Raw genomic sequence first — 72,089 nt, forward strand, 5'->3', positions numbered from 1 at the left:
AATAGGTAGTTTTAAATGTTTGTTAAATTTAGTGCTATACGAAATAATAAATTTCTAAATCTATTGTGATTTTATTCCTTACTATTATTATTTTTTTAAACTTATTGAAATGCCCTTGGTAGTTTTTTTTATTATGGTTTTATAATTTCAATCAAAGGATTGAATTAATGTAATCTTGGCCAATAACAAGGAGATGAAAAATTGGTTATTAATCATTATCAATATTTCAAATCTTACTTTAGAAGATAATGAAAAGAATTAGATTGAAATTTTTTTATACATCAATTCAAATTGATGTAGACCAACAAGATCAATGATCTATCCATGGAGACCCCACAAATATTTAGATTGATATGAATCTTAGGCACCATAGAAGATGGACACTTGTAGCTTGTGATAATCAATAATGTGACCATGATTCAATTAGTGAGCTCCTCTAAAGTCAAGATTCAACTAATGGAGCTTCATTTGTTTACTCAATTTGGTCAATAGGTGAATTTTGTGCTATAGATGTACGTTGAATCCACTTGATCATCCTAGCTGGCCACATTGAGTTTAGACACTTATCAAGAGGCTCTTTGTTTACCAAAGGACAACTTTGCCGATTGTTTTAGGGTTCACTTAGTTAAAAAAATTTAGTCCTTCGGATGTTCTAAGTTATCTTTTGTCGATCATCTTAGAGTATAGTTTGTTATAAGTTATACACTACAAAAAATATTACAAATAATGATGGAATGACTGAATAAAATTCAGTCCGTAATTACCGACGGATTTCAATTCCGTCGGTATTCTCTGACGGAATTTGTATCAGTCCGTAATTACCGACAGAATAACAATTTTCGTCGGGAATCCCCGATGGAAATTAAATATCAATCTATAATCTCCGACTGATACAAATTCCGTCGGCGAAACCGATGGAAATGGTAATTCAGTCGGCAAATCGACACTTTGGTAAACGGGCTTAAAAGTTCTGGGTTAACGCGTTTAGGAGATTACCGACGGAATCTTTATTCCGTCGGTAAATGCCTTTGGTTTACGGGTTCAGGGTAAACGGTTTTGGGTGAATAGATTACTAACGAAATTTTTATCGGTAGCTACCGACGGAATTGTATTTCCATCGGTATATACCGACAGAATTTTAATTTCATTGATAACCTCGATTAGAATTAGGGCATGCGACCTCCCTTTCCTCTCCGCACGAACTTTCTTTCTCTCGGCGATCCTCTCCTCTCCATGTCTAGTAGCTCCGCGTCCAGCAGCTTCGCGTCCAACAGTCTCGTGTCCTCTCCTATTCTCGGTGATCGACAACCAGCGACTCAAGTATGCTCCTCTCATCCCTAGTCTCTTCTGTTCCACGCGCACGGCGGCTGCCGCAGGGCCTGCTCGCGGCCGGTCGGCCGCCCTAGGCGGCTTCTCGCGGCAGGCCAGCCGTCGTAGGCGGCTGCTCGCGGCAGGTCAGCTGCCACAAGCGCCATAGGCCCCTGCTCACGGTAGGCCAAGCGCCGCAGGCTCCTGCTCGTTGCAGGCCAGGCGTCGCAGGTGCTTGCTCACTGCAGGCCAGGCGCCTCAGGCGCTTGCTCGCGGTAGGCCAAGCGCCGCAGGTGCCTGCTCATGGCAGACCAAGCGCCGTAGGCGCTTGCTCGCGACAGGCCAGGCTCCACAAGCGCCTGCTCGCAGTAAGCCAGCCGTCGCAGGTGTCTGCTCATGGCAGGCCAGCCGCCGCAGGTGCCTGCTCACAACAGGCCAACCGCCGCAAGCACCTGGTAGTGGCAGGCCGACCGCCGCAGGCACTGCAAGCCGCCCTCCGCAGGCACCTACTAGTGGCAGGCCGCCCGCCGCAGGCACTGCAGGCCACCCGCCGCAGGCACCTACTAGTGGCAGGCCGACCATTGCAGGCCGACCCCCGCAGGCGCCGCAGGCCGGCTACCACAAGCGCCTACTGCAACAAGCTGACCGCCGCAGGCGCCTGCTTGTAGCAGGCCTGCCGTCGCAAGCTAGCCGCCATAGGCCGGTTGCCACAAGGCGCAAGCTGGCCGCCGCAAGCCGGCCGCCGCAGGCGCCTGCTCGAGTCTCCTCTGAATATATGCGTCTCTGGATTCCATCATGAATTAGACAGTTTCAACAAACATTGATCATACAGATTAGTTTTGATCATCATTCATGAAGGAACATTACAGCAAAAGAAACATGAATTGCAAGTATCAAAGATAAAATAATTCTTAACAAAAGATTCTATAAGGCCTGAGTTAGCTTTCTAGATTTTTGGTTAAAAAAATGATAAAAGAGAAAACTTACTCTGGTTGTTGTGCGGTTTAGGAACTTGTTTCATGTATGACTAATGAACTTAAATATGGAGAAGGAGAGTTCTTCCAAATCATAGATGAACTTCCATGTATCAACAGTCAGTTACTTAGTGGTTTAACCTTGTTGCCCTTACTCCTAATGGGAAATAGTTTCATATCGAATATTGTGTGATGATATCTCGTGGTCATGAATGGAGAAAGCCATATTGTTCAGTGATGAATTTTGATTTCTAGTTGAAATGGTAATGTTTTGTTACTTTGGCACGCTTAAAAACATATTTAGATCAACTCAAATGAGTGTTATTATGCATAGAATGAGAATTCTAGCAACACCTTAGTCAAACCATTTCTGTGTGAGGTTTACATGTCCATTGTTCTCTACATTAGATTTGTTTTACTTGCATTATCTTTTGTTTATTATAGTTAGTTTCATTATATGTATTGTTATTTCATTTAATGATGCTATAAGCAACAACATGCGTTTATTAGAAAGTCTAAGTTTATAATGATTCCCTAAGCAATACCATTATATTCTAAGTTTATAATTATATCATGATATTCTAAATTTATCATTCATTTGCTTCAGGTAATAATGTATATGAACAGAACTTGAATGCATAATCGATTAGAAAATAAATTTATCAGAGATGATTTTATTGCTGAAGTTGAACAGTTTGTGAACTTTGCTAAAAGTCATCCAAAATGTATGGATGGTGCTGAGTTACGGTGTCCATGCAATCATAAAAAATGTCAAAATAGGACTTTCCGTGATGAGGATACTGTAAAAATGTATATATGTAGAAATGATTTTGTGTCAAATTACTACAATTGGTACTATCACGGAGAGCCTTATTTATATGAACCAATTGGGTCTTCTAGTGGTTCTTCTTTTGGGAATACTGTTACCGTTCCTGAAGCATCAAATAATATTGATATTTCAATGCAATCAATGGTTCATGATGCAATAAATGCAGTTGATTATTCCAATATAGATGAAATACCAACACCTGAATATCAGCAACTATATGAAATGTTAAAGGCTAGTGAAAGAGAAGTGTGGGAAAACATTCCTTCTAGTCATTCTTAACTATCAACTACTGCAAGGTTATTTGAATATGAAAGCAGAACATCATTTTTCTAAAAGATGTTACGATGACATTTGTCAATTGATGTCAGAGTTGCTCTATGCTGATAACATAATGACTGATAGCTTCTATGAAACAAAAAAATATGATCAAAGGTTTAGGTTTGCCTGTAGAGAAGATTGCATTGTTGTATAAACAACTGTATGATATTTTAGAATGAAGACAGCGATCTGAATAAATGTAAAATCTATACTTACCCTTGTTTTAAGTATCGTATTCGTATACCAGGGAAGAAGAGGAAAAATATTGCTTGAAATGTTATATATTATTTTCCGTTAACTGCTAGATTTCAGCACTTGTATGCATCTGCAGCTACAGCTTGCCACATGATGTGGCATCATGAGCATGAGCATGAGCACGAAGGAGGTATAATGTGTCATCCTTGTAATTCTCCTGCATGGAAACATCTTGATACTGTGTTTCCCTCCTTTGCAATGGAACCACGAAATGTGAGATTGAGACTTTCTGTAGATAGATTTCAACCATTTGGTCAGTCGGGACAACAATATTTATCTTGGCCAGTTATATTAACACCGTACAACTTACCACCATGGATGTGCATGAAAGATGAATTTATGTTCCTTACCGTGTTTATTCCTTGTCCAACCAATCCCAAAGATAAGATAGATGTTTTCTTGCAACCTCTAATTGCTGAGCTGAATGAATTATGGAATGTAGGATCAGTGACTTATGATGTTGCAAGTAAAATTAATTTTACATTGCATGCTGCCTTATTATGGATGATCAGTGATTTTCTAGCATACTCAATATTGTCAGGATGGAGCACGACTAGTAAATTAGCATGCTCACATTGCATGATAGAGTCTTATGCATTTTCATTACCTTATAATGGGAAGGTATCTTGGTTTGATAATCACCATAAATTTTTATCAGTTGATCACCCTTTTGGGCGAAATAATAAAAATTTTCTAAAGAATGTTGTAGTCAGAAAACCTCCCCCAACAGTCCATGCTTCAGGTGAAGAAATCATTGAACAAATAGATAGTTATGGATTTCTCCTAGTATCTCAGCCTAATTCTAATGAGATAAATAAATATCTTGTTAGGATGTGCAACTATAGTTGGAAGAAAAGGAGCATTTTCTAGGAGTTGTCTTATTTGAAGTATCTACTCATTCGACATAATATAGATGTGATGCATGTTGAGAAAAATTTCTTTGATAATATCTTCAACACTGTGATGAATGTACTTGGAAGAACTAAGTACACTGTAAAATCACGTGAGGAATTAAAAGAACTAGTCAACAGACCAGAGTTGCATCAGAATGAAACAATCAATAAGTTTCCAAAAGCTTGTTATACATTAGACAAAGATGGTAAACAAGCTTTATGTAGTTGGTTAAAAGAAATCAAGTTCCCAGATGAACATGCTTCGAATATGGCTCGATGCGTTGATATGAACAAATTAAAGATGTTTGGAATGAAGAGTCATGACTGCCACATGTTCATGCAAAGACTTATTCCAATAACTTTTCATGATTTACTTCCTAATAATGTTTGGCAAGTACTTACAGAGTTGAGTCTTTTTTTTAGAGATTTGACAGTGAGGTGTATTATGACGGTCAATATGCTTTGGCTAGAAACTGACATTCCTCTCATACTTTGTAAGCTGGAGCGCATATTTCCACCTAATTTTTTTAATTCAATGGAACATCTACCAGTACATTTACCATATGAGGCATGAATAGTTGGTCCTGTGCAGTATAGATGGATGTATCCATTTGAACAGTTTTTGAGAAAATTAAATAATAATATTTGTAATAAAGTAAGAGTTGAAGGGTCAATATGTAATGCTTATCTGATTAAGGAAGCATCTTCCTTCTACTCTTATTATTTTGCTGATAATTTGAAAATCATACATCGCAAATGTCCTAGAAATTCCGATGATATTCAGAATATAGATCCATCGATGCTTTCTATTTTCAAATTTTCTGGTAAACTAATGGGTGCATCTGTTTCTAGATGGTTAACTCAACAAGAATACCATACTGCAAGAACATATATACTCTTAAATTGTGATGAAGTCAAACCATACATAAAGTAAGTTAACTTTTCTAATCAAACTTTTATTTTGTTGTATTTATTTGCTTAATATCCTAATTGTCTTAAAATTACCTTCTTTCATAGCTTGTATAAATAACAATTATATCTACAAAATCCATTAATGAGTGCAAGTGAGGTTGCTAAAAAGTTAGAGATCGAATTTACATTATGGTTTCAAATCTATGTAAGTTAGAGAAATGTTCATAATTCTTCATTAAATTAAGTTTGGTCCTAATTTATATCACTACTTTTTGATAGGTGAAAGACCGCAGAATATCAAATGTGCAAGATGATAAAATATTGAATCTTACATCAGGACCCCTTCACCAAATAATGGTCTATTCTGACTACTATGTTAATAGTCTCAAATTCCATGTGACACAATGAGATTCACAAAGATTAACTTATAATTCTGGTATTTACGTTAAAGGATCTATCGACACCAATAACAATGAGTTTGATTACTATGGTAGACTTGAGGAAATTACAGAGGTTGAATATTCTGCATTACCTATAAAAAGGTGTGTGTTGTTCAAATGTTCATGGTATGATCCGACTCCAAGAATAGGTATTAGAATACATCCAAATTACAATTTAGTTGAGGTTAATGCAAACAGAAGGTTTAATAAGTTTGAACCTTTCTTTTTGCAATACAAGCAGGTTAAGTTTTTTATCTTGAATATCCTATGAAGAGAAGAAGAGCTAGTGAATGGTTGTCTATTTGTCGAATGAAGCATCGTTCGACCATAGAAATGTCGAACACCATTACTGCTCAAAACCATCATGCATTTCAGAATGACGAAGTGGAGACACATTCGGTTGATTCACAACTCCAATCTACATCATAATTACTTGTAGATGTTAATGTCACTGACGAGGAGATAGATGATGGAGAGATATCTAACAGTGAGGATTTTGCTGAACTAACAGAGTCTAGTGATGACGACTTACAAACTATTAATGTTGAGTAGAAATGCTTCCAGAGTCTAGCATTGATTAAATTTTAGCATTATTATTCATCAAGTAAGTTATGCTTCAATCATGTTTTGTTGCTTATTTATCATGTTAGTAAACTTTATTATGATGTGTTGTAATGTTATTTTGTAGATATCATATATCGTGGCAGATCATCAGGCACCACTCCATGGATCTACAGTTCTTAGGGTTGTCGGAGAGTCGTAAGTATTTTTTTTATTATTAGTAATTCAAGTTCTTTATTTATAACATATATCTTAATATTGTTTATATGTAGATTTACTCCTGATGATCATCGAGTATCGACATATACAAAGAGTCTGCATTTCTGGTACTACATGGAGACACGTAGACAATGAGACTAAGGATTTTTATTATAAAGAATTTATGGTAAGTAAATTGAATATGTACAATATATTTATCCTTTAATATACTAAATTTTTAATTTTTAATTGTAGAAAAAATATACGTGGGAGAATGGGCACGAGGTAGAATTTGTAGAGACTTGGAATATCTATTGTGCCAAGTTATACAAAGACCTATTATATTATGTGAGAAAGGATGGCACAAGGCCAACTTATGTATCCAACGAGATCTGGAGTGCATGGACGGCCACTTGGTCTGTACAAAGATGGCAGACAAAGGCTTAAAAAGCTCGAGAAAATAGGAATACAGAGCCATGTGGCCTGAGTACCAGATCCGCTTGGCATACATCAGGATCCCGATTCATTGTTGATCACACTATGGATCTGGTGAGTGTAATTTAAAGTTATATAAATCAAATTTTTATTTATTAACAAAATTACATAATTTTGTCCAAACTTATTTTTGCATGCAGGAACGTTCTTTAGAAAGACAACCCACTTGCCTAGAGATTTTTCTCAAGACTCACCAGAGAAAGGATGACACATATATTGATGCTCGATCCAATAACATTGGGGTTTGAATTATTAACTTTATTATATTTAATTTTTAATAATGATTAATTAGCTTTAGTAATTGTGTATAATATATAAATTGTATAATTTTTCTACACAGGAGGAAATGACATGGAGGGTTTCTCAGGCATCTCAGCTACCAGTAGAGGGAGGAGACTCACAAGATCTATCCACCCAACAAATAAATGAAATTTATTATGATATTGTAGGTGGAAGGACAAAGAACTCCTCCCTCTACGGCCTTGGCTCCCAAGCTAAGGTGGTATTTGATTGCTTGAGGACTCCTAGGGGTTGTGCCAGTTCCTCTTCTACTTCTTCTGAGGTGGAGTCATTAAGAAAAGAAAATCAAGAATTGAAGACTCAAATGACTATGATGGATCAAAGGCGGGAGGAGAGGTGGGCTGCTCAGGAGTAGGCATTGGCCCAGATGCGAGCAGTCATTACTAAATGAGACCAATCACAACAACCCCAGTCAGAGGAGACTCGAGATCCATCAGACCCTACAGATGAGTAGATTTTTCTGAGGTATATTCAACTATAACTTGATTTTTTTTAATTTATCATACATTAATTAAGTCAAATATATTTATTCTATTTGGATATTATTAGATATTTATCTTAAAATGTATTACATTTTTCAGGAGTCTATATTGATACATTCACCATTATCACTATTATTGGATATCCAAAATATAATGCAGGTATTTTTTTTTTTACATGTAAAATTAGTTATATATTACAATTTTTGAGTTATATATTACATTTGCATCAATTCATTTTGATCATAATCTCTTGTATTTGACTTTTACAAGATTATATTTGGATATGTGTAGGTGATGTATCATGTTAAGTATTTTGGATATTTTGTATTTGCCTTTCACTTATCATGCACTTTTGGATATTTATGATTGTGAGTACTTGATATTTGGATAGTTCTGCTTATATTTTGTATTGAATTTTGGAGATTTTGGCAATTATGATTATGTTTTGTATTGTATTTTGGATGATTTTATGTTGTGAGCTTATTATATGTTGTGAGAATGTTGTATGAATTGTGATATATGTATGAATTACGTTTGTGCTGCCATCGTTTGTGATGTTTTATATTTATATGAAAATTGTATATAAGATATGTGGAAAACAAAAACATATTTTTTAATTTTTTTACTGTTTTTTACCGACAGAATACACTATTTCGTCGGTAAAATATCGACCAGCACAGTAACGGTTGTGATATATTACCGACGGAACCTGTCATTCCGTCGGTAATCACCGACGGAATCAAGATTTCTTCGGCAATCACCGACGGAACCGGGATTCTGTCGGTAAATCACCGACGGAACCTGTGATTCCGTTAGTAACCTCCGACGGAATTCCTGATTTCGGCGATAAATACCGACGGAATGACTGGTTCCGTCGGGAATCACCGACGAAATTCCCGGTTCCGTCGGTGATTTACTGACTGAATTTTATTCAGTCGGCAACTTTCGTTACCTGCCGTCCACTCTTTGCCGACGAGAAAAGTGTTCAGTCGTTAAATTTTACCGACGGAATATATTGTTCCGTCGATAATTACTGATTGAATTTCATTTCCGTCGGTAAATTGCATTGCTGATCAAATTACTCCCGATATCACAAATTCCATAGGTATTCCGTCGATAAACTCAAATACCGATGAAAAATTCAATCGTTATTCAGTATTACTTTTTGTAGTGATATAACCATCAAAAACAATAATTGTTCCATGTTCCTTATTATAAAGTCCACCTCACTAATAATTTTTAGCCTCTCAAATGCTCTAAGTCATCGTTTATCAATCACATTTGAGTCCCTTCTCTATCATCCAAGATGTCTCCACAAGTTGCTCAATAATTCTCTATACGAAACTTAGCCAATTAAAGGATTTCATGATTACTCTTCCACTTGATCGATACTCAGATATTTTGATTGGTCCCTTTCACATCTAAGTCGATCTCCCGCATTTAAATCAATCATTGATTATTATCATTTAGAGAACTCTGTGATATTCAAGCATGATATAAATTATAATTATTGAGCAGAAGTTTTTAACAATGTTATTCTATCTCATAACTAAAAAAAATAATCAACCACCCAGAATATTTCTATGATCATTTCTCCTCAAGCTTGATTAGATTTTAAATTATTTGTAAAGTACAAAGTACTTTTAGTAGCACAATCTATTAGTGTGATCTTGATCATGATGAGGCACCCAACCTAAATGGCATTGCTATATATATATATATATATATATATATATATATATATATATATATATATATATTGCATTTTGCTTATGACCATTCGTGCGGTGAGGCACAAACGGACACATGGTTTTACTTTACTTCCTCATCCAACAAAGGAATGTAAAATTTGGCCTATACATTCACAACTCGATAATGGAGCACTACCACCCTAGAGAGTGGATGTGGATTTATTTGCTTACTATCACAACATTATTGCTCTCCTCAATATTTCAAGCATTGATGTTTCGTAATGAAGCCCCAAGCCCTTCCACCAACTACACTTACACACAATATGCAATAGTTGACTCTATGATTTGCCCGAGGACCCCTCCAACACCCCACAAGTTTATTAGAAGGGAATAAATCATGAGAGTGATTTGGCGCGACCTTTTAGGAGAGGGGGCAGTTATAGATTTTTAGGAGTAGTGGCAATGGATTAATGTGGTCATTTTAGCACTCTTCTAGAAGGCTAAGATGAGATAAAGTGAGTGGGGTCATTTGAGTGATTAATCATCTTCAATTTGATTCTATTGTTGAGACTTAACTTTATTGGTGCCATTTGCCATATAACTTGCTACGATGATATTCCTACTCTTTTACTGTTTTTTTATGTTTCAATTTATTCTGTTTGATGTCGTCACTTTACTTGATATTATCTTAACAACCACATATCTATCACCTCCCCTCATTAGATGTTTGATAAGTTTTTTTTATTCTTTATCAGATTGTTTTTTTTTAATCTTTCTAATTAGACTTTTATGTGCATAGAATTTCATTTTACTTAGATATTATTTTGCTTGGATTTCTATCTTGCCAATATTTTATAATTGAGAATTTTGATACTATATGTCTTTTTTTTTTTTGCTTTGATTATGTATTGCTCATTTGCTATTCCTATTTTCTATATATTTCTTTGTGTGTATGTTTATTGTTATATCTTCTCTTTGTAAAGCATGCATATAGGGAATTGAATGTCGATAGACATACGAGAAACTCTACAAAATTTTCCATCAAAATGGCAAACTATCAATCCCTCTCAACTCAGACGTGATACATTCACAATAGGCCTTGATTGAAGGGGGAGCTTTCTTGTTTTGAGAGATTGGTGATTAATAGGATGCCCAAATAAAGAGAAAATGACCCTGAACTTGAAGGCATAGTATAGTCATTAAATGCTAAGATTGAGAGGGAGCTATCTAGTTGAAAGAGAGTCTATGATATTTTTTTAGATGAAAGTTATTAGTATAGTTTATTTAATTTTTTTTTTCTTTTTATATTTATATCCCTTTCTTATTAAATCACTAATTTAAATTAGTTACTAATATAAAAAAGGAAAGATTATTAGCCCCTCAAATGTTTTAATATGTGAATAAGTAAGGTTTAATTAAGTAATTATATTTAACAATTTATTTTAGTGTGTAGGTTATCTTAGGTTCAATGAACTCAAGTTAGGACAATGGTCATGGTTAATTCAATGTAAAATCATGGAGAGCTTTGGACCTTAAAGAGACTACATAAACTTAGAGGAAGATCCTTGAAAATTACAAGTTGTATTATCTTTGTTGTAATTTGGTTAAAATGTGTTTCGATATGTTATTATAATCTACCTAGAAAGTCTTTTTAAGTTACTCTTCACAGTGAAGATGTCAAATCACTAGTATTAATTAGGTACTAAGGGTTATCCTATTCTTGTGCTAGGAATTCCTAGATCAAAAGTTTTGGGATGACTAAAGTCAATTTTGAGTTGATTAGTAATTTTCAAAATGTTTTAGAACTCAAATTAATGTTGTCGTTTGACCGCTTTCTTGAAATTGGTTCAGCCTAATTAAGCTTTTGCCTTGGTTGAGCAAACATTTGAAATCCTTACAACTTTTGATCAAGTCAAATTTTCAATAGATATTTTTTGCCTTGGTCAACGAAGGACAGTCTTCTAGGTTAACTTAAGGACTCAAATTTTTAGATATCAATTAAAAATTTGATCAATGGTTAACTATTATCATTATCAATGATTGCCATGGTACGCTTTTGATTGATCTAAGCCTCAAGATAAGATTGTTGTCTCAATTTTATTCATTGACAACTCGCCATAAAAGCGTTGTGGAGAGTCACTACTCAAGACAACTCTTTGATTCGACAATCATTCTTCTCAAAGTGTTCCCTTGAATAATTTTGATTTGTAAGTGTTTTGTTCATGTTGTCTTTGAATATGATAACTCATTCCTCTTCTAATGCTCAATTCATGTTCGAAGTTTTTTGAAGTATTTTTTTTTTTTTTTGCACTTCACATTGCAAGACAACTCAATTCATGTTGTCTCAAATTATAACAATTCCAATTTCCTTGTTGTACTTAGATAAATTTTTGTGATTGTAATTTGAATTTTCGTTGCAATTCATTTTTAATTTCCTCTTCACTTTTTACTAGATGGTATCTCAATGCCCTCTAGTCAGTTTTAATTTATAAATACCTTTGTGCTACCGTAAAAGCCTAGTCGTACGGACAAAGTCGAAGTTGGATATTTTTATAGGATTCTCTCATAGGCAAAGAAATGGCTACATTCAAATTCTATTATTTCACTTAACTAACACACCCTTGTTTAAAGATTCGAGTTAGGAGTTAGTATAGTATTAATTACATGAATGCGACACCAATATTTGAATAGTGAATAATTAAAAAAAGATGATGCTAGATATTTTTAGCACGAAGGAATTATAAATATTATTTTCACCTTTTTAAAAAAACAAACATTAAAATAAGAGAATATAATAATACCATATCAAAGAAAATATCTCAAAAGTGTACTATATATATTTTATATAAACTATCCTCTCTCTTTCCCGATCGTTTTTTGGATGCATAATGCGGGTTTAGGGTTGATTCTATTAATGATTTACCACAGTGCACACAGTGAGTGAGCATGGACCACCGGGCAGGGCAACGTAGGCAGCTGAGGATGAGCAATTAATTATATGTGTGCGCGTCGGCCGCAAACGTAGCTGCAGGCACAGCCATTCCTTGCCAGCCAATCACATCACTCCTTCTTCATGCACGTGAGTCAACCTTCTTCTTCCCTCTTCTTCTCTCTTCTTCCACATTGGCAATGCATGCCGACATGCACGCCACACTTACTCCCCAACAGTACTTCCAGTGATACTGCTGCATTCTCAATACATGTCTCGAGCTAGCTAGCTAGATAGCTAGGCAGCCAACGCTTCTCCAACCTTCTTCCACTACAAATTAACTCGATCTATAAATTAAGCCCGCTTATATATACTGAACCAATTGACTGTGTACACTTCGGGATTCTAAAATATGATCTGCGTACTGTGTGGTTAATGCTCTTCGGTTGCTCCTCTGAGATGCCTAATTATATTATTTCACCACATTGCCAATGATGATGGTTGGCGCAAAGTGTGCTACAAAAATCTTTTGATAATCTGTTGGTGAACGTGTTCTTTTTGAGGACCAGACACGCGAGAGCTGAAGGGATTGGATATGTCCACTAGACGCTTCTGCCTCTGCACTATAATTTGAAGCTCCCTTCCTACACCATTGCATTAATGCATTGCATTCGCCACTACTACTGCCTCAATCTAGGAATCCCAAGTATGTTCATTCTTTTCTAACTTGGATATAGATATATACTGTCTCTTAATTATAGTTTGCGCCTATATATATATATCATTAACTCTCTGTAGCTAGTCTAGTTCCTTGAGCATGCAAATGCTCGTATGGATTATATATATATATATATATATAGAGGTGTAATTAAGGAGATAGATATATGAGTTTGAAGTCTTAGACTAACCAAAGTGTTGCAAAGGGAGGTAGCTAGAATATGTTTAGGTACGCAAACAAGTTCACACATAATGTATAACAAATAGTAAATTGAAGTGCATGCAACTACACATGTGAAAATAGCTAGTGAAGTGTTCAGTAGTGTATGAGGTCTTCTTCAACGTTAATCGCATCTATCTTTACAAATCTCGACAGTAAATATATACATAATTCTCCTGACATCTCGAATAAAACAAGTCGGTCGAAGAAAGAATAAGAAACTCGTAGAAAGAAGGCACCGGCCATGAGATGGACGATTCTGAGGCCTGCAGAAACAAATTAAATGAACCGGTGAAAGGGAGGAACCGAGTAGGTAGGAAGCAAGACCCAGCAAGCAAAGCATACACAACGACCCTCAAAGATTAATGATAGGAAACAATCATAATCGACATTAATCTGCGGATATATAATAATAAAGGTAATAATTCAGCATTTATTTTATTCAATTTTTTGCAGATCATCTAGACCCATCTTTGGCCAGTACTGGAAACAGCGCAGGGTTAATGGCATGCCATTGCCGCGGGCAGAGCGTGTAGTTGACGACGGCCACATCTCTGCTGCTCGTTACCGACCTGCTCAGTCCGCGTTGTGTGTGTATATATATATATATTCGCCAACGACGCTCATTGCGCTGCACAACCTCGAGGAGTGAAGGCTAAAGAAGTAGAGGAGAAGGCCGAGTGCTAGCTTGGCCACAATGGTGATGGAGACTCAGGTACGGAGGATCGATCATTCATTCAGTTTCAGTTTCAGTTCAGGCATATGTGTGGGTTATTTGCTATATATCATGTTTGCACTCCGTGCATTGTGTTCTGAGTAGAAGCTGCTGCTCTGTTTTTGAACGATGACTCTTTTCTTAATTGTTTAGAATGACAATGAGTTTGAAGTAATGGAGATTTAGAAACTCGACGTTGAAGTGGTGAAGTAAGATTTTTTTTTTTTTTTTGAATTATTTAAGGCGTATTTTGTTTATTTATAGCGTTGGGGCGCGCGGTCACTGGCTGGCAGGCCTTGTGGCGTTGCCTGTGAGAAGGCAACAAGAGGGAGTGGAGGCGTCGCTGCCGTGCCCGCCGCCTTCACTTCCCACGATGCGTCTCGTCGTCGTCATCGTCGCCGCTGTGGTTGCGTCAGAGGAAGAAGCCAAAGTAGTGAAACCGATCGGCGGAAACGAAGGGCGACAACCGCGTATGCTCCTAACGCACGGAGAAGAAGCTTATGCAGTTTTGTCGCCATCGATGACGCCGATCGATACTCACACCAACCAACACAACACAATCCGACGCTGATGTTTTCTTCCCCAAAATCCAATGCTTTCTTGTCTCTCACCAGCCTAATTCTCAGCATCCACCTCTCAAAATCAATGCTTTCTTAGTTCTCTGTTTATTCCTCTGGATCAAAATGATAAATAGTTTTGCCTATTTCTTTTTCTTTTCATGTTTATTTTCCCACACGAGAGCAAGAATCCATGCACAGAGATCGACTCTGGTAAATGCAGGTTCCTGTCATGGAGTTATGAGTTCTAGAATGTGAACTGTAGCTCTTAAAATCTCCAACAATCATTTCTATTTCGTAATCAACTGCTCATACAATTGGATTCATTATCCAATGCCAATTGGCAGCTCTATACATATTCTCAAGAAATCTTCTTAATTGCATGATTTTAGTCGCTCCTGTTCTGCATAATTCATTGATTCTGTTTCCCTATTTGATTAATTTCATTTTTTTTTCAGGCAGCTGTTGTTCACAGTGAAAGCACTCCAATTCCAATGGAGAATTCTTCCTATCCTCCATTCTTAACCACTCACAGGAATCTATTCGAAGGTTGCTGTGAGGCCGAGGTGGCGGCGGCAGAGGAACACCACTACTGCGACCTCCCCCTCATCGACCTCGGTCGGCTCCACGGCGACGAGCTAGAGGCCGAACGGTGCAAGCGCGACATCTCGGCCGCCGCCGCTGACTGGGGCTTCTTCCAGATCGTGAACCACGGGGTGCCGGCCAAGCTGACCGCTAGGCTCCGGGAGGAGCAGGCCAAGTTGTTCCGGCAGCCTTTCAAGAAAAAGTCCGGCGGGAATCTCCTCGACTTCGCTGACGACAGCTATCGATGGGGCACGCCGTCCGCCACGTGCCTCCGGCAACTATCATGGTCGGAGGCTTACCACATTCCCCTCTTTTCATCCTCTTCCGACAAATCCACTCCCCGAAGCAGCAACTGCAAGTATAATCAAGCCATTTTCGTCTCCGCTTTCCTTTAAAAAAACAAAGAAAAAAAAAAACTCTTTTTTCACCGGCTTCTCACCTTCTCACTACACAGACACGTAATAGAGAAGTACTCTTCAGCAATGTCGGAGCTAGCGAACCAGCTGCTCGACACGCTTGCAGAAGGAATAGGCCGCGACAGCACACACATCAAAGACAACTGCACGCGCAGCACTTGTTACCTTCGCCTGAACCGGTATCCGCCATGCCCGGTGCCCAGCCAAGTCTTCGGGCTCGTGCCGCACACGGACAGTGACTTCCTCACCATTCTGTGCCCGGACAGAGTCACCGGTCTCCAGCTGAAGAAGGACAGCAAGTGGTTCACCGTCAAGCCCAACCCCAACACGCTCATCATCAACATCGGCGATCTCTTCCAGGTACGTATAGTAATTAATAAGCAGCAACTCCTCACTCAATCGACTCCCCTTTTCCTCGATCGATGCCGGTAGTTAAACAAGAACTCAATGCAGGCATGGAGCAACGGCCTTTACAAGAGCGTGGAGCACAGAGTGGTGTCGAACAAGTACCAGGAGAGGTTCTCCGTGGCCTACTTCGTGTGCCCTTCGAAGGAGACGATGATCCAGAGCAATGTAGAGCCGGCGAAGTACAGAAAGTTCAGCTTCGGGGAGTACAGACAGCAAGTGCAGCAAGACGTCAGCCTCACTGGGTACAAGGTTGGCCTCGCGAGGTATCTCGCTTGAGGAAGATCATCAAAAAGGGACAAAGTTCCTCCTTTTTGGCCAAGAATTGTAGATTATGATGCAGATCGTTTGTATCCGATGCAGAGGGGGGATTTAATAATATCATGCATAAACAACAGCTGAAAATGTCAAAACGCTCGTGCCGGTCTTCGCGCACGGAAATTGATGCGGGAGATTGACTTAATCCGCGCCGTCAATTGCGCACACTCATCCGATAGGAGCCGCGCGAGAGGTAACCCGCACGGGCGTCTCCCTTTGCGGCTTAATCTTGATCCTCCATCGCTTTTTGTTTGGCATCCCTACCGTTAGATGCGCAGACCGGACGCGTGATTATGCGCGAGGATAAGAAAAAGGGCGCATAGATGAATATCCAGTAAATAAAATTCGAATTCGATAAACAAAACAATAAATAGGGACTTCTCTTTACTTCGCTGCCCTTCATTTCTTCTCCGCCCCGTTTTCTTTTGTGCACGAATAGCGGTGGAGAAGATTGTCGAATACATCGGGGTTTCTTGATCGTGAAGGGTCGACGGTTGGGGATCTGTTCCTGTCGACTCCTACTAGACGAGATCGTCTTTCATTGGTGGGTTTCTGCTTTTGTTTCGTCGTTTTTTGTGGAATTTTTGTCCGTGTATGGGTACATCAACGATGGTCTGCTCGTTTCTTCGATGCACATTTGATTTTACGTTTTCTTGGGGGAATTTCTTTGCGGATATAGATAAAACGAATAAAGGTAAGTGTATTTAACATCTTGTTTATTCGTGAATCGGACCGCTGCAGCTGGTAAACAAATCGCTTTTGAATCTGTGCAAGTTCGGTGTTCGTTTGATTTTGCGTTTTTGGCCGAATTTCATTACAAACATAGATATTGTTTGCATTATTTGTTGTTTAGCCATGATTCAAAGTTTATGTTACTTTAAGGTGTTCGATTTTTGGATAAAAAACGAGGAAAGGCAAGATCTTGCTTGATGTGTTCAGCATATTTTGTTCGTTTATGAGATTGCCGCAATAAATTAATTTCTTGTGTATCACTGTGATAATCATTTGTTTTTGCAGTTCCCTTAATATTCTTGGACGATTCGTTTTGTTCTTTATGACAAATTTCAATTTTTTTTCTTTAAGAGAGCGTATTTGGTTTTATTTTCCTCAAATGATTGTGTTGATTATTTAAACTTGTTCCTAGAAATCATTCTTCTGTGGTTCTGTTGTGATTTAAAGGATCTAATTATCTTGTGGTTCTCAGACGTGAACCTTATATTATTTATTTCCAATGATTAGTCATTCTGAAACCAGTTCTTACAAGTTATTCTTCTGTGGTTGTGTTGTGAATTTAATGATCTTATTATCTTATGATTCTTAGATGAGAACCTAATATTATTTATTTCCAATTGTTAGTCAGCTGAAACCAAGTTCCTATAAGTGATTTTCCTGTGTTTCTATTGTGAATTTTACTGATGGCCTTCGGATGAGAACCCTCTATTATTTTATTTATTTCCAATGATATGCCATTCTGAAACCATTGAAGATCTTGTTTTGTGTAAGAGGGTTGTGTAATTAACAAATTAGGATGTGATTTGTTGGAAAGCAAGCATCAGCGATGGAGAGTGAGTGGTTGCTGATTTCTTGAGTGCAATAAATGTTAGAGGTCCAGTTTTACTCAGAGTTATTTGAGGAACCACATCAAAGACTGATCTTGGTATCTCAACTCTCAACTTGTTAACCTTGAGGAACCACTTCAAGGAGTCTACTCTATTACTTGAAAATTTTCCAATCATTTAGTAACATGCACATTGGTAGTTTGGATTGGTTCCTCTTTGACATTCTATGTATGTTAACCTTGCTTTGAACTCAAGGTCAAATCTAGATTTATAGGGATGTGGATATATTAGGAATTACATTTAATGGGCTGTGTTTCTACTACCTTCCCAAAATTTCTCAAGCAAATCTATGGGTTTTGTGGGATTGTTATTGACTAGATTTTTTTTTTTTTTTGCAGATTCTTGCTTGCATTCATTTTCCTTAAACAGAAATAGAGAGAATTTGCTAAACCTGGGGTTGGCTTTTAGCTCTCTATTGAACTCTATGCATGATTACATTGTTAATATAGCCTAGATATCTTAGATACTCCTTTTTTGTTAACTAGAGTTATTTTAACTCTCCATTTATCCCTCACAACTTCGATTCTACATCTTTTATTAAAATATATAATTTATTTGTTATCTTTGAGTATATTCATATAATCCTAATTTTATTGTTTTTAGTGACTTCACATGCCTTAATTTTAGTATGTACCGTCTTGAATATCATTGCAAAATTCTCTTAGCAATTTTGATATTGTATTAAGAGTGCATTCCTTTGTACAATTATTTTTTAGCATCAATTTATGCTCTGATCATCATATTTTCAGTGTTTGGACTTAAAGCATCCTTACAGAGCAGCCAGTGAAACTTGTGAATCTTAAAGACCAAGTGTTCATGTCTGATCTTGACGACCATATCCCAGCTGCATTCGGTATGTTTTCTAAGATCTCTCACAGTCATTCACTATTGTGATTACTCAAATTTGCTATAAAATTCATTGCTTGTGCATAACATACTATATTCACACCACATACCTTTATGACTGATTCTTCGACCTCAGATCCTTTTGCTGAGGCAAATGCTGACGACTCTGGTGCTGGCACAAAGGAGTACGTACATATTCGCATCCAGCAACGAAATGGCAGAAAGAGCTTGACAACTGTTCAAGGACTAAGGAAAGAGTTCAGCTATAGCAAAATCCTCAAGGACCTCAAAAAAGAGTTTTGCTGTAATGGTACTGTGGTTCAGGACCCAGAGCTGGGCCAGGTATGGTTTCATATTCATATTAGGCTACTCACACATCACTCTCGCATCACATCTTTGTCGCTTGAAACCTATACTCGATGGTACGGCGCAGGTCATTCAACTTCAGGGCGATCAGCGTAAGAACGTTTCCACTTTCCTTGTTCAGGCCGGCATCGTGAAGAAGGAGCACATCAAAATACATGGGTTCTGAGTAACCAAATGCGCGAGTTGCATCAAGACTACATATCTATCCACATCTATATATTAGGTTTGATGATATTTTATGTACTTGGAACAGTGTGATCTGACTCTAGGGGAGGGGGCACGGTTTGCTGTGACTCCAGATGGATTGTTGCTGTGTTGGTTTGAGTTATAAAAAGTGTCGGTTTGAGTCTCATTCTACTGTAAGACTTCATAGTGTTTCGTTTCTGGCCGAATCAAATAAAATATGATAACATGTCTCACTGTTTCTGGTTGAATTCCAGATCACATGTATCAATTCCACCAGTAAATTTCCCTTATCTGACTAGAAAACTAAGTTACATCTTTGCCGATCAAGTATACTTAAAAGGTCAAGTAGAAGACAGGCTGTTTAATAATAATAATAATAATAATAATAATAATAATAAGGGGGGAAGGGGGCATAGGAGGAATTAAGGGGGGAAGGAGTGGTATTTCGATCTTTGCACTGTTGGGAGGGGGCGTGTTTTCCTTCTTCGTGGGTTTCTTGCTCCGTCGCCGGCTACTTCTCACGTCACCTCTCCTCCTTCTCCTCTTGACGCCATGGCCACCATCGCTTCCCTTTCCACGCCGACGACACCGACGCCGCCTAGGAGCATCGCGACCACCTTCCTCCCTCGCCAGCTACGATGCCATCTCCTCCTTCGGGTTCTCTCGGCCGCCGCTAAGGAAGTGGCCTCTCCCTCTCCTCATGCCCGTCGGACAGCCGCCACCCCTTCTCGGCTCTCTTTCACGGCGGTTAGGTCGACACCCTCTCGCTGTCTTCGCCTTGAGTCAGACGCCACCGCATCCGGCGGCCAAGAGCCCTCGCTCCCTCAACTTCTTCCTCTCCACGCTTGCTGCCAAGGATGCCTCTCCCTCTCCATGTCGTGACCAAGGCTGCCACTGCCCAAGCATAGATGCTGCCTTGGAGATTTTCCGTCGCATCCCCTCGCCAACGCTAACACCTCCTCTTCTCCCTGCTTACGCGCGTCACCCCTCTCTCACGCTCTCTCGCCTTCACCGCTGATGGGAGCACGCTTCTGACTCTAACTGCCTCTGAGGCTGGCTGCCCCTCTTTCTCCTCACACCGCTTCCGCTACCGACGCTACACTTCGCCGCCTCATGCATCCATCGACAATCGTTGAGCGCCTCTTCTCTGACGTTCCTCTCTTCGTTCAGAGGCTACCTCTAATCATCGTCGGCCTCCTCACTGTCGCCACTGCTTCCAGCGATCACTGCCTGCCCTCTCCAATGTTAAGGGCGCAACTCTTGGCTGGCTAGAACCTTGCCACCATCATTGACTAGCGCCCACAACCGCCTCAAGCGGCCACCGATAGCCCATCTCCGCCTCCCTCTCCCTCCTTACCGGTGCCCTTCTCTTTGATGTTCACCGCCATCCGACATTGTCCTCCGAAGCCGCCGCCCACCTTACTATCGTTGTGAGGTCGCCGACTGACTACGCCATCGCAAAATCTACACCGAGCCGTAGCTGGGTCCCATCGTCGCTGATGGCCTTTGAGCCGCAGCCATCCCCCATCGTCGTAGACGACCTTCGATCCGTATTGTCGTACACTTTCGACGTCGATTCGGTATCCGACCCACGTTGACGAGCGTCTTCGACACTGTTACGCCCATCGAGCCATTGTTGTGTTCCGGTCTTCGAGCCGCAGTTGTATTTCGGACTATGTGATTTGTGTCTAGCCTTCTTGTTGTTATTATTTCCTGACCTACGTGTCGAGATCCTATTCTGGTCTGTGTGCCGATGTCCTATCTCGATCTGTGTGCTAGCGTCCTATCTCGGCATGTGTGTCAAAATCATATCCCGACTTCTGTATCGATATCGTATTCCAACCTACACGTCGCCGTTAGGTCCTGGTCTGCGTGTCATCTTCCGGATCCAGGTCGCATTTGGCTCCACGCCGCTAAACCCAGCTCCACATCCGGTTCTTGGTCATCTGTTCTTCTGGGTCACGACAACTTGAGCAGCTTCTCGACCAACTCACCGATCCACACGAGGGCGCCCCCAGGCCAGGGTACGTTCTTTGTTCATATTCTATACGCATTTCATTATTTATGTTTTATTTTGTTACTTATATACTCGTTGAATCTGCTTCGAGTATTGGGGTAATAGGAACCGAGGCGACCTGGTCGTTGGCTACAAATAGCGTTGACCAGAGGACTTCTGACGACTTGATCAACACAGAAGTCATCTCAGCATACCTCCCTCCGGAACAGTATGATTCGATCAATATTTCATCCAGCTTATCTGTCTAACTCAAATTCTAGACAGAATTAATAATAATAATAATAATAATAGCCTTTTCAATAATATTCAACGAATTATGCATCGAAATTCTCAGTTATCCTCTTCAACTTGCGTAACACACATACCCACCACCCACCGAAGCCTTATCCCTCATCTCCACTAACCATGATCCGAAGAAAGCTTTCCAGAAGTGCCCCAGCGACGGCGGCGCTCTGCTGCCTCGTCCTCCTCCTCCTCCTCATCGTTGCCCTCGCGGTCGTCTACTTCGTCGTCCTCCGCCCACGCGACCCCCGCGTCGAATTCGCCTTCGTAGGCCTCCGCCAAATTCAGTTCCAGCCTCCCCCCAACTTCCGCCTCAACCTTTCCCTCGACGTCGACGTCTCCGTCCGCAACCCCAACTTCGCCAGCTTCGACTACGACGTCGGCACCGCCCTGGTGTTCTACCGCGGGGCGCTGGTGGGCCAGGCCCCGGTGGAGGCGAGGGACATCGGCGCACGCTCCACGGAGACGCTGAGGGCGGCGCCGGTGCTGAACGTGGCGGCCATGGCTGCCGACCGCAGCTTCGCCGGAGACGTGGCGGCGGGGGCGCTGCAGCTGCAGTCGTCGACGAGCTTGCGGGGGAGGGTGAAGGTGGTGGGCATCTTCCGGCGGCGGGCTTCCATCTTCACGGCGTGCGATATCCGAGTGGCTCTGTTCGCCGGCGGCATGGTGGCGGCCGATTGCCGCTCCAAAGTCAGCAGTTGAGCGATATGTTTATTTTTTTTATTTATTAATTTAGAGCTAAATGTTTGCCTAATTTGTTGTTTTCAAGAGTTACTTCTCTCTTTGTTGTTTTCAAGAGTTACTTGGCTCTTTGAATTCGTTGTGTTCGCTCGTTTGCTCTTTAAATTGTACGTTTGATTTGTTGTGGAATAAATGCCAATGTGTGTTATTTGTGTTAATTAATTAAAAGCTTATATAAGTTAATATTCAAAGTAGTTATAATTTGTTTTTTAAGAAATATTTTTTAAGTTATAAAAAAAATTTAATCAATTTGTATTACCCTATCATATGCATAAGTTATATTGATTTTTTTTTTTAAAAAAAATCCGAATGAATATTCTAGAGGTAATCGGCCACTAAGTATATATAAATTGTGCTTTGAATCCATTAGACTAAGACTATATATATATATATATATATATATATATATATATATATATATATATATATATATTCAATTTGGGTAATTCTTAAATAATTGCATTTATCCATTCTTTTATTTTACATATGAAAAATTATATTTTACCGAATAAAGAAACTTTATTCAACTTTGAAAACAAGAAATTAAAAATTATATCAATTAAGAATATTTTAATCCTTTTTATAAATTAACAGTAAAATTTATTATTGTAACATTAAGACTTACTAACTATTTTGGTGAAACACAAAATAAAATTATGTTAATATATTTTTTTTACAGAAAATAACTGTATGGATTATTAGTAATTTCATCTTGTTATTTTTTATATAAAAAATATACATTGTTATGATTTTCTTTAGTCCTACATAAGATTGGTAACATCGCGAGTAGAAAAGCATCTATAAGTACCTTGAACTGATGGCATTAGAAGGTATACTTTTCTTAGTATTTTTTGATTAAAATCAAATATAATATTCATTTTGATCAATTTAATATCTAATATAAAAAATTAAATTAATTTATTCATTTATTATATTATATATGTAACACGTGTGTAACTATAATATTAAATTATAGTTGATCTTCTCACTTTTATGATTGAACTAGATCTAAGTCATCTCAAGGCATAGGATTGGATTTATTGATGATAGAATTCACAAACTTTATTAATGATAATATATGATATATAAATTTAATTATAAGTCTAAAATAGAAAAATATATAAAATACTAGGAAATAAATAAGTATTTCCTAATAATAATTATTTCCTAATAACTAGAAAACAAATAAATATTATTATTTCCTAATAATTAGGAAACAAATAAGTATTTCCTTCAAGATGGTGCCCCAGAAATGATACAAATCTTACTGCAAATAGCAAACAGCCGAGGAGCCGAGGTCGAGAAAGTGACTTGGTAAGTGCATCAGGCAATTGATCCTTAGCAGGAATATGAGTAACTCATAGTTCGGAAGTCTACACTAGATCACGAATAAAGTGATAATCAATAGCAAGATGCTTCATCCGAGAGTGAAAAACAGGATTAGCCGAAAGATAGGTAACACCCAAATTATCAGTGAAGAGCACAGTAGGTATGGTAACTAAAAGAAGTAGGTTTGTCAAAAGTGACTTAATCCATTGGATCTTAGATGCCGTAGAAGCAATAACGTGATATTCTGCCTCAATTGAAGAGCGCGGAACTGTGTGCTATTTGGTAAATTTCTAGGAAACCGGATTAGTACCTAAAAAAATAATAAGCACATCTATAGAATACCTATCATCTGGATCTCCTGCCCAGTCTGCATTGGAGAAACCATGAAGAGTAAGAGATGTATCCGCAAGAAGACGAATGCCAAGATCCCTAGTATTATTGAGATATCTAAGTAGACGCTACACAGCGCCCCAGTGCGTCACTAAAGAAGCATGCATAAACTGTGAGAGCTTGTTGATCGCAAAGGAAATATCATGATGAGACATACGGAGATGTTGTAAACTCCCAATCAATTGTTGGAACTTAGTTGGAAAAAAATGAAGACCCATCATATAAAGTAAGACGAGAGCCAACAGTAATAGGAGTGGAGACTGGCTTGGAGTCAAGCATGTTGTGTTTGGAGAGAAGATCAATGACATACTTTTGCCGAGATAAGAGAAGATTATTTGAAGTTGGGCGAACCTCAACACCGTAGGAGAGGGAAAGAGCTCCAAGATCCTTAATCGCAGATTTTGCATAAAGTTTACATACTATGACGTTAACAGAAGAAGCATCACTCCTTGTAATGATTAGATCATCAACATATACAAGGAAATAGATAATTATAGGGATCTTTTTGTGAAAAATAAGAAAATATGCAGTGGAAAAATATAGATCCCTCTAAAGATCCATGCAAATATAGTATACACATTTTCTTTTCTACTCTATCAAGATAAAATAGTTACCTTTGTTGTGTAAACACAAACTCCTGATAGTAACTTTATCGTCGGTGGATCTCAGTACGATCAAATGTTCATGTCTCTATGGTGTCCACACGACAAGCCCTTCGTTCGTTACATGAGCTTAGTATTCAGAGAAGAACAACCTTCGTCATGCTAGTGACTGCCCAAAGTTATTTCTTTGCCCAAGAGAAGAAGAGGAAGAAGAATAAAAAAATCAAATGGATAACCATAATCCAAAAGGTTATTCCACCTAAAGGTTACTTTACCAAAAATGTTACCTTGCCTAAAGGTTACTTTTACAATTGACTTTTGTACTCATCCAATGAATAATTTTTTTTCTCTTGATCTTCCTTTTGATTATTGATGTATTAATCTTTATTAATATTTATTAATCTTAATGGGTTGGATTTAGTATATTGGATTAACCATTACCCAATAAATCAATGAGTCTAATCCATTATTGAATGAGTTTAATCTGAATTCATTCGAGTCTAACTCAATGTGTCTAATTTGGATTAGACTTAACCCTATAATTTATCTCCAAATCAACATGTTCTTTATGTGTGACCCAATAGGCTCTTGTAACATTAGCAATGTATCTAAAATCATTTTATATATATAAGCAATAAGTGACATCTAGCAATGCATCATTGCTACCCAAGTGACGTGAGTGTCGAGATCTGACCTAACCTTTCTGTTACTATTATCTTATATGACTAAGTCCTTCTATCTTTTATATTTAGATTGATCAATGAGGTATAGACCGTGTCATCCTTTTATCAATCTTTGCATTTCTTGATCCCTAAGTAGACATACTCAATCAAATAAGTTTAATATCTTATATTAATTAATTTGAGTATGGTCATACATTCTTGTGTCTTACTTAATCATGTGGCCCAAAGATATTACTCCGTCATATGGAAGGGATAGATCTCATCTACATCACTCATATCCTTCCGTATAACTTATTACATACCAGTGATCAACTTTATAGTCCACCTTGTTATAGGTGACATTTGTCGATACCAAACTATATAACTCTTTATGTAGGGAACCATAGTAACTTTAAGTCTAAGGACTATATATACCAATAGTCACTATGATAATGCATATGAAACTTATATAACGATCCATGAAATATTCTCATGACGAGTTAATTTAGTATATATTCTCTAATATATATCCATGTGCCAACGGGATATCTTATATGCATCACTTGTGGGATTAAATCATCAATTGGCCTACATACTAGTTTTAATGCATTAATATTGTCTTTGCATATTAATACTTGACTATGAATAGTTAAGAGTACTATCAATATATATCTATATGCTTCCACTATTAATTCAACCAATTGATATGCTGTAGACTAGAGCCTACTATCCTAAGACATTATTATATTTATTCATCTGGCATAGATCTAAAGTAAATATAATAACCATTGCCTTTTATTAATGAAATATGATGCAATATATCCTAAATCAATCAACTCTTGATTGGGCTTATACTAACAATCTCCCATTGGCACTAGAGCCAATCACTAAGATATCCAATAATCATTGACCTAGTATGACCATCATGATTCCTCTGTGCCAAAGCTTTGGTCAAAGAATCCGCAATGTTAGCATCAATCAGTACTCTGCATATCTTCACATCTCCTCTATCAATGTTCTCTCGAATGAGATGGAACCACCATAATATGTGTTTGGATCACTGATGAAAGCGATGTTCCTTAGCATGTGCAATATCCCCAGTATTATCACAATAGAGGTCTATTGGAATCCCTATACTAGGAACGACAACAAGATTCGTAATAAATTTTTTGATCTAAATAGCCTCTTTTGCTGCATCTGAAGTAGCAATATACTCGGCCTCTATTATAGAATCAGTAATTGTGTCTTACTTTGAACTCTTCCAGCTCACAACACCACCATTTAAGCAAAATATATACCTTGACTGTGATCTGAAATAATCTTTGTTAGTTTAGAAGCTTGCATTGCTGTAACCCTTTACAGCGAGCTCCTCATCACCTCCAAATATCAAGAAATATTCTTTTGTTCTTTTCAAGTACTTAAGAATATTCTTGAATGCTGTCCAGTAACCTTCATCTGAATTTGACTGGTATCTACTTATCATACTTAACGCATATGAAATATCAAGACAAGTATAAAATATGGTGTACATGATAGACCCTATAGCAGATGCATAAGGAATCTAATCCATGTGGTCCCTTTCTCCCTTAAAAGAGATGACATTGAGCCTTTGAAAGACTCATACCATATGATATCAGCAGAAATCCCTTCTTGGAATTCTGTATGGAAAAACGATTAAGCATTTTGTCAATATAGTACTCTGGCTTAGGTCAAGCAATATTTTAGATATATCTATATAAATCTTGATGCCTAAAATGTAGGTTGCTTCCAACATCTCGAAGCTTGCTTTAATTCATAAATGGACTTTTACACCTACCTTTCCAGCATCCTTTGGATCTACAAAACTTTCAAGTTGTGTCATGTACACATGTTCGAGTAGATTTCTATTCAGAAATAGCATTTTGACATCCATCTTCTAGATCTCATAATCATGGTAAGCTGCAATAGCAAGCATAATCCGAATAGACTTAAGCATTGTAACTGGTGCAAAGGTTTCATCATAGTCTATATTATGAATCTGCTTGAATCCTTTAGCTACCAATTACACCTTATAGGTATGCATATGACCATCCATGTCAGTCTTCCTCTGAAAGGCCCACTTACCCAATGGGTTTGATCCCTTCAGGTGGATCAACCAAATTCCAAACTTGGTCAGTGTATATGGATTTCATTTCGAACCTCATGGTCTCTAACTATTTCTTAGAATCTGTGCCCATTGTACCTTCTTGATAGGATGTAGGCTTGTTGAGATCAACAAGCATTACATCACCATGGTCAGACAAGAGAAAATAATATATCTCATCTTGATGACATATCCTATCATATCTGCGTAAAGCTTAGTCTACACGAGCAGGTTGTTGCTCCACAACTTCTTGTGGTGTAACAGATTCATGATCCATAATACTTTATGGTGCCTGCTCAATTTCTATCAAGGTCTCAGTGTTGGCTAATGTATCTTGAAGTTCTTCAAGATCGACTTTACTCACACTAGCTCTTCTAGAAATATTTTTTTTCTAAAAAAAAACCATTTCTGGCAATAAACACTTTACCTTGTGTGGGATTATTAAAGTAATATTTCTTTATTTCTTTGGGATATCCTACAAAATAACACTTATCAAATTTGACTCATAGTTTATCTGAAACTTGACGTCGAACGTAAGGCTCAAACCCCACATTTTTGGACTCTTCCCAGTCCATATTGTATAAGGTGTTTTTATGACTGCCTTAGATGGAATACGGTTAAGTGTGAAAGTAATCGTCTCTAGAACATATCCTAGAAAGAAGTAGGAAGATCTGTTTAACTCATCATTGATCGTACTACATCTAATAAAGTATGATTTCTCCTTTCTGATACACCATTCCACTATGATGTTTCAGGTGTAGTGAGTTGAGATATGATCCCAAACTCAACGAGATAGTCATGAAAGTCTTGGCTAAGGTATTCCCCACCTCGATTGATTGAAGCATCTTAATACACTTTCCAAGTTAGTTTTTGTTGGGTTTTTCGGGCCGCAAAAATCGCTTTTTACGTTGTGGAAACCCCGAAATCCCCATGCCACGGATCCGTGCGAAGAAATAAAATTTCATATACATGTTTCTAAGCCTAGATCTACTTTAGATCTACAAGATAAAGAGGTTTACCCTTGATGCGAAGCCCTTCGCAATCCCTCTCGTCCTCGGTTCGCCGGATCTCAGAAGTGTCAAAGTAGACACTTCTCTATGTGTATCCATACAAGCAAGAGATGGAGAAGAACCTCTAAGGATGTGCTAGCAACCTTAGAGATCAGTAATGGAGGAGAGGGAGAGCAAGAAGAAAACTAGAGAGGAAGAAGATGATGGAGTTACTCACACAAGCACACAAAATGCACTTACACCTCATCAAAAGTGGTCGGCCACTTTAAGGGGAATTGTAACCTCCATGGGATGTCAAGAGTCACAACTCTTGGTAACTCCCATGAGGTGGCATTCCACTTAAGCAACCATGATGATGTGGAGCATCATCATTGGACCACTTAATGCCAACTCACCAATGAGGTGGCAAATGGTCAAGTCAAAATTGACCCTTCATCTTCCTCTCAAGTCAAGTCAAACTTGACCACTTCTCTCCCTTGGTTGATCTAATCTAACCATTGGTTCAAGTCAATTTTAATTTAATGAATCTCTATTCATTGAATTAAATTGATTAAATGAGTCTAAGTCCAAATTAGACTCACTTAACACATGAACCAAATTGAGTCCAACTCAATTAGCCTACTTTGGATTACTCTTAATCCAATTTGGTTCATCATATGAACCTAATCATTTAGGTTCATCAAATGAACCTAATCTTCATCTAATTGCCCTTTGTGTGTGACCCTATAGGTTCTTGTAACGTTGGCAATGCTCCTAAACCCATTTAGAAGCATAAGTAATGAGTGGTATCTAGCAACACATCATTACTACCCAAGTTACAAGAATGTTGAGATCCAACATCATCTTGTGACTACTAATTGTGACTCCTCACAATATATGACATTGTCCTTCTATCCTAGACATCTAGATTGATCAATATGAGGCATAGACCGTGTCATCTTCTAATCAATCTAAATCTTGAACTCCAAGTAGACTCACTCGATCAAATGAGCTTAATATCTTATATTGACTCATTTGGGCATGACCATGCACTTAGTGGTCTCACTCTATCAAGAATATCGATGTCTCTCACGTCATATAGGAGGGATAGATCCCATCTACATCACTCACATCCCTCCACATAATTTGCTACATACCCAGTAATCGCCTTTATAGTCCACCCAGTTACGGGTGACGTTTGACGAAGCCAAAGTATGTAACTCCTTATGTAGGGAACCATGATGAATTCAGGTCCAAGGACTAGTAGTCATACTAATAGCCACATGAGAAAGTATATGACACTCATATAACGATCCATGATACTTTCTCATGGCGAGTCATTCAATATACATTCTACAATGCATATCCATGTGTCAACTTGATATCTCTATATCCATGACTTGTGAGATCAAGTCATCGAGTTGACCTACATGCTAGTCTCGTCACATTAACATTGTCCCTAAATGTTAATATTCGACTAGGAATGATTAAGAGTAGTGTTCCCTATATCATCTCACTATCGATTCAACCAATCGATTGATATAGGTAAGAACCTTCTACTTAAGGACGCTATTATACTTAGTTATTTGGCAACAATACAAGTAAGTATAATAACCAAAAATAAATGCCTTTATTTATATACAAGAATATGATACAACGAGTCCATACAACAATCATCAAATGATTGGCTCTAGGGCTCTAACTAACAATCTCCCACTAACACTAGTGCCAATTAGTGTAGGCTCTAAGGCCTAATGACCTAGTGTGACCATTATGCTTTCTCTGTGCCAAAGCCTTGGTCAAGGGATCTGCGATGTTAGCCTTTGTGGGTACTCTGCAAATCTTCACATCTCCTCTATTGATAATCTCTCGAATGAGATGGAAGCATCGTAGAACTGCTGTGAACTCTTCCAGCTCACAACACCACCATTGAAGCAAAACACGAACTCAGACTGTGATCTATAATCATCCTAGTCGGTCTGGAAGCTAGCATCACTGTAACCCTTTACAGCTAGCTCATCATCGCCTCCATATATCAAGAGATATTCTTTAGTCCTTCTTAAGTACTTAAGAATATTCTTGACCGCTATCCAGTGACTTTCACCTGGATCTGACTGGTATCTGCTCATCATGCTCAAAGCATACGAGACATCAGGACGAGTACATAGCATGACGTACATGATAGATCCTATAGCTGAGGCATAAGGGATCTGATCCATGCGGTCTCTCTCCTTTCTAGAAGAGGGACCTTGAGTCTTCGAAAGACTCACGCTATGTGACATTGGCAGAAATCCCTTCTTGGAGTTCTGTATGGCAAACCGTAGGAGTACCTTGTCAATATATGTACTCTGACTTAGGCCAAGCAACCTCTTAGATCTATCTCTATAGATCTGTATGCCTAGAATACTGGATGCTTCACCTAAGTTCTTCATTGAGAAACAAGTCCCTAGCCAAGTCTTGACAGACTGTAGCAAAGGGATGTCTTTCCCAATGAGTAGTATGTCATCCACATACAATATAAGGAAGACAACTGTGCTCTCAACAACCTTCTTGTAGACACAAGGTTCATCTTCATTCTTGATGAAACCAAATTGTTTGATTGCATCATCGAATCGAAGATTCCAACTCCGAAAAGCTTGCTTTAGTCCATAAATGGACCTATGCAGCTTGCATACTCTGCTATTATGTTGTGGATCTACAAAACCCTCAGGTTGTGTCATGTACACATCCTCGAGATGGTTTCCATTCAGAAACGTGATTTTGACATCCATCTGCCATATCTCATAGTCATGTATGCTGCAATAGCAAGCATGATCTGAATGGATTTAAACATCGCTACTGGAGAAAAGGTTTCATCATAGTCAATACCATGAATTTGCTTGAAACCTTTAGCTACCAAGTGACCCTTATAAATAAGTCCATCCATGTCAGTCTTTCTCTTAAAGACCCACTTACACCTAATGGGTTTGACCCCTTCAGGTGGATCAACCAAAGTCCATACTTGGTTAGTGTACATGGATTCCATCTCGGATCTCATGGCCTCTAGCCATTTCTCAGAAACTGGTCTCATCACAGCTTCCTGATAGGAGGTGGGCTCATCCTCTATGAGCACAACGTCATCATGGTCAGACAAGAGAAATGAGTATCTCTTAAGTTGACGACGTGCCCTATCAGACCTGCGAAGAGGTATGTCTACTTGAACTGGTTGTGGTTCCTCAACTCCTTGTGGAACAACATCATCCACAACACTTTGTAGTTCCAGTTCAACTTCCATCGAGGCTTCAGTGCTATTGTTCGCATCTTGAACTTCTTCAAGATCGAACGTACTCCCACTAGTCTTTCTAGAAACAAAATCCCTTTCTAGAAAAATCCCAGTCTTAGCCACAACTATCTTGTGCTGACTGGGAATGTAGAAGTAATATCCCTTCGTTTCCTTGGGATATCCAATAAAATAACACTTATCGGATTTGGGTCCCAGTTTGTCCGAGACTTGACGTCTAACGTAAGCCTCACACCCCCAAATTCTCATAAAAGACACCTGGGCATCTCTCCCAGTCTATATCCTATATGGTGTCTTTATTACAGCCTTAGATGGAACTCGGTTGAGAATGAAGGCTGTTGCTTCTAGAGCATATCCCCAAAGATACATAGGAAGATCTGTGTGACTCATCATAGACCGTACCATATCTAATAAGGTACGATTCCTTCTTTCGGATACACCATTCCACTGTGGTGTTCCAGGAGGAGTGAGTTGTGATAGGATCTCACACTCAGCTAGATAGTCACGAAACTCATGGCTAAGGTATTCACCACCTCAATCTGATCGAAGTATCTTAATACTTTTGCCAAGCTGGTTTTGTACTTCATTCTTGAATTCTTTGAACTTTTCAAAGGATTCTGACTTATGTGTCATCAGGTACACATAACCATATCTACTGAAGTCATCAGTAAATGTAATGAAGTACCTATAACCACCTCTAGCAGTGACATTGAAAAGGCCACATACATCACTAGGTATAAGACCTAACAAGTCAGTCGCTCTCTCACTGTGTCCATTAAAGGGAGTCTTGATCATCTTACCTAGAAGGCATGACTCGCATGACTCATATGATTAAAAATCAAATGAGTCCAACAAACCATCTTTATGGAGCTGGGATAAGCGTTTATCATTTATATGACCTAGGCGACAGTGCCAGAGATAGGTTTGGTTCATGTTATTTGACTTGAACCTCTTGGTACTTATGTTATAGATAGGGTTCTCAAGGTCTAGAATATAGAGTCCGTTCATTAGAGGTGCACTACAATAGAACATATCATTTAAATAAACTGAAACATTTGTTCTATATTATAAATGAGAAGCCTTTCTTGTCTAAACAAGAAACTGAAATAATGTTCTTAGTTAAAGCAGACACATAACAACATTTATTTAATTCTAATACAAGCCTAGAAGGCAAAGATAGATGATAAGTTCCTACAGCAATAGCAGCAACCCGTGCTCCATTGCCTACGCGTAGGTCCACCTCGCCCTTCGTCAATGCCCTGCTATTTCTCAGTGCCTGCACATTAGTACAAATGTGAGAAGCACATCCGGTATCTAATACCCATGATGAAGAAATAGATAGATTGACTTCTATAACATAGATACCTGAAGTGGAAGTCTCACTTCTCTTCTTCTTAAGATCTTCCAGGTACACTTTGCAGTTCCTCTTCCAGTGCTCGGTCTGACCGCAGTGGAAGCAGGTAGCATCCTTGGCGACTCCTCCTTTGGGTTTCAATGCCTTGCCTTTGCCCTTGGCTTGGGACTTTCCCTTACCTTTAGGCTTGCTCTTGTTTTTGCTCTTTTGCACCATCAAAATGGAGTTGGGCTTAACCTTCTTAAGGTTGAGCTCAGCAGTTCTTAACATGCTAAGTAGCTCAGGCAGTGGCTTGTCAATTTCGTTCATGTTATAATTTAGAACGAATTGACTATAGCTATCTGATAACCATAATTTCATTGCATTATTTTGATTCATATATGCATGGTTTGATGTTGATTTTATAGGTTTAAATCATGGTTACATCATATTTTGTGCATTGTATCTATTTTGGACCTAATTATAAATTATTATATTTTTATGTTATTTGATGCTAATATTTGATTCTTATTTTGTAGGCATCAAAGGATCTTGGATTTGGATCTATTTGGACCAAAATTGGGCTCGAATCGGAGTTCAAACGAGAAGATCAAGCTTTGAAGCATTATGGGTCGTTTATCAAGAATAGAAGAGATCTGAACCATCCGTTGAAGATCTGGCCGATCCAACCTAATGGGGAGCAGAACTGAGCCATTGATGAAGATCCAGAAGTTTTGATCCAGATCTGAGTTCATCTAGCCATTGATCCAGCCCTAATTAATCTGGACCGTTCATTGAAAACATGGCAGATCTGGGCCATCCAGTGATGATCTGGTTGATCTGACCTAAGGGAGAGTAGATCCAGACCCTAGATCAAGATCAGTACCTTTAGATCAGATTTTGGGCAAACTTCACCGTTGATTTAGCTCCAAATCAATCCCAGCCGTCCGATCAGATCCAGATCTGATTCAAAAGAGAAGCTACAGTGCTATAGTGCCTTCGTCGATCCTTCACAGCGCTGTCCTTCGCGTCCCGCAGCGCTTCTTCGGATTCCGACCCCATCTCCACTTCTAGATCAGTTTTCCGGTCAATTTCATCAGCGACGATGTCCTCAGATACTTGCGACCAGCTTCCGGCGATCTGACCTCACTCAAAGGTGGTTCTGCGGTGAGAATTGTATCCGCGAACTCTGCTTCTACTGCCGGCCATTTGGAGGTGTTCCTCCGATTGGTGGTTCCGTTTTCCATCCGAGAGCTTTGGCGGTGTTCCTCCACTGCTACTCAACCATTCCGACAATATTTCATCCACCATCGACTCTACATCAGAACGGAGTTCGCAGATTTGCAGATTTCTGGAGTTGGCAGCTTCGATCTTCATTAGTTCCGTTTGGAGAGGTCTCCGATGGTGCTGGTGAAGGCTGAGCTGAGTTCAGTTGCTGAGGTTGTCTTCCCCGATTACAGTTGGAGTGTTCTCTGCTGTTTCCTTGTGTGACGGCAAGGAGAAGTTGCCGTGAGAAGTGGTTTGGAGTTGAGATGGTTTAGGGTTTACTTTTTACATTCTTTTTATTGTTGATTGATTTAGATTTCAGTTTTCGTTGTTGAATTCAGTAATCATAGTTCATTTTATGCTTAATTGTTTTAATTCATGTGTTTTGAGTAATTTAGTTTCAATTGATCTTAAAGTTGTTAATCTTGCTTTAGCTTAAATTTCAGTACTGTTGAGTAATTTCATTACTGTAGTTAAGGTTTAAATGTTGCTTTAGATCGTATTCATTATTGTCTTGTTGTTCACTCTTAGTTTAAGTGTGTGTTGATGGTTTAGTCACACGTATGATGACAATGCATTGTGATTTGATTATTGGCACATAGTTAGGGTTTCATTTATGCATTAGAATAATTTCTTTATTGTTGTGCTTCACTTTTGTTAGATTTATATTCAAAGCATCAACCCCCCCCCCCCATTTTCATATTAAAAACCCCAAAAATAGAAATAAAATATGATCCTAAGATTACATCCTATCGTTTGTTCCTCGAGAGATCGATCCTGGGCTCATTACTACAATGTTATTGTGAAATTAAGGGGTTCAGTGGAATTATACATTTGTTAATTTAATTTACGAGTGTGATAGACATGATTATCAAATTTTGGCGCCGTTGCCGGGGAACACGTTATATGCAGTGTTTAGTAATTTTTAGGATTGTTGTTTTGATTGCTTTCATGATTATATATCCATGGTTTGATTTTATTTGTTCCTAAGTCTTCTGATTTTATTTGCTAGTTGTTTTGTAAGAACAGGACATTCTTTTTACCATGGATCCATATTATCAGTATTTTGGAGATTGGAGTCAGAGTTATTATGATCAGCCTCAGACTGGGATTTATGCTAATGCAAAGGGAATATGCAACGAATGAGAGAGTATCAAGAGTAACAATTTTCAAGGATACAAAATATACTGAATCAGTTAGATCAGATTACATCATCCATTCATAAGTTACAAACACAAAACGCTAGTGAAGAGGTGGATTGTGGAGATCTTGTCAGGCCTGACACTGCATCTACTTCTTCACTAGATTCTTTAAGTACTTTTTATTGTTGTGATGATGTAGTTGTTAAAATTCCTGATACTACTAATGATGTTGCTTTAGATGATGTGAGTGATGCAGGTCTTGTTGCAGAAGATGATTTAAGTATAGGGGATTGCTTGCTGGAAGCATTACCTCAAGAATCACCAAGAATTGAAGATGTAAGTGTAGGGACTTGTGCTACGGAGCCAAGTACCCAAGAATCACTACATGAAGTTATACACTCACCAAAACTAGAGTCTGAGCATTTATTTGATGAAAAAGAGGTAATAATCACTACTCCAGGTACCTTTAAACACGATAAGGTAAGTATTGTTTGTGATACATCAAAAAATTTCATAGAGGTATCATTTATTGATTTTATTAGATGTGAATCATTTTTTGAAATATCTTTTACCCACACTAATTTTCTCCTATTTTCTTTTTACCCCACATGTGTGTGGGAGGTGTTTTCTTTGATTGATGTTGTAGGAGAACATAAGCGTCTGGAGTGGATGCTTACACTGAACCGACTTAGACCTCCAGAAAGAATTTTGAAAGGAAAAATGAGTAATAAAAAGAATTTAAGTGGAACCATGATTACTCCATTTTCGGGGTGGATACTCCTTCTAAACCTTCTTCAACCACCGGGAATTAAAGGGGAGTTGGTTCTAATTTAACTTTCACTTGCATTTTAATTCATGTCTTGTTAATAAATTCTTTATACGTTTCTTTAGTTTTATACTTTGCATTTGCACTTTGTTTTTACATTTTGCATTTTATTTCCACATTTGCTTCCATACTTTGCATTTAGTTTGGTGTATATAGCATGTCATTTTTGAATAAAATTCTCCATGGAAATTTTCTAAGTAATACTTTTAAGATGGTAAAAGTCTCTTAAATTTGATCATCAATTTTAGGTCATTTAACATGATTGGATGCTTTTCTTGCATGATATTGGTTAATTTGGTGGTGGACTCCAATTTGATAAATTGAGTTAGATTGCATGGAAAATACTTAGAGAGGACTACCTTAAGCCTAAACACTATTATTTTCTTTTGTGTGGCATGCACTCACAACAATTGAAACTCTAGAACTTGCTTAGTTTCTTTTCAAAGTCACAATAGCATTTGTGTGCATGGAAATTGAGGATTTTGTCAATTTTGTTCCCCTTCATAATTTCTAATTCCTTTCCTCACGATTTTCTTTATACATTCTCATCTAGCAATTTTATTCTTGATAATCTTTGCTTGTCATTCTTTAATTGAGTGTTTTGGGTTGAATACTTGATGAGTAAGGTTGTCCAAGGTTTTAAGTGTGGAGAAAGGAGTGATTATTTGACAAGTCTATGGAATTGCTTTGCTTCTGCTCAATTACTTAAATTTCTATTAGTTGTGATCAACTGTTAGAATTGAAAGAGTAACAAATTGTGAAGCTTGGAAGGTGGAGCAGAATTGGAGGTTGGGCTGTCGAAGGATATAGCAGCTGAGATTGAGTTCAGATTTCATTAAATCAAAAGCCTCAATTTGAAGCTTGATAGAAATCTGCTTTCAAGAAATCTGTCAATGCAGAATCTGTGGGTTAAACTTGAAGCCAATGGAGAAGAGGAGTTGCAGAATTTGATATGGTTATTGAATTACTGATGCTGGATTCTGAAGTTGGATAGACAAGCATATCTGATTTCTGGAATTGCTTTTGGAATGGAACCAAGTTCAATTTCAAATTCTCAAATTCTCTGAAGGTTGTTGTTGTCCAAGTTAAGTATCTAATTTGCAAAGTTATTTGATGTCATATACTTAAAAGCTTGGAAGAATGCAGTGCAGAATTGTAGTTAGCAGTTGGATTGTTGTAACAAGGGAAATTTATAGAGAACACTTGCATAGAAGAATTTTAAGCTGAATTGCTGCTGCTAACAGAACAGTAGGTTTCATTTCGGATAATGAACTTGGTGCTTAAAGTTCTTGCCAGAATTGGGCATCTGAAAGGGAGTAACCAAGATAGCATTATGTGGCAATGAGTGTACCAAAATTCTGCAATGGCGCATAATCTGGATAGTAATGAATTGCACAGGAATTGAAGCTGATTTCTGAATATAATGATGAATTGGGAAGTTTTGACAGATTTGCAAGAATAGAAATGAAGAAATACTGTAGAAATGTATTAATTTTGTGCCAAGTCAATTGTAGACTCTGATTAGAAGTAACCTTAAGATAAAATTTGGAATGACACACTTAAAGTTGATACACTAAACTTGAGAAATTGCTATCAAGCTACATTCTCTGGACTTGAAACTGATTTCTCTAATTTTCCAGTAGTGACAGATATAGAAATCAATGAGATTCTTCATGGTCAAATGTGATATTCTTTGTGTTTACAAATTCAGAAACAGAAGCTCTGAAATTAGAAGCTGGCATTGTTTTCTTAATTCCAGATAATGAAGTGTTTTAGGCAGTCATATCTTTTGATGATCGGTTTTTATGTTGAAAGGTTCATTACTTGAGTTCCAAAAGAATAGTATCAGTCTAGTGGAACCAGAAGCTTGCAAACTTGGAATAAAATTTCTGAAACTTAGTTGGAAAGTTAAATCTGTTTTTGATGAGTTCTGGAATTAAAGTTTGGAATTGGAATCTGGGAATATAGAATTCAGAAGCTGCTGCTGATGAGACAGAGAATTCTTCTACAAAATCCTTCTAATGTCTGAGATTTAAAGGTGTGTCGAGCTCCATTTGGTACTGAATTCTGAAGTTTATGAATGCTGAAATGCTTTAACAGTCTTGAATTCTGGGAAGTGTTCAGAAGAAGCCATTGTTGGATTTTAAGGTTGTTGTTGTGTAGAAATTAAAAGGTTGCTGCTGTGTTGGAAACTTTTCTGGAAGTGATAAGAGAATTGTGATTCTTTTCATGCTTCTTGTGCACATAATATGGAATATGGATTCTGAAAAGCTATTATGTGGAGCTGAGTTTAGTAGCAGAAATTGAGTTTGGGATTCTGAAATTTGATTCCAACCTACTGGATATTGCAGTGCTGAATTCAGGAAGTTGGATTGCTGAACCAACTTGAGCAGGGACTGATGTAAAAAAAAAATATATAGAAATGCTGAAATGGCTGCAGAATGGTGTTTATATCAGTAACTAGGAGGAGAAGCATAGTGTTCATCATCAGAAATGCAGGACAGGAATTAAGATTGTTGTGCAAATATGCAAAGGTTAATTTTTTTTTTGAAAAAAATGAGCAGAAATGCATGTAAGTTTACAAAACGAAACTGAGAATTGGATGCAAATCAGAAACACAAGCTAAGAACTGAAACTGAAAACAAATTCTGCAGTTTGGGTTTTGAACTGTAATTGCTGTGGTGAATGTTAAAATTCAAGTAGAACTTTTGTGTCATTGCAGGAAAAGAGGTTAATTCTGGCTACCAGCCAAGTGTAAGAGGATATAAAGTTTAAAGAGGGAAGTGTGCAGCTACTAGTGGAGTTATATTCTGATTTCAGAGAAGTGCAGTTCAGTGCAAATGAATTCAGAACCTGTACTAATTTTCTATCAGTTAAGTGTTTGAAATTTCAGATTCATGAATTTAAGTACCAAGTGGGAGTTTTGTATCAAGTTTCTTTAAAATTCTGAAATTGCTACAATTGCAATCTGCTGGTGAGACTAACTTCTTCACAGCAATTACTAGAAATGTTGGAATTGGCTAGCTGCACTTTTCTAAACTTCTTCAATTGAATTACTGAACTTGGAAACATTGATACCATCTGATGTGTTCAAAGGAGACTATACTACAAGAGAACAGCAGGTTTTATTCTGCTTGTTGCAAGTACATGGAGTTTGAATTGGTACTTCTTGGAGCTGAAATTTTAATCTTCTTGGACTCACAATTCTTGATGTTGGTATCTGTAGCAGCAGTATACAGCAGAACCTTGCTTCCTTGATTGTTTTGTTTGATTCTGAGATTTGTTTCATTGCCCGAGACGGTCAAAATTTTAAGTGTGGGGGAGGGAGCTATTCTTTATAAGTTGATTGAGATTATTTTAGTCTTCAAATGCTGAAATTTAAGTGGAAAACAAGAAAAACAGTGGCAAATAAAGATGTATCAAAGTTGGAGATAGAGTATCAAGATTCTATGTTTGCATTCAAATTGAAGGAGAGGTTAGCTTGATATTTTGAAGTGGTAATAACAAATGGTATTCATCTCTTTATACAACAAATTGGTCAACTTATCAAGTATATTCCTCCAATATTCTCATCTTCTCATATTTTTCATTGAATACTTTTCTTTTGCCAATTTCATTCATTTCAATTGTTCTTCTTGATTTCATCTCAATTCTTGATGATAAATTCCTTTTGATTCATGTATGCCATGTTTATAGTGGTGGAGAAGTAGAAAATAAGCAAGATTATGGTAGTGAAATGTTGTGAGTTGCATTGAGTGAGCTCCACTTATACATATTTTTGAGTGGGAGAGCTAGAATAGGCAAATCCCTTGTGAGATTGCAACTTGCTTAATTTTTCAATTGGATTGAAACTACCATGCCTACTGATTATTGTTTGGATTGTATTCATGATTGTTTGTGATCTTTAGATGGTCTTAGTTAAATTCTTTTTACTATCTTTTAGGTATTGCTAGGGATTTTTCCGTGGAGATGATTTTCAGTTTTCTTTACTTTCACGGGACGTTCAAGACTAAGTGTGGGGGATTTGATAACCATGATTTCATTGCATTATTTTGATTCATATATGCATGGTTTGATGTTGATTTTATAGGTTTAAATCATGGTTACATCATATTTTGTGCATTGTATCTATTTTGGACCTAATTACAAATTATTATATTTTTGTGTTATTTGATGCTAATATTTGATTCTTATTTTATAGGCATCAAAGGATCTTGGATTTGGATCTATTTGGACCGAAATTGGGCTCGAATCGGAGTTCAAACGAGAAGATCAAGCTTTGAAGCATTATGAGTCGTTTATCAAGAATAGAAGAGATCTGAACCATTCGTTGAAGATCTGGCCGATCCAACCTAATGGGGAGCAGATCTGAGCCATTGATGAAGATCCAGAAGTTTTGATCCAGATCTGAGTTCATCTAGCCATTGATCCAGCCTGAATTAATCTGGACCGTTCATTCAAAACAGGGCAGATCTGGGCCATCCAATGATGATCTGGTTGATCCGACCTAAGGGAGAGTAGATCCAGACCCTAGATCAAGATCAGTACCTTTAGATGGGATTTTGGGCAAACTTTCACCGTTGATTTAGCTCCAAATCAATCCCAGCCGTCCGATCAGATCCAGATCTGATTCAAAAGAGAAGCTACAGTGCTTTAGTGCCTTCGTCGATCCTTCACAGCGCTGTCCTTCGCGTCCCGTGGCGCTTCTTCGGATTCCGAGCCCATCTCCACTTCTAGATCAGTTTTCCGACCAATTTCATCAGCGGCGATGTCCTCAGATACTTGCGACCAACTTCTGACGATCTGACCTCACTCAAAGGTGGTCCTGCGGCGAGAATTGTATCCGTGAACTCTGCTTCTACTGCCGGCCATTTGGAGGTGTTCCTCCGATTGGTGGTTCCGTTTTCCATCCGAGAGCTTTGGCGGTGTTCCTCCACTGCTACTCAACCATTCCGACAATATTTCATCCACCATCGACTCTACATCAGAACGGAGTTCGTAGATTTGCAGATTTCTGGAGTTGGCAGCTTCGATCTTCATTAGTTCCATTTGGAGAGGTCTCCGATGGTGCTGGTAAAGGCTGAGCTGAGTTCAGTTGCTGAGGTTGTCTTCCCTGATTACAGTTGGAGTGTTTTCTGCTGTTTCCTTGTGTGACGGCAAGGAGAAGTTGCCGTGAGAAGTGGTTTGGAGTTGAGATGGTTTAGGGTTTACTTTTTGCATTCTTTTATTGTTGATTGATTTAGATTTCAGTTTTCGTTGTTGAATTCAGTAATCATAGTTCATTTTATGCTTAATTGTTTTAATTCATGTGTTTTGAGTAATTTAATTTCAATTGATCTTAAAGTTGTTAATCTTGCTTTAGCTTAAATTTCAGTACTGTTGAGTAGTTTCATTACTGTAGTTAAGGTTTAAATGTTGCTTTAGATCGTATTCATTATTGTCTTGTTGTTCACTCTTAGTTTAAGTGTGTGTTGATGGTTTAGTCACACGTATGGTGACAATGCGTTGTGATTTGATTATTAGCACATAGTTAGGGTTTCATTTATGCATTAGAATAATTTCTTTATTGTTGTGCTTCACTTTTGTTAGATTTATATTCAAAGCATCAACCCCCCCATTTTTGTTAGGACCGAAAAGTAGCTAGAGGGGGGGGGGGGGTGAATAGCTCTTCGCGTGCTCGTTGCTCGGCGTTGCTTGTTTCTTCAAGGATGCGCAGCGAAAATACAATGACACAAATACAAACATGCTAACACTTGGATTTTACTTGGTATCCACCTCCAAGGGAGGTGACTAATCCAAGGATCCACACAACGCACGCACCCTCCACTAATGAAACTCTCCTTTATGGTAACTACCAAGGGCGGAGAAGCCCTACAAGACTCAATACAAGAAGAAGAAAGGGTAGTAAAGAAATACAAGCTTACAAGCTTACAATGAGTGCACAAACCCTAACCCTAGTTTCTTCTTCTTGCTTTGATCCGCCTCTTGACTTGGAAGAGCCTCCAAGAAGCTTCAAGAACTGGCGATCTCGAGCTTGAGAAGAGTTGTGGAGGAGCTGGTGAAGATCTGAAATGAATCTGTGAAGTGATACCGAAGGAAATGAACGCCTGCGGCTTAAATCGACGCTAACGGTCGAATCCCGATCAATTGGAATGCTCCCAATTGATCGGGGAGGCTTTGGATCGATCCACGGATCGATCCAGAGTGCCTCTGTGCTCTGGAAAAATGCCTGGATCGATCCACGGATCGATCCAGGGCTTATTGTGCAAAGCAGCAGCGTCCCAATCGATCCACTGATCGATTGGGACCTCTGGATCGATCCACCGATCGATCCAGAGGGGTTCTGTTCGCGGGGACTCACCGGATCGATCCGTGGATCGATCCAGATCTTCTGGATCGATCCACTAATCGATCCAGATCTGCTGGATCGATCCACGGATCAATCCAAACCTGCTGGATCAATCCACGGATCAATCCAAACCTGCTGGATCAATCCACGGATCAATCCAAACCTTGGTTTTTGCCCAAAACCAAGTCCGAAGCCCCCTAAACCAACATCTAGTCAACCATGACTTGTTGGTACATAAGACCTAGCATCCGGTCACCCTTGACCAGCTAGGACTCTCTCACCAAGTGTCTAGTCAATCCCTTTGACCCACTTGATCTTTTCTCTTCTTGCCAAGTATCCGGTCACTCCCTAAGACCTACTTGGACTTTTCTTCCTCGTGCCAAGTATCCGGTCAATCCCTTTGACCTACTTGGACTCTCACCAGATGTCTGGTCAACCTTGACCCATCTAGATTTCTCTTGCCTGGCTTCACTCACCAGGACTTTCCCAATTGCCTAGTTTCACTCACTAGGTCTTTCACCTGGCTTCACTCACCAGGACTTTCCTCCTGCCTAGCTTCACTCACTAGGTCTTTCACTTGGCTTCACTCACCAGGATTTTTCTCCTGCCTAACATCCCAGTTAGGACTTCCCAGTCAAGTATCCGGTCATCCTTGACCTACTTGACTCTTCTTCAATCAACCTTGCATTGTCAAACATCGAAATCCAAACCAAGACTCAAGCTTGGTCAACCAGGTCAACCTTGACCTGAGGGATGTTGCACCAACAATCTTCCCCTTTTTGATGTTTGACAATACCAACACTATCACTTACAATACCACATGTAAGTTAGGCTAATCCCATAGCCTAAACCTTCTTCATGCCACTAGGTAATGAATACATAAGTTAAGCCCTTCATTTTCCCCCTAAGAGGGATAACTCCCTCTAGGTGATAAAAGCCTAACTTACTCCCTTTCATTCTCCCCCTATTGGCACACATCAAACCATGCCTCATTTTTGGGCACACATCAACAAATTCACTTGTTGAAAACTCTCCCCCTGAAGAGTTGCTCATCGTTGTTCACAACTTCACTCGTTGTGATCAGCATGATAATGAAGGTCCCATACCCTTCATTAACCACTTGAACAATGAGGATATCCACTCCCCATTAAAATTCAAACGCTCAACCTTGAGCATGTTCTTAACGGAAGGTTAACCACCTTCTAAGGTTTATGAAAAAAATAATTTTCATGTCTTTAAAGAGTCCCTCCCCCTAAAGACATGGCGGTAACTTCTGTCATTGCACCAACAATGACTTGGAATCCCTAAAACTTTAGGAAACCCAATTTTAGAAGTTTTGAGGTTCAAATATTCAAAATTTGAAACAAACCTCAACCTAAACCTCAACTTAGCCTTCCTTAACCAATCCATCCTTGTTTTTCACACGAAAATACCCTTTTTATGTATACAAATGTATTTTGAGGTGTTTGGAATGGTTACATAGACTAAAATAGGTTCAAAATGCTGAAAATAAGTTTTCCCAGCCAAAATCAGCATCTTCAATCGATTGTAGTTGGGTTCCAATTGATTGAACCCTTCTGAATCGATCCACTGATCGATTCAGTCTTCTTGGATCGATCGGCTGATCGATCCAGCGAGCTTCTGCTCGCGAGAAATGCCTTCTCAATCGATCGGCTGATCGATTGAGGCACTCCAATCGATCCACTGATCGATTGAAGGCCTGAAATTGCTGAAATTCAATTTCAGCCAATTTCAGAAACCCCTAGAAAATTCTACAAAATTCCAAAAATCGTAAAAATTTGTGTAAACATTATTTAGGGTATAATTTATCATGGAAAAATAGTTTTCTATGAAAATACATCATATTTTCAAAGATTGACACAAACTTGAGAACTTGCAAAAACTTTAGTGTTTTCTTCAAGTTTGTGTCTAACTATTCAATGGTGATTACTATCAAAAGATAGCCTTCACCAAGGTTTTCCAAAATCATTTTAAAAACATTTTCAAAACCAATATCCCACCATGTTCCTTGGACTTAATGCACATGACTTGTACATTAGCTTTCCCAATGATGGGAAAACACATAACTATGTGTTTTGATGAACCTAAAACTCAAAGAAGTGCACTAAATCAACATGCTGAGTTTTGTTCATCCTCCTAACATCTCACTTGTATCTATTGTGCATAAAACACATACAAGTCATCTTATAGGTCTTTGTGAGATGTAAAATTTGGTTTTGCCTTATTCTAGGGATCATGCATAACTATCTAGACATTTTAGAGATATTAGACATCCACCTAGGATGTCACTTGTTAATAAGTGTTGTTAAATGCCATTTGTCCTTAATTACAAGGAATTTAAACTTAATGCATGATTATGTTATGGCATACATCAAAAGGAAATAATTTTCAAAAGAATATATCCTATAACTACATGATGTATGAATGTCATGACATGGTATTTTTGGATTTTTCATAATAAAACATGAATGCACAAATAGACATGATGTCATGGCATATGATGGGCAAATAATCATGGCAAGATTTAGCATAAATAAAATATACCTAGATTACCTATCTAAGTATCCTTAACCACTTAGCTAACTCAAAATATACAACCTGTTTTAACTTAAAACGTTAAACCTAAATTGCCCTAAATGCTTCAAAGAAATGTCAAAACCTAAATTGACATTTATATTTCTCTTGATTTGTTTATGCCCCTTAAAAATTAAGCATATCCTCAAATGTTGGCATATTCCATTTTTCCTCAAGAGTAATCACATAAATCAAGGGCCGGATTGCCTTACATTTCTAAGAGAATACCAAAATCCCAACTTGGTATTTCTCTAGGTTTTCCTAATTTATGCCATTTTAAGATAAAATTAATTTTTTTCACCATTAGGCACATTTTACTCTTTCAAGGAGTAAATAATAATTCTATTTCATTTTCAAAGGTTAACAAAAACCTTGAAAATGCTCCTTGAGTGTCAATTTCCTTAAAGTTGGGTTAACTACCCTTCTAATCGGAGTTGACACTCTCTAACCCATCTATGGGGTAGAGAAGATGCTCCTAGGAACCCAACACCTATTGTGCTCCTTGGATGCTCTAGGTACTCACTAGGGATAACCTCCCTAGATACCTTCCAAGTGACCTTGTTGGGCTTCTTAGAAGCCTTGGTCACATTTTCTAGGTCAACTCTAGGGATAGCCTCCCTTGTGACCTTGTTAGCGACTTTCTTAGACTTCTTAGAAGTCTTAGTCACTTTGGTTGCAAAGATACTTCTAGGGATATCTTCCCTTGTATCCTTGACTTGACCTCTAGACCTAGGGTTTGTTCCATAACTATATGGAACCTTATGGTATGAAATTTCATCCTTCTTAGCCTTAGGTTTGTATCCCAAACCTCTATGGCCATTGGATGACTTTGATACTCCTAGACCTAGATTTTTACCCTTAGACCCTTGTGTCATATTTGTGATTTTTCTAAGGGTCTTCTCTAATTTATCAAGTCTTGACCTCAAGACTTGATTTTCCTTCCATAATCCCTCAACCATAGATTTTTCACTAAAATCATGATTTTTCTTCTTCTTAGGTACATACCTAGAATCCTTAGGGTTCTTACCTAAGTTTCTATCTACCTTTCTAACCCTAGATTGAGAGGTTTTGGCATGATAAGCTACATGATTTTCCTTAACGCTATCATGCTTCCTATTTTCATGGTAAATAACATTAAAATGATATAAATTTGACCTAGCATGCTTTTTACCATTTTGCAAGGAAATAGGCTCAATAAAAGATACCTTCTTTTTTACCTTGGAGGCTCTCCCTTGAGTTGAGCTTCCTCCATGAGCCTTGACCATCTTCTTCCCATTAGGGCATTGACTTCGGTAATGCCCCTTTTGATTGCAAGAGAAGCACACAATGTGCTCCTTGCTCTTCTTTGTTCCAGGGATGGTCTCCTTGGGCTTCTCCTTGCCCTTTAATGCCACTTGGCCCTTCTTCTTGGCCAATTTAGGGCATTTGCTCTTGTAATGCCCATGTTCCCTACATTCAAAGCATATAATATGATTCTTATTATTAATTGAAATGTTTATACCTTTTTGTGTAGGGATGACACTTTCTCCTTTGGATCCGGAGGTAGAAGCTTCCTCTTGATCCGAAGATGATATTCCTCCATTTGATTTTGCTTGACTTGTGGAGGTGGAAGCTTCTTCATCCTCTTCTTCTCTTGACCCGGATGTGGAGGATTCTTCTTGCTCTTGTTCCAGTGTCAATGAAGATTGCTCCCCCTCAATCCTAGAGGTGGAGACTTCACCTTCTTCTTCATCTTCATCCTCTTGTACATGAAACAAGGAATATACTCCTTCCTTGCTCTTTTGATTGCTCTCCTTTGAGGATGAAGCTTCTTGGACCTCCTCTTCGGAGGTTGAGCATCTCTCAACCTCGGAATCCTCCTCTTCTTGATTTTGATCCATTGAGTCACCCTCTTTGGATTCTCCTTGATTTGGTACAGTGGAGGGGATCTCATGAATCCTTGCCAATTCGCTCCAAAGCTCCTTGGCATCTTCAAACTCTCCAATTTGCTCCAAGATGTTGCTTGGCAATAAATTGACCAAAAGCTTGGTCACTTTGTCATTGGCCTCACATCTTTGGAGTTGCTCTTGGCTCCACTTGCTCCTCTTGAGAACTTTGCCCTTTGAGTTTGTTGGAGTCTTGAAGCCTTCCATAAGAGCAAACCATTGCTCTATCTCCATCATAAGAAAATTTTCGATTCTTGATTTCCAAGAATCGAAGCTCGTGGAAGTGTATGGTGGAGCCACTCTCGTGTCGAATCCGAGCCCATCTCGAAATTCCATTGTAGAAGTTGAGCTTTTGAATTTCTTTGACTTTGACAATTTTGCTTCAACTTCTTCAACCTCTAGCTCTTCTTGTTATGCTTGACCCTTCCGGCGATGATTCCGGTGAAGAGCGGCCTCGCTCTGATACCACTTGTTAGGACCGAAAAGTAGCTAGAGGGGGGGTGAATAGCTCTTCGCGTGCTCGTTGCTCGGCATTGCTTGTTTCTTCAAGGATGCGCAGTGGAAATACAAAGAAACAAATACAAACATGTTAACACTTGGATTTTACTTGGTATCCACCTCCAAGGGAGGTGACTAATCCAAGGATCCACACAACGCACGCACCCTCCACTAATGAAACTCTCCTTTATGGTAACTACCAAGGGCGGAGAAGCCCTACAAGACTCAATACAAGAAGAAGAAAGGGTAGTAAAGAAATACAAGCTTACAAGCTTACAATGAGTGCACAAACCCTAACCCTAGTTTCTTCTTCTTGCTTTGATCCGCCTCTTGACTTGGAAGAGCCTCCAAGAAGCTTCAAGAACTGGCGATCTCGAGCTTGAGAAGAGTTGTGGAGGAGCTGGTGAAGATCTGAAATGAATCTGTGAAGTGATACCGAAGGAAATGAACGCCTGCGGCTTAAATCGACGCTAACGGTCGAATCCCGATCGATTGGAATGCTCCCAATCGATCGGGGAGGCTTTGGATCGATCCACGGATCGATCCAGAGTGCCTCTGTGCTCTGGAAAAATGCCTGGATCGATCCACGGATCGATCCAGCGCTTATCGCCGAAGCAGCAGCGTCCCAATCGATCCACTGATCGATTAGGACCTCTGGATCGATCCACGGATCGATCCAGAGGGGTTCTGTTCGCAGGGACTCACCGGATCGATCGGCGGATCGATCCAGATCTTCTGGATCGATCCACTGATCGATCCAGATCTGCTGGATCGATCCACAGATCAATCCAAACCTGCTGGATCAATCCACGGATCAATCCAAACCTGCTGGATCAATCCACGGATCAATCCAAACCTTGGTTTTTGCCCAAAACCAAGTCCGAAGCCCCCTAAACCAGCATCTAGTCAACCATGACTTGTTGGTACATAAGACCTAGCATCCGGTCACCCTTGACCAGCTAGGACTCTCTCACCAAGTGTCTGGTCAATCCCTTTGACCCACTTGGTCTTTTCTCTTCTTGCCAAGTATCCGGTCACTCCCTAAGACCTACTTGGACTTTTCTTCCTCGTGCCAAGTATCCGGTCAATCCCTTTGACCTACTTGGACTCTCACCAGATGTCTGGTCAACCTTGACCCATCTAGATTTCTCTTGCCTGGCTTCACTCACCAGGACTTTCCCAATTGCCTAGTTTCACTCACTAGGTCTTTCACCTGGCTTCACTCACCAGGACTTTCCTCCTGCCTAGCTTCACTCACTAGGTCTTTCACCTGGCTTCACTCACCAGGATTTTCCTCCTGCCTAACATCCCAGTTAGGACTTCCCAGTCAAGTATCCGGTCATCCTTGACCTACTTGACTCTTCTTCAATCAACCTTGCATTGTCAAACATCGAAATCCAAACCAAGACTCAAGCTTGGTCAACCAGGTCAACCTTGACCTGAGGGATGTTGCACCAACAATTTTCATATTAAAAACCTCAAAAATAGAAATAAAATATGATCCTAAGATTACATCCTACCGTTTGTTCCTCGAGAGATCGATCCTGGGCTGGTTACTATAACGTTATTGTGAAATTAAGGGGTTCAGTGGAATTATAAATTTGTTAATTTGATTTACGAGTGTGACAGACATGGTTATCACTATTTGGCAAGGATTGCAAGATCAGATCAGTGGCTAGCTCTTGGCCAAGTGGGAATCCCAACCTCTGTAGGTTTTCTAAGTACCCAATCATTTTGAGTACATATGGGTGTTGGTTGCTACTCGGAAAACCTAGAGGTTCCACTGTACAAAAATTTTGTACAAAGGTCTGAACCTTTTCCTAGCTACCATGTGTTCTTTTAAATTAAATTTTGGATCGCCTGCGGAACTTAACACGTTTGATCCAAAACTTAATCTATTTGTTCTTTTAGGTTTTGACTTGGATCTCCTGCGGAACTTAACACGTTCGACCCAAGTCACCTTAAGTTATTAATTCCATTAAATATTAATTTCCATAATTGGTTCCCAGTACTGACGTGGCGAGGCACATGGAATTCTTGGATATGGGAGCAACCACCACCGACTAGACAAAACCTCTTATGGAAAGCTAATATTTAATTTCCTAAAATAACTTTAGGTTAACCGAAAAGAACAATCAAATCACAAGGAAAAGAAAAAACAAAAGAACACAACATCGAAAAACATATTCGAAATTCTAGAATCGTAAGCCTCTTGTATTTGGTATTATTTCCATAAATAACTAGTATGATGCGGAAAGAAAAATTACTAGTTATACCTTGTAGAAAAACCTCTTGATCTTCTACCGTATTCCTCTTCTAACCTCAGACGGTGTGTGGGCAACGATCTTCCGAGATGAGAAACCACCAACCACCTTCTCCTCCTAGCTAGGTTCGGCCACAAAGAAAAAGCTTCACCAAGGAAGAAAATCAAAACACTAACCAAGCTCCAAGAGATGCTAGCTCTCTCTCCTTCTTTTTCTTCTTCTCCGAGTAGTATCCGGCCACCACAAGAGCTCCAATGGAAGAGGGAGATTCGGCCACCACAAGAGGAAGAGAGGGAGAGGATGGCCGGCCACACCAAGGAACAAAAGAGGGAGAGAAATAATAGATGTTGTACATCATGAAGGCACCCTCACCTCTTCTTTTATATTCCTTGGCCTAGGTAAATTAGGAAATTTAATTACAATAAAATTTCCTTAATTTTATTGACATGATTTAATTGAGAAAAATAAAATAAAATTTCCCCAATTGAAATCAAGTGGCCGGCCATATCATGTAAACAAATTGGACAAGTGTCAATCAACAATTAAAACTTCCTAATTTGTTTCCGGAAATTTTAAAATTAAAATTCCTCTTTAAAAATCTCTTCATGGTTAATAAAAAAAATTTCTATAATTTTAATTTTATCAATCATGTGGATAATTTTAAAGAGAAAATAAAACATCTCACCAATCTACAAATAAGGAAAGAGATCTAATCTCTTTCTTTAATCTTTTGTAGATCTTTTACAAGAGAGATATTTTAATTTTAATTCTCTTTAATAAATTATTTCTTCCATATAATAAAAATAAAAATTAAAATTCCTTTTAAATTTAATTTGGCCGGCCCCCACTAGCTTGGGTTCAAGCTAGGGCCGGCCACCCAATTTTATACCTAGGCCGTAGCTTGGTTCCCAAGCTAGCTTGGCCGACCCCTTATTGGTGGGTATAGAAGGTGGGTATAGGTGGGTATAGAACTCTATAAATAAGAGGCTACGATAGGGACCGAGAGGAGGAATTGATTTTGGTCTCCCGATAAAATTAAGCATCCCGTGTTCGCCCCGAACACACAACTTAATTTTATCAAGAATAATTCATTCCACTAGAGAACTATTATTGAACTACCGCACCAATCCCAAATTACATTTTTGGGCTCCTTCTTATTATGAGTGTGTTAGTCTCCCTGTGTTTAAGATATCGAATGTCCACTAATTAAGTGAGTTACTGACAACTCATTTAATTAATATCTTAGTCCAAGAGTAGTACCACTCAACCTTATCGTCATGTCGGACTAAGTCCACCTGCAGGGTTTAACATGACAATCCTTATGAGCTCCTCTTGGGGACATTATCAACCTAGTATCTCTAGGACACAGTTTCCTTCTATAATCAACAACACACACTATAAGTGATACCATTTCCCAACTTATCGGGCTTATTGATTCATCGAACTAAATCTCACCCATTGATAAATTAAAGAAATAAATATCAAATATATGTGCTTGTTATTATATTAGGATTAATAGCACACACTCCCATAATAACCGAGGTCTTAGTTTCTTTATAAAATCAGTATAAAAGAAACGACCTCAAATGGTCCTACTCAATACACTCTAAGTGTACTAGTGTAATTATATAGTCAAGATAAATTGATACCTAATTACACTACGACCTTCTAATGGTTTGTTCCTTTCCATTTTGGTCGTGAGCTACTGTTTATAATTTATAAGGTACTGATAACATTATCTTTTGCATGTGACACCACATGCTATGTTATCTACAATATAAATTAATTGAACAACTACAAACAAATGTAGATAATTTGACCAAATGTGATTCTTTATTCAAGACAAATGTTTACAAAAGCTTAGGCTTTCAGTATACACTCCAACAATCTACCACTTATACTAATGACTAAGCTGTCATATCTTCTACCATACATCTGATTCCCATTCCCTCCACATGCCGATCGAAAGCTTTCGCCGGAAGAGCCTTAGTGAAAGGATCTGCCAGGTTATCTGCTGATGCAATCTTGGCGATGACAACTTCTCCTCGCTTCACGATATCTCATATCAGGTGGTACTTGCGCTCTATATGTTTACTTGCCTTATGAGCTCGTGGTTCCTTCGAGTTTGCAACTGCACCACTATTATCACAATAAATTGTGATGATTTTGGGCAAACCAGGAATCACATCTAAGTCCATTAGAAAGTTCCTGAGCCATACTGCTTCTTTAGCTGCCTCAGAGGCTGCTACATACTCAGCTTCCATGGTTGAGTCCGAAACATTTCGCTTAACACTCCTCCATGAAATGGCTCCACCTCCTAAAGTAAACACATAGCCTGATGTAGACTTACTGTTATCCCTATCTGATTGGAAATCAATCGTGTAACCCACGGGAGCGGATCGTCGCTTGGTAAACTAGCATATAATCTCTTGTCCTTCTTATGTACTTTAATATATGCTTTCACGCAGTCCAATGTCCTTGTCCAGGTTACTCCTGCGACCATGCCCGGCAAAAGCGGATATCGGTCTCGTATATAGCATTGCATACATTAGGCTTCCTACACCAAGCATAAGGAACTGCTTTCATGTCCTCTATCTCTTTTGACGTCTTTGGAGACATCTCTTTAGATAGAGCTACTCCATGTCTAAAAGGTAAGAAACCTTTCTTGGAATCCTGCATGCTAAAACGAGCAAGGATTGTATCTATATATGAAGCTTGGGACAGACACAACATTCTTTTCTTACGATCCCTTATAACTTTGATCCCAAGAATGTGTGCACAATCTCCTAAGTCCTTCATATCAAATTGTTTGGACAACCATACCCTTACATCTGATAATACCTTGACATTGTTGCCAATTAACAAAATATCATCTACGTATAGTACAAGAAATATCACCACGTTTCCGTTACACTTCTTGTATACACAAGACTCATCCGGACACTGAATAAATCCATACGACTGGATTACTTCATTAAACCAGATGTTCCAAGACCTTGAAGCTTGCTTCAGTCCATAAATGGACCGATTGAGCTTGCACACTAGATGCTCTTTGCCTTTTTCAATGAACCCTTCTGGTTGCTTCATATGGATGTTCTCTTCAAGACTTCCATTAAGGAAAGCTGTCTTGACATCCATTTGCCAAATCTTATAATCCATATGAGCAGCAATGGATAAGAGTATCCGGATAGACTTAAGCATGGCTACCGGTGAAAAGGTTTCCTCATAATCGATTCCCTCTTTCTGAGTGTACCCTTTTGCAACAAGCCTAGCTTTGAAGGTTTCTACCTTCCCGTTTGTCCCTCTTTTCCTTTTGTAGATCCACTTGCATCCAACGGCTTTTGCACCATCAGGTGATTCTACAAGCTCCCAGACCTTATTAGAGTACATAGACTCTATTTTAGAATTCATTGCCTTTTGCCAAGATGCTGCATCTATATCTTGGAGTGCTTTGCCATATGTTCGTGGATCAGGTTCATGTTTACCCGGGATCAAGTCCGAAGACTCTCCCAAAAACATGAATCTTTCAGGCTGCTTTACAACCCTCCCACTACGACGAGGCACTGTCTGTGGTTGTGTATCATGTGTGACACGTGTTGCAGTCTCTTGTGGTACTTCATCTTGTACTGTTGGTACTGAAGTAGACATGTCCTCTCTAAGTTCTTCTAAAACAACTTTGCTACTGGGCTTGTGATCCATTATATAGTCTTCTTCTAAAAACTGGGCATTGGTGCTAACAATGACCTTCTGGTCTTTAGGACTATAAAATAAACCACCTTTCGTTCCTTTGGGATATCCTACAAACACGCGAACTTCTGTACGAGATTCTAACTTATCAGCATCTGGTTTCAGCACATGTGCTGGACTACCCCAAATCCGAATATGTCTTAGACTGGGCTTTCGCCCATTCCACAATTCTATGGGAGTAGAAGAAACTGATTTAGAAGGTACTAAGTTCAGAACGTATACTGCTGTTTCAGAGCATATCCCCAAAACGAATTTGGTAATTCTGAATAACTCATCATTGATCTAACCATCTCCATAAGAGTCCTATTCCTTTGTTCTGCTACACCATTCTGTTGGGGTGTTCCAGGTGCAGACAATTGGGATTGAATCCCGGCCTCTGATAAGTAATTCCTAAACTCTCCTAAGAGGTATTCGCCACCACGATCTGACCGTAGTGTCTTGATACTTTTACCTAGTCGTTTCTCCACATCAGCCTTGTATTCTTTGAACTTATCAAAGCACTCGGACTTGCGGCGCATTAGGTAAATGTATCCATATCTTGAATAATCGTCTATGAAAGAGACAAAATATTCAAAACCTCCTCTTGCCTGGACAGACATAGGACCACACAAATCAGAGTGAACCAACTCTAACACTTCTTTGGCTCTATACCCCTTGGCCTTGAACGACCTCTTGGTCATTTTACCTTCCAAGCAAGATTCACAAGTTGAAAAATTTTCCAACTCAAATGAACTCAAAAGTCCATCGGCTATAAGCCTCTGAATCCTACTTAAGTTAATATGACCAAGCCTTAGATGCCAAAGATATGCTTGGTTCATTTCCGAAGGTTCTTTTATCTTATTAGAGTTAGAAGATGAGTTATAAATTTTCATGTTTTGCTTTGTGGAAGAAATTGGATTTAAAGTATACAAATTGCCAACTAATGCACCAGAACAGATAATCACTTTATTTCTTTTAATAACTACATCGTTACTGAAAGAAACTGAATATCCATCTAAAAATAGTTTAGAAACTGAAATTAAATTCTTTCTAAAACTGGGTACATAAAGACAATTTCTTAAAATCAAATTTCTATTTCTACTAAAAGATAAGTAGACGTCTCCCACTACAACAACTGCCACCTTAGTAGCATTGCCCATGTAGACGGTAATCTCTCCTTCAGATAGTCGTCGGGTTTCCTGGAACCCCTGCAAGGAATTGCAGACATGATCAGTGGCTCCCGTATCTACACACCAGGTGCTGGTAGATAACACCGCTAAACATGTTTCAACAACTAGAGTATGAGATATACCTTTGTTTTGGTTCCTACGAGGACAGTCCGCCTTCCAATGTCCTGCCTGCTTGCAGATGAAGCACTTGCCCTTCGGCTTCTTCACTCCAGCTTTAAATCCCGTACACTGAGACTTATTCACTTTCTTTGCTGAACCGACTTGTTTCTTCTTCTTCTTTCCTTTCGTCTTAGAAGTAGAACCATTTTCAGCATAGTGAATTTGAGCATTGTGACGAAATAATCCTTCTGCTGCTTGAAGTTCTGTCAGTAGTTCCGCTAATGAATAAATCCTCTTATTCATATTATAGTTCAGGCGGAACTGCTCAAAACTTCTAGGTAGCGTTTGGAGGATCATATCGATCTGGGTTTCCCCATCAATTTCTCCTCCAAGGATCTGTATCTCGTTTAGATAAGCCATCATCTTTAGAATATGATCCCTCACAGGAGTACCCTCTTGCATGGTGGCTGTCATTATCTTTCTCATGGCTTCTTGCCTAGAAGCCCTATCCTGATGACCAAAGAGTTCCTTGAGATTGTTCATGATATCATAGGCTGTTGGTAAATCTTGATGCTGATGTTGCAATACATTTGACATTGAAGCCAAAATGTAACACCGCGCCATCTCATCTGCTTTTACCCATTTCCTATGATATTCAATCTCCTCTTGGGTAGATTCACCAGTAGGTGCATCAGGGCACTGCTCAGTTAGTACAAATTTATAGCTTTCAGCAGTAAGAACAATGTCCAGGTTCCTTTTCCAATCTATGTAATTAGGTCCAGTAAGTCTATTCTGTTGAAGTATGATGGACAGTGGGTTGAAAGTCATCCTAAGAATCACAAATAACTTTTGGTCAGAACTCTAAATTTAGAATAATATTGATTCCTCAAACAATACTATTTTAAATTAACTAACACCTCATAACACCGTGAATTTTGTATGCCACGTTAGTGTGGACGTATACAAATTCAACATTTGTAAAAGGAGGGTTTTAACCCATTAATTTTATTATCTTGTCAACCTAACTTTTTGACAAATAAAATTAATAGTTGGTATTATTTGGTCACACAAATAATAGCAGTGACTCCGATGGGGAGGATACTATTAGATGTGTCTAAGTGTATACCATTACTTGACACTAAGTCCATTAATAAGATTATGTCCCTTCCGTTGGGGAAGATCACACGCTCTTAATTAACTTCCTATAGTCATCCAAAAATGGAAGTTTGTTCTAGTGATCCACAAACAAGCTCATCCGTTATGGAGGAAGGCACTCAGAGCCAACGCGCAAGTTTGTTTGCATCACTTACAAACCAGTAATGGAGACCATGGGATTTACTTAAAAATCCCTCTCCCACTTAGTTATTTATAAATGAGGAATTTTAACTATGCTAGCCTACTAAGCATGTAAACTAACACATACACACAGCACAATATAAAAGCAATAAATAGAAAATCTAATTTTCAACTATTATGGCTTTTATCTCTAGTTGTTCTCCATGTGTTGTCATCCCAAGCTGCTGCCATATTTGGCCACCGCCACCGGGTCTAGCTGCTCCTAGTTCCGCTGCGCCTCTGGTCCTTAGAAGGTTCCACGCTTTGCAAGATTCGATCCGTGACATAAATAGAATTTTACATTTTTGATCCTATATTCCATAAAAGGAATGTACATGTATCTAGATCAAAAATAAAATCCTAATAAAACTAAATACAGCTCCTGCTGTATTTTAATACAATCATGCACACACATATAAATGCCCTTGACATGTCCAAGGGTCCAATCACACACATAATAACTAAAAGCCATAATAGTTGGATCCTGCATCCACAAAGTTAGCACATCCAACTATTAACCTGCCTAAATTATGTATGACATGTGCATAATTAAACTAATACCAAATACACAGAGGCAAAACCCTAGCTCTGATACCAATTGTTGGTTGCTACTCGGAAAACCTAGAGGTTCCACTGTACAAAAATTTTGTACAAAGGTCTGAACCTTTTCCTAGTTACCACGTGTTCTTTTAAATTAAATTTTGGATCGCCTGCGGAACTTAACACGTTTGATTCAAAACTTAATCTATTTGTTCTTTTAGGTTTTGACTTGGATCTCCTGCGGAACTTAACACGTTCGACCCAAGTCACCTTAAGTTATTAATTCCATTAAATATTAATTTCCATAATTGGTTCCCAGTACTGACGTGGCGAGGCACATGGCCTTCTTGGATATGGGAGCAACCACTACCGACTAGACAAAACCTCTTATGGAAAGCTAATATTTAATTTCCTAAAATAACTTTAGGTTAACCGAAAAGAACAATCAAATCACAAGGAAAAGAAAAAACAAAAGAACACAACATCGAAAAACATATTCGAAATTCTAGAATCGTAAGCCTCTTGTATTTGGTATTATTTCCATAAATAACTAGTATGATGCGGAAAGAAAAATTACTAGTTATACCTTGTAGAAAAACCTCTTGATCTTCTACCGTATTCCTCTTCTAACCTCGGACGTTGTGTGGGCAACGATCTTCCGAGATGAGAAACCACCAACCACCTTCTCCTCCTAGCTAGGTTCGGCCACAAAGAAAAAGCTTCACCAAGGAAGAAAATCAAAACACTAACCAAGCTCCAAGAGATGCTAGCTCTCTCTCCTTCTTCTTCTTCTTCTCCGAGTAGTATCCGGCCACCACAAGAGCTCCAATGGAAGAGGGAGATTCGGCCACCACAAGAGGAAGAGAGGGATAGGATGGCCGGCCACACCAAGGAACAAAAGAGGGAGAGAAATAATAGATGTTGTACATCATGAAGGCACCCTCACCCCTTCTTTTATATTCCTTGGCCTAGGTAAATTAGAAAATTTAATTACAATAAAATTTCCTTAATTTTATTGACATGATTTAATTGAGAAAAATAAAATAAAATTTTCCCAATTGAAATCAATTGGCCGGCCATATCATGTAAACAAATTGGACAAGTTTCAATCAACAATTAAAACTTCCTAATTTATTTCCGGAAATTTTAAAATTAAAATTTCTCTTTAAAAATCTCTTCATGGTTAATAAAAAAAATTTCTATAATTTTAATTTTATCAATCATGTGGATAATTTTAAAGAGAAAATAAAACATCTCACCAATCTACAAATAAGGAAAGAGATCTAATCTCTTTCTTTAATCTTTTGTAGATCTTTTACAAGAGAGATATTTTAATTTTAATTCTCTTTAATAAATTATTTCTTCCACATAATAAAAATTAAAATTAAAATTCCTTTTAAATTTAATTTGGCCGGCCCCCACTAGCTTGGGTTCAAGCTAGGGCCGGCCACCCAATTTTATACCTAGGCCGGCCCTAGCTTGGTTCCCAAGCTAGCTTGGCCGACCCCTTATTGGTGGGTATAGAAGGTGGGTATAGGTGGGTATAGAACTCTATAAATAAGAGGCTACGATAGGGACCGAGAGGAAGAATTGGTTTTGGTCTCCCGATAAAATTAAGCATCCCGTGTTCGCCCCGAACACACAACTTAATTTTATCAATAATAATTCATTCCACTAGAGAACTATTATTGAACTACCGCACCAATCCCAAATTACATTTTTGGGCTCCTTCTTATTATGAGTGTGTTAGTCTCCCTGTGTTTAAGATATCGAATGTCCACTAATTAAGTGAGTTACTGACAACTCATTTAATTAATATCTTAGTCCAAGAGTAGTACCACTCAACCTTATCGTCATGTCGGACTAAGTCCACCTGCAGGGTTTAACATGACAATCCTTATGAGCTCCTCTTGGGGACATTATCAACCTAGTATCTCTAGGACACAGTTTCCTTCTATAATCAACAACACACACTATAAGTGATATCATTTTCCAACTTATCGGTCTTATTGATTTATCGAACTAAATCTCACCCATTGATAAATTAAAGAAATAAATATCAAATATATGTGCTTGTTAGTATATTAGGATTAAGAGCACACACTCCCATAATAACCGAGGTCTTTGTTTCTTTATAAAATAAGTATAAAAGAAACGACCTCAAATGGTCCTACTCAATACACTCTAAGTGTACTAGTGTAATTATACAGTCAAGATAAACTGATACCTAATTACACTATGACCTTCTAATGGTTTGTTCCTTTCCATTTTGGTCGTGAGCTACTGTTTATAATTTATAAGGTACTGATAACATTATCTTCTGCATGTGACACCACATGCTATATTATCTACAATATAAATTAATTGAACAACTACAAACAAATGTAGATAATTTGACCAAATGTGATTCTTTATTCAAGACAATTGTTTACAAAAGTTTAGGCTTTCAGTATACACTCCAACAGTGGGCCTACGGGAGCCCCATCTTGCATCTTGTACTGAAACAATGCCTTAGAGATCTCAAATCTCTCGTGCCTCGCTTGTCCTTGATATAGTTGACGAAGATGTTCAACCATATCATAAGCGCCCATCAACTCGTGTTGCTTCTGAAGCTCAGAGTTCATGGTCGCGAGCATAAGACATGACACATCTAATGCATCATCTTGATGCTTCTTGTAAGCATCACGGTCAGCTCGCGTGGCAGTGGCAGGAGGTGCCTCCGGAATAGGCTGCTCCAGAACTTACAGTTTATGTTCTTGTGTGAGAACGATTCTCAGGTTCCTGTACCAATCCAGAAAATTTACTCCGTTGAGCTTGTCCTTCTCAAGGACGGAACGCAGGGAGAAAGAGTTCGTATTTGACGTCATGGTTATCTACAACAGAAAAATGCAGAAAAATAAATAAATATCATATTCTATTAATCATTTAATTAGACCTTTTAATTAAATGATTCTCCCACTAAATTCTATAATTCATGTGGGACAAGATCCACATCATACTATGCCTTGAGTTAGCTTTGGCTAAATCGCCCAAGACTTAGTATGATCGGTAGGTAACCAATTACCAATTACATCTCTATGCAACTCTTGTTTATAGGATCAAGATCCGCATTTATATTAAAACTCGAGTTAGCTTTGGCTAATACGCCCAAGAGTTAATATAAACGTGATTTTGACCTATATACCAACAATTGGAAAATGCCTATAGTTAAACTCGATCCAATTGAGTTAACTAGTTACTCAATCTAATTGAGTTGTACTCACCCATGCATTGTTAGGCGGGACCAAGATTGTCCCTCCGCACCCTACCAAGATAGTATGCGTTGCTCTGCTTTGGCAGATTCAACAACAACATGTGATCGAGGTTGTGATGGGTATCACGGCATGGTAGGCATTACGAGTTGATGCGATTGAGATCTAATTTAATCGATGAGGTGTATCATATACACAATTTAGATCTAATCTAATCGTTCGGGCGCATCATGTACGCGATTTAGATCTAATCTAATCGTCGAGGTGTATCATATACGCGATTGATCGAATGAATCGTTAAGGCGGTAATTAATTACTTATTCTAGCATGCATCACATATACACACACAAGCAATTAATTAAATATTTTGTGATTAGTCATGGCTCTACTACGATCTTCTCAAGCTAATGAGAAGATCAGATGGTCAACCTAAGGTCAACAGCTTCTCAAGCTCCTTCCTTGACCATCTTGTGTTGCTCACACCCTCCTCGCAACACCGTCTCGAGCGGATCTTCCACCGCTCCAATTTGTACATTACAAAGGTGAAACTCGAGTTACATTCGAGTCTAAAAACTATTTTACAACAAGAATATAATAGAGGAAGGCACGACGCGCAGGTCGCGAATCAAGTACAACACGCACAAACACAAAATGACACGCAGACCATATTATGAATTACAACACAATTTTTCCAATATAATTGGGTCTTTTGGGCCATGACCATCACAAAATAATACATAATTCTAAATTATATAATTTCTATAAATTTCTGTAATTTTTCTTACAATTTTTACAATTTTTATGAGTAAAAATTCTTGGCGGTCCCGTTTAGCGATTTTCAGGCGCAATCGCGGAACGAATCCCCTTGTGGGGTCAGGGGCAGCACCCCTACCCGCGATATAACCATTGCGAGTGTTCCTAAGCGACCCTACAGTGCCTTAGCCCGCTGTCCCAAAATGATTTGGGGCGAAACCTTGCCGTTTCGGAAAAATCTTCTCTATGTCTATCCACACAAGAAAGAGATGGAGAAGAACCTCTAAGGATGTGCTAGCAACCTTAGAGATCAGTAATGGAGGAGAGGGAGAGCAAGAAGAAAACTAGAGAGGAAGAAGATGATGGAGTTACTCACACAAGCACACAAAATGCACTTACACCTCATCAAAAGTGGTCGGCCACTTTAAGGGGAATTGTAACCTCCATGGGATGTCAAGAGTCACAACTCTTGGTAACTCCCATGAGGTGGCATTCCACTTAAGCAACCATGATGATGTGGAGCATCATCATTGGACCACTTAATGCCAACTCACCAATGAGGTGGCAAATGGTCAAGTCAAAATTGACCCTTCATCTTCCTCTCAAGTCAAGTCAAACTTGACCACTTCTCTCCCTTGGTTGATCTAATCTAACCATTGGTTCAAGTCAATTTTAATTTAATGAATCTTTATTCATTGAATTAAATTGATTAAATGAGTCTAAGTCCAAATTAGACTCACTTAACACATGAACCAAATTGAGTCCAACTCAATTAGCCTACTTTGGATTACTCTTAATCCAATTTGGTTCATCATATGAACCTAATCATTTAGGTTCATCAAATGAACCTAATCTCCATCTAATTGCCCTTTGTGTGTGACCCTATAGGTTCTTGTAACGTTGGCAATGCTCCTAAACCCATTTAAAAGCATAAGTAATGAGCGGTATCTAGCAATACATCATTACTACCCAAGTTACAAGAATGTTGAGATCCAACATCACCTTGTGACTACTAATTGTGACTCCTCACAATATATGACATTGTCCTTCTATCCTAGACATCTAGATTGATCAATATGAGGCATAGACCGTGTCATCCTCTAATCAATCTAAATTTTGAACTCCAAGTAGACTCACTCGATCAAATGAGCTTAATATCTTATATTGACTCATTTGGGCATGACCATGCACTTAGTGGTCTCACTCTATCAAGAATATCAATGTCTCTCCCATCATATAGGAGGGATAGATCCCATCTACATCACTCACATCCCTCCGCATAATTTGTTACATACCCAGTAATCGCCTTTATAGTCCACCCAGTTACGGGTGACGTTTGACGAAGCCAAAGTATGCAACTCCTTATGTAGGGAACCATGATGACTTCAGGTCCAATGATTAGTAGTCATACTAATAGCCACATGAGAAAGTATATGACACTCATATAACGATGCATGATACTTTCTCATGGCGGGTCATTCAGTATACATTCTATAATGCATACCCATGTGTCAACTTGATATCTCTATATCCATGACTTGTGAGATCAAGTCATCGAGTTGACCTACATGCTAGTCTCATCGCATTAACATTGTCCCTGAATGTTAATACTCGACTAGGAATGATTAAGAGTAGTGTTCCCTATATCATCTCACTATCGATTCAACCAATCGATTAATATAGGTAAGAACCTTCTATTCAAGGACGCTATTTTACTTAGTTATTTGATACCAATACAAGTAAGTATAATAACCAAAAACAAATGTCTTTATTTATATACAAGAATATGATACAACGAGTCCATACAACAATCATCAAATGATTGGCTCTATGGCTCTAACTAACAGTTTTGTACTTCATTCTTGAATTCTTAGAACTTTTCAAAAGATTCAGACTTGTGTTTCATGAGATATACATAGCTATATCTACTGAAATTATCAGTGAAAGTAATAAAATATTGATAACCTCCTCTAGCTGCAATATTGAAAGGGCCACAAACATAAGTATGTATGAGTGCTAACAAATCATTAGCCCTTTTGCTGTGTCCACTAAAAGGAGTCCATGTTTGGTTCAAATCATTATACTTGAGCCATTTAGTATTTATGTTATAGATTGAGTTTTCAAAGTTTAGAACATAGAGTCCATTCATAAGATGTGCACTATAATAGAACATTTAATTAAAATAAATAGAACAATATTTATCCTTTATTACAGATAAAAAAACTTTCTTGTTTAAATAAAAAACAGAGGTAATGCTCTTAGTTAAAGGAGACACATAACAATACTCTTCAAGTTCTAAAATAAGCCCACTAGGTAAAGATAAGGAATATGTTCCTATAATTGTACTAGCAACTCTTGTGTCATTGCCTATTCGTAGGTCCACTTCGCCTTTTGTCAATGATCTACTCTTTTTGAGGCCTTGCCCATTCGTACAAATGTGAGATGCATAACTGATATCTAATATCCATGAAGAAGAAATAGATAGATTGACTTTATAACATATATACCTGAGACAGAAGTCTCATTTTTCTTCCTTTTTACTTCCTCTAGATACAACTTGTAATTTCTCTTTCAGTGTCCGGTCTCACCACAGTGGAAGCAGGTTCCTTCCTTAGCCACCCTCACCTTTTGGTTTTAATTCATGAGGCTTGCCCTTGCCTTTTACATGGGTCTTACCCTTATCTTTAGGCTTCCATTTGCCTTTGCCCCTTTGCACCATCAAAATATTACTAGGTTTTGTCTTCTTAAGGTTTAGTTCAACAGTTCTCAACATGCTTAACATCTTAGAAAATGGTTTGTCAATTTTATTCATGTTATATTTCATAACAAATTGACTATAGCCTTCTGGCAATGCTTGTAGAACAAGGTCAGTAGCCAATTCTTAGCCTAATGGAAATTCCAGTCTTTCAAGGTTCTCAACATACCCAATCATTTTGAGTACATGAGTTCCTAAGGGTCTTTCTTCTTGCATCTTGCATTGAAACAAGGCTTTGAATACCTCAAACCTCTTGTGCCTTGCTTATCACTGATATAGTTGTTTAAGATGTGCAACCATATCATAAGTATCCATGTTCTCATATTGCTTTTGAAGCTCAGAGTTCATGATAGCAAGCATAAGACATGACATGTCTAATGCATCATCTTGATGCTTCTTATAAACATCCTTATCAGCTCGAGTGGCAGCAGTGGTGGGTGGTCAAAGAATAACTTGCTCTAGGATATACAATTTTCTTTCTTGCTTAAGGATAATTATTAAGTTTATGTACCAGTCCAGAAAATTAGCTCCATTGAGCTTGCCCTTATCAAGAACATATTGCAGAGAGAGAGATAGAGTATTCGACGTACTAGACGACATGATTATCTACAATGAGAAATGCAGAAATAAGTACCATATTTCAATCATTTAATTAGGCCTTTAATTAAATGATTCTCTGATTAAATTGTAAAGCTTGGTAGGAGGAAGTCATGGATGTAGTTTTACCCACACTACTTGTTTCAAACCCAAAAGTAATGATATTAAAGTGGGACAAGATCCATATTATACCTCATCACTATAAGAAAAAAGGTCTATTATGATATTTTCTTTATGACACTTATTAAAAAGTGTCATTATAAATATTTTATAATGACAATCTTTACAACTGATTAATTTTTTTATAAAAATTATCATCTTAGACCTTTTATGTGACATATTTTATAAATGTCATTAGATTATAAACATATTAACCTAAACTTTTCCTCCACCCGATCATTTACTTCCCCCTCTCGTTTCTTCTTCATTCTTCCCCTTCTCTTTTTGTCCCCGGGCCCATGGTGCCATGGTAGGATATCTAGGTTGTCATCCAGGTACTCGTGGTTCGAACCCCAACTATGACGTATTTACAGGAATTTTCCCTCCAAATGAGGGGTGTAATCAAAGGATGCTGGGCTTTTGGGCTGGCCATCGCGTGCGCTTCCTGATTTACCCTGGTGGCTAGTGGAAAATTTCTGAAGGACCAGACCGATCACCCTCAGAGATTGTCAATGAGGCTAACTAGGATTATCATTTTTTCCGTTCCATTCCTTTTGCTTTATCGCTGCTAGGTTTTTCTTTCTCCCACCCCTTCTTTTCTTTCCTCTTTGTAGTGCAGTTAGGTTCTTCCCTCTCCACAGCAAGTAAGGAGTGGCTCAAAAGTAACCCTATTTCTCATTTCTTCCCTTTCCACAACACCAGTGCCGCTTCGTATGTGACCGCACTCGAGGGGGCCGCAACCTCGCCAGGTCATTAGTTCGCTAGTGGCCGGTTTGTGAATGACTACACGCGAGGGGGCCGATGCCTCACCAAGTAGCCCATTCACAAATGGGTGCACATGAGGGGGCTAATGCTAGGCAGTGGCCTGTAGCGAGGTAGCGATATTGCTATCTTATTCCAAAACTCTCGTCATTTTCCATCTCCATATTCTGGTAGGAAGCTTGCCCCTTTTCCTCATGCAGCACCAAGCTAAAGTCGAAGTGATCGACCTTTCCTTTCCTGACATTCATCTTCTCTCAGGTTTGTGTCATAATCCTCGATTCCCCCCACCCCACTCCTTTCCTTTTCAAGTCTTCCCCTCATGGCACAGCCTCACGGCGCTCTTGTTGGAGCACATCCAAAAGATCTATTGTAAGCACTGCATCCTTCTCTTTTTCTGCGTTTGTTGGTTGGCATTAGTTTCCCTCCCCCTTTTCAATTTCTCCTCTCATGGCATAGTTGTGATGGCAGGTGTTGGCCTTGATGCTTGTTTTCACGGCGCTCATGCTGGTGCATGTCTAAAGGATCCGTTTTCTTCTTCAGAAGTTTTCTTCAAAGATCTGAACTCCTTGAAGAAGATATGATCCTCAATTTTGTTTTGTTTTTCTATCTCCTTAGCTTTGGAAATGTTTGAGTAATTAAATTGTTCTACAGAAGACATGAATGGAAGACTGGGAATGAAATAAATCAGTCTGCATGTAATATCAATAGATTCACCACCAATAAGCACATCTCTTATGTTAAACTGCCAATTCAATTTCGTATAAAAGGAGTGTCAAGAGACATTGGTTTTGGATCCTACATTTAGGTGCACATACCAGAGGTTGGCATTGTTGCTTATATGGTTATAACATTTTAAAAATGTTCCATTCTTTCTAATTCAAGTTTGCAAATTGATTGTTACTAGTCTATAATGTTATGCTGAGATATTGATATTGATTAATTGTAGATCATTCATTTCCTTGGAGCTAGTCACCCATTATTGTTATTAATTATGACATGTAATTTGTTTATGAATACTTCTATTACATAATTAGTAGGTATAATCGAAGAACTATCTCAATTTTATCAAATTCTATTATGATTGATTTGGTTGCATCTTTTATTTTATGATAGAGTTGTCTTATGATTTTTGCGCTGTTTATATTTGTTATTTAGAGTTGCAACATCAATCCTCCTTACTACAATTAGCTTGCCTGACCACTGATGCGGTGATGAAGAGGGGCTCCACTAAAGATAGGCCAAAGCAAGGAATACCGACTTACGTAGAAGTCCAAGTCCAAGAAGGAGTCAAAGTTGGCTGAGTGGGCGAGTTACGACCGAGAAGATGGCATATCCGAGTAGACAAGCAAGGCCAAATGAATAACTTGAGGTTAAGAGACAGATAGACAGTGCAACCCTCGGCCATCGCCCCCACTGAGTGGAAGGTATGTCCATTCGGATGAGAAGCAATCCTCCGACAATAAGAAAGCTAAGTGAAGGCAGATTGCTCGGTGCTGCACAGCCGAGCGGAGCGTGTCCCAACCGAGTGACCACCGGTTAGCCTATAGTGGGACCCACCCATATATTTTCTTGTATTCTTTTGGAGGTTTGTTCCATTGACAATAGAGCATGTTTCGCAGGAAAATCATACGGTAGAAGCTTCCAGACTATTACATCAGAGATATGCACTCTTTCTTAAGGAAAGGTATTAGGGACACTTTTTGACTTATCTTTTCATAGGGCACTTGAGAAAATGTATGCACACTTTAAGATGCATGCGCAAACACTACAATGACACTATAAAATGGGATTCCCTTCTACAAGAAGAGGTATGTGTAGCTTCGTTATTCTACACGCTTTAGCTATAGTTTTTCACTATTCTCTACATAGCCGTAAACTGATTTGAGCATTAGAGGGCCAACGCCGGGAAAGGTACTAATGCTTTTATGTTGTAGGATTACATGGAGCCTTCGCCCATCAAACTTCCAACCACATTCCCAGCTTGCCATCTTTCATGCTTTCAGACAGGAACATATTTGGCACCATCTGTGGGAAGTGCACTTACATCCAAAATGAAAAGATGGAAGATGCTAGACGACTCACCACCGTGACGTTAACACAAGAGGACCTGGAGCTGTTGAAACAATCCCGAACAGCAAAGATGGTTGAGTAGCAGTAGACATCAGCTGATTATCGAGTAAACAACCCTGCAGTCTCAAGGACAAGTCAGCAAGCTGATCCAAGAGGTCGAGCAAAAAACCCCACCATTGACAAGCCAAACATCAGGCCGACCAGTGCCTTCAGAGAAGTGTCAAACGTACCAATTCTTTACCATCACATATTATTCTGCACGCTGTCAGAGGAGCAAGACCGAGTGGAAAAACCATAAAGTTCCTCAGTAGAGGACTCACCTGTTCGGGATGGACAGAAAGTGAAAGAGCCCCGACTCAATGACTCCTCCGAGCAGATCAACCGGTAGTTCTCCCAGGAGATCCTGGACGACCAACTACCGCGTCATTATAGGCCACTAATGATCGGGGAATACACGGGGGCAACTGCCCCCAAGGATCATCTGATTAAATTTGACAACATGGTGACACTCCACCAGTTTACCGATGGAGTCAAGTGCCAGGTATTCCTCACCACTCTATTCGGATCAACACAGAGGTGGTTAAGGCGACTATCAATTGGATCGATATGCAACTTTAAGAGTTCCAGATGATATTCCTCTAGTATTACGCGAGCAACCACCACTATCAGAAGACGAATGCCAATCTGTTTGCGGTCAAATAAGGGCCCAAGGAAGCATTACATGCCTATATTAAGAGGTTTAACCAAGTGGCCATGGAGGTTCCATCAGCCACTCTAGAAATCCTAGTGAGCTCTTTCTCATAAGGACTGGTAGATGGCGAATTCTTTCGGTCACTCATTAGGAAACCCCCTGAGAGACTTCGATCATATGCTCGAACGGGCTACCCAGTACATCAATGTTGAAGAGTCCTAGGCGGATCGGAAGAAGGAAGTTCTTCCCAAGCCAACTGCTATCCCGAAACACCACGTGGCCCATACACACCAACCACTAAAAGGGCCCTGAGCGGGATACACACCTCAACATTAAGAGTCCCAGACTAATGTTGTTTAGCATATAGAGGCCAATCAGGTAAACTTCACCGAGCCAAACCATGGACGCCACTCTTCTATTCCTATCGTCAATCACCAACGTACAACACCAGAGACTGCTATCAGCTCAAATCAAAGCCATGCCGACTGACACCTTCAAAATTTCACCACCGATCCCCGATGCCTAATCACCGCCATCATAGCCGATCGGGAGGACATCAAGAGGAAGGTAGGTCGGGAGATGAGTTGCACCGACAACATCCCTCGTGAAGAGAATATGAGAGGCCTAGACGAGCATCTACTGAGTAGTCACGCTTGCCAGCCTAGGAAGAAGAGCACCGAAGCAACGCCGCTCGGGGCGACATCGGTATGATTGTGGGAGGCCCGAACGACAGTTATTCCCATAGGGCTCAGAAGTCACACGTCCGACGACTCAAAATACACACTGTCGGGTGTAGCAAGGAGAAAGTAGAGGGACTGAAGATTAGTTTTAGCCCTCAAGACTTGGAGGGAGTAGAGGTCCCTCATGATGATGCCTTGATCATCAAGGCAACAATTGCTAATTATAATATTCACCTTACTTTTGTGGATATAGAAAATTCAGTGAACATCATATTTAAGAAGATGTTCGAGCAACTTTAGATCGAGTGGAGTGAGTTCTCCAGCCCATGACAACGCCCTTATACAGGTTCACGGGCAATGAAGTGTTGTTGATTGGTCAGGCTCGGCTGGCCATATCCCTTGGGGAAGAGCTACTTTGATGGATGAGGACGATGAACTTCATTGTGGTGGACGCCCCATCCACCTACAATATCATACTCGGATGATCGGCATTGAACGAGTTTTGAGCAATCATATCTACATTTTGCCAAAAGATCAAGTTTCCCATGGATAATTTTGTAACGACCACCCTTCTTAATACTCTACTACTCTCTAAGAGTAACTGTTACTTAACTATTAACTCTACTTAACTGGTATAATTAAAAACCGCGAGGAATCCCTACCGAAAAATTACTGTAGAGTCTCCCCTGTACTGGTGACCATAATCATTAATACATAACATAATATATACAGCCACAGGCGGCTGGGACATTTATCAAACAACCACGCAGTTTATAAGACACAACAACTAAAAAATAAACTATTCTAGCAATAACAAATGAATAAAACTCCAACAGTGGAAAATAACCAAACTAACAATGAGGAATGAAAATACAATCTAAAAAAACATAAACCATAAGGTACAACTCAACTATTTCTATCCACTAAACATGAAAACTCAAAACTTCCCAGGTCTCCCCATAGTCCTGGCATCATACATCCATCCGCACCTCCTTGTCGCCTTCCTTTGCTAACACTTTTCTTTTCCTGTATCTGCAGTAAGAGGAAATGCAAACTATAAGCAAAATGCTTAGTAAGCGCTATCTAACTCACAAAATCTCGATATGCATGTACATATATCTATAACATGATCTAACTGATTACTTACTGAAGACTACTCATGCTCATCTACTAATAAAAGAACAAGACATGCTGAAATGCTAAACATGTAAAGCTACTCATGCTCAGAAAATAACAAAGAACAGTAGGCTAATCTAAATAGCATGCTAGTATAAAGGAAAACTCAACTTGCTGATTTTAAAACAAAGTGAAACTTAATTCATCTGTTCAAAACTTATTCTTTAATTCACTTGTTTAAAACTTATTCTTTAATTCACTTGTTTAAAACTTATTCTTTAATACTTTATACTTATGTAAAACTTGCTTTACTTGTTCAAAAAATTATACTTATAATACTTCAAAATAGTAATCAACTTCTCTTGGGTCCGGCAACTGTACTTGCTTTTACTTTTGTAACGACCCGACCCATTTGGCGGCCCATTTGGCGACCCTCGGGTCGTCGACCGTCGGCCGTGCCATTACTACTAGCTTATCTAAACCTAGGGACTACTATGGGAGCCCAACCCAAGGACAACTGAGAGTCCAGCACAGTGCCACTGATAAAAGTAAAATACTGATTTATAAGCTGATTTATCTTAATTACTTCTTCTTTTAATGCTTTGCATTTTATCAAGCACCTTGTGTGCCAAAATCCCTAAAGTCTTGACTTTGGGATCTACTTAAGGCCTTGACCTTTTTCTTTCTTTTCTTTATCTTTCTTATACTTGTTCAAGTAAAATAATTGTTCTTGTTAAGACTTCTAATAAAAGATTGCGCTTCTTACAAAACTGAAATGTGAATGCTAAAACAACCTAGAATTAAATGCTTAACAAACTGAAATTGAATACTTAAACAAACTAAATCTGTTGTGCTTGAGAAGTTCCAAAATTACAGTTTAAACAGAAATAAATCTGCATACTATGCTAAACAAAATTGCAAGTTTAGCGAAACTGCACTTGAAACTCTTAAGAAATCTGTACTATTAACTTTAAAGATATATGCACTATAAGTTCTAAAGAAATTTGCACTGCAATGCATATTAAAAATCTGCACTAATACTTATTAAAATATGCACACTAATGCTTAATAAAATCTGCATACCATACAAGTTTAAACTAAATCTAAAACTTGTTGGAATTAAAACCTATACTGCATGCTTCGAATTAAGAAAACTAAACTAACTGACTCTAAACTTATGTGAAGCTTGCTGGAATAAATGGTAGCAAGGAAACATATCTAAACCTCATGCTCAGATTTAACATAAGCAAATTATCTAAACCTCAAATCTGTATACTTGAATGGAAGTAACATATCTAAACCTCAAAAGTGCAGTAACATTCAAATATCGTAAAATCGATGGATCACAACTACCCAAATTCAGCTAACATGAGGTAAACTTCAACTCTACTCATTCTACAATCTTGCTCATTTAGTCATGATAAAGAGTTATCTGAACTAACCATTACCCTATCTAGAAGAAAGATTTTGTCATTAAACAAGTGTTGTACCAACATTTAGGGTCATCTAGAAAGAGTAAAAATCATGCTCAGAATTGATCTAACATTTACAAAGTCTGTCCATAACAAAAGAATTCGAGGCCAATCCAAGGAGCAACAATCCCCTTACTTTGTCATCATAGAGTACTAGATCTATCCACAATTCTAGAAATGTCGAACTACCAACCCATATCAACTTTAGAAATCCACTAACCTGTCCATAAAGAAAGAAAATTCTGAACCCATCAAAATGTGCATTCCCTTCTAAAACAGATTCGATGTCTAGCTACAACAACAGAAAGCAAGCTAAAATAAACTGCAATACTTATACTTTCAGATATGCATGCTATATACATGCCATTTCTGCTACATATACTTATACCTGCCATTTTTTTTAAGAATCCAAATTGAGATATTTCGACAGAATTAAACAAAGGAACACAAACCTAAATTCTACATGTTCCGAAAGCATGAAAGAGAGGCTAAATCCCTAACCATAATTTTTGTGCAACACAATCCGAAACAAAGAAGGAAACTAAAACTCGAAACTAATTCTCCTGTTCTTTATGCTTAAACTCAATCAATCCTTCTCTTCTTTCTTTAGGGCTCACGGCAACAAAAAAAACCAAGAAAGAATCAACAACAGAAATTAAAATCCCTAGAAGCAAGCTACAAAAATCAACACAGCAGCAAGCTTCGGAATTCATGAACACTAAGATCTGAAACCTCAAATTCACAGC

At 38.6% G+C, this 72,089-nt stretch overlaps 4 protein-coding genes across 5 annotated transcripts; all 4 read left to right on the forward strand.

Annotated features, from left to right (window-relative positions):
• The first annotated feature begins 14,074 nt into the window (after positions 1–14,074).
• Positions 14,075–15,805, forward strand: LOC122027083 (gibberellin 2-beta-dioxygenase 5-like). Its single transcript, XM_042585924.1, has 2 exons — positions 14,075–14,237; positions 15,253–15,805. The coding sequence occupies exons 1-2, from the start codon at positions 14,220–14,222 to the stop codon at positions 15,772–15,774; spliced, it is 540 nt and encodes a 179-aa protein (XP_042441858.1). The 5' UTR covers positions 14,075–14,219; the 3' UTR covers positions 15,775–15,805.
• Positions 15,806–15,861: 56 nt separating this feature from the next.
• LOC122027090 (gibberellin 2-beta-dioxygenase 8-like) lies at positions 15,862–16,485 on the forward strand. Its single transcript, XM_042585936.1, has 2 exons — positions 15,862–16,155; positions 16,249–16,485. Exons 1-2 carry the CDS (start codon positions 15,862–15,864, stop codon positions 16,477–16,479), a joined length of 525 nt encoding a protein of 174 aa, XP_042441870.1. The 3' UTR covers positions 16,480–16,485.
• A 426-nt stretch (positions 16,486–16,911) lies between these two features.
• Positions 16,912–19,783, forward strand: LOC122027099 (protein translation factor SUI1 homolog 2-like). Of its 2 annotated transcripts, none has more exons than XM_042585948.1 (4): positions 16,912–17,062; positions 18,887–18,990; positions 19,120–19,325; positions 19,417–19,783. In XM_042585948.1, exons 2-4 carry the CDS (start codon positions 18,954–18,956, stop codon positions 19,513–19,515), a joined length of 342 nt encoding a protein of 113 aa, XP_042441882.1. In that variant the 5' UTR covers positions 16,912–17,062; positions 18,887–18,953; the 3' UTR covers positions 19,516–19,783. The 2 variants fall into 2 exon arrangements, with proteins under 2 accessions (XP_042441882.1, XP_042441889.1); XM_042585955.1 differs by lacking the exon at positions 16,912–17,062 and adding an exon at positions 17,126–17,212.
• Positions 19,784–21,872: 2,089 nt separating this feature from the next.
• LOC122007109 (late embryogenesis abundant protein At1g64065-like) lies at positions 21,873–22,733 on the forward strand. The gene has a single exon (XM_042562886.1). The coding sequence runs from the start codon at positions 21,958–21,960 to the stop codon at positions 22,534–22,536; it is 579 nt and encodes a 192-aa protein (XP_042418820.1). The 5' UTR covers positions 21,873–21,957; the 3' UTR covers positions 22,537–22,733.
• Positions 22,734–72,089: the final 49,356 nt, after the last annotated feature.

The sequence above is a fragment of the Zingiber officinale genome, chromosome 1A, assembly GCF_018446385.1.
Source record: "Zingiber officinale cultivar Zhangliang chromosome 1A, Zo_v1.1, whole genome shotgun sequence".
NCBI lineage: Eukaryota > Viridiplantae > Streptophyta > Magnoliopsida > Zingiberales > Zingiberaceae > Zingiber > Zingiber officinale.

Coding starts and splice junctions, on each gene's coding strand:
- LOC122027090 (XM_042585936.1), top strand. CDS start 15,862: ATGTCGGAGCTAGCGAACCAGCTGCTCGACACGCTTGCAGAAGGAATA. Junction 16,156..16,248: donor ACATCGGCGATCTCTTCCAG/GTACGTATAGTA, acceptor AACTCAATGCAG/GCATGGAGCAACGGCCTTTA.
- LOC122027099 (XM_042585948.1), top strand. CDS start 18,954: ATGTCTGATCTTGACGACCATATCCCAGCTGCATTCG. Junction 18,991..19,119: donor CCATATCCCAGCTGCATTCG/GTATGTTTTCTA, acceptor CTTCGACCTCAG/ATCCTTTTGCTGAGGCAAAT. Junction 19,326..19,416: donor AGGACCCAGAGCTGGGCCAG/GTATGGTTTCAT, acceptor GGTACGGCGCAG/GTCATTCAACTTCAGGGCGA.
- LOC122007109 (XM_042562886.1), top strand. CDS start 21,958: ATGATCCGAAGAAAGCTTTCCAGAAGTGCCCCAGCGACGGCGGCGCTC.